The 72089-nt window shown below is 38.9% G+C and overlaps 5 protein-coding genes across 5 annotated transcripts; 4 read left to right on the top strand and 1 right to left on the bottom strand.

The window, feature by feature from the left end:
* The first annotated feature begins 14479 nt into the window (after positions 1-14479).
* On the top strand, positions 14480-17826 carry LOC104229142 (protein HHL1, chloroplastic). The gene is made up of 5 exons (XM_009781728.2): positions 14480-14882; positions 15909-16046; positions 16593-16679; positions 16800-16847; positions 17442-17826. Exons 1-5 carry the CDS (start codon positions 14613-14615, stop codon positions 17583-17585), a joined length of 687 nt encoding a protein of 228 aa, XP_009780030.1. The 5' UTR covers positions 14480-14612; the 3' UTR covers positions 17586-17826.
* Positions 17827-23788: 5962 nt separating this feature from the next.
* Positions 23789-24184, top strand: LOC138883159 (uncharacterized). The gene has a single exon (XM_070163820.1). The coding sequence runs from the start codon at positions 23789-23791 to the stop codon at positions 24182-24184; it is 396 nt and encodes a 131-aa protein (XP_070019921.1).
* Positions 24185-40949: 16765 nt separating this feature from the next.
* On the top strand, positions 40950-43001 carry LOC138883158 (uncharacterized). Its single transcript, XM_070163819.1, has 4 exons — positions 40950-41592; positions 41866-42014; positions 42216-42374; positions 42474-43001. Exons 1-4 carry the CDS (start codon positions 40950-40952, stop codon positions 42999-43001), a joined length of 1479 nt encoding a protein of 492 aa, XP_070019920.1.
* A 3002-nt stretch (positions 43002-46003) lies between these two features.
* Positions 46004-47051, bottom strand: LOC138883157 (uncharacterized). The gene is made up of 4 exons (XM_070163817.1): positions 46887-47051; positions 46762-46812; positions 46294-46653; positions 46004-46180 (listed from the first exon to the last, which is right to left on the bottom strand). Exons 1-4 carry the CDS (start codon positions 47049-47051, stop codon positions 46004-46006), a joined length of 753 nt encoding a protein of 250 aa, XP_070019918.1.
* Positions 47052-51527: 4476 nt separating this feature from the next.
* LOC138883156 (uncharacterized) lies at positions 51528-52100 on the top strand. The gene is made up of 2 exons (XM_070163816.1): positions 51528-51763; positions 51953-52100. Exons 1-2 carry the CDS (start codon positions 51528-51530, stop codon positions 52098-52100), a joined length of 384 nt encoding a protein of 127 aa, XP_070019917.1.
* The last annotated feature ends 19989 nt before the right edge of the window (positions 52101-72089 follow it).

Here is a 72089-nt window from a genome sequence, read left to right as displayed (position 1 = left end):
TGCTGATTTCAATGGCATGACATGCACGAGGAATCTCCGGCCCAGTTTTAAAATCCAATCTAATTCTGCAATAGTAATTCAAGAAATAGAGTATGATGATGAATCGGGATATGATGAGGCCTTTGAAGAGATTAGTAAAGAATTAAGCCATTTTGAAGAAAAACCCAAGCCTAACCTGAGTGATACAGAAGCAATCAATTTAGGGGACCCAGACAATATTAGAGAAACTAAGATAAGTGTCCATCTTGAACCTCAACTCAGGGAGGAGATAATTAAAGCATTGGTTAAATACAAAGATATTTTTGCATGGTCATATGACGACATGCCAGGTCTAAGCACTGATTTGGTGGTTCACAAATTACCCACTGACCCGGCATTCCCTCCTATCAAGCAGAAGCTAAGAAAATTTAAAACTGATATGAGTGTGAAGATCAAAGAAGAGGTCACCAAGCAGTTCGATGAAAAAGTTATTCAGGTCACTCGGTATCCCACTTTCTTAGCCAATGTAGTACCTGTGCCAAAAAAGGATGGCAAGACCAGGGTATGTGTTGATTACCGTGATCTTAACAAGGCGAGTCCCAAGGACAACTTTCCACTGCCAAATATCCACATTCTGATTGATAATTGTGCCAAACACGAGATTGGGTCTTTTGTGGATTGTTATGCGGGCTATTATCAGATCCTAATGGATGAGGAAGATTCAGAGAAGACGACATTCATCACGCCGTGGGGAACATACTGCTACAGGGTCATGCCTTTTGGTTTGAAAAATGCTGGGGCAACTTACATGAGGGCAATGACAACCATATTTCATGACATGATACATAGAGAGATTGAAGTTTATGTGGATGATGTAATCATAAAGTCCAAAAACCAGTCTGATCATGTCAGAGATTTGAGAAAATTCTTCCAAAGGCTTCGCAGGTACAATCTTAAGCTCAATCCTACAAAATGTGCATTTGGTGTGCCATCTGGAATATTGTTGGGATTCATAGTCAGCCGTCGAGGTATTAAATTAGACCCTTCAAAGATCAAAGCTATCCAAGAGTTTCCACCCCCAAGGAACAATACTAAGGTGATGAGTCTATTGGGGAGATTGAATTACATCAGCAGGTTTATTGCTCAATTTACGATAACTTGTGAGCCTATCTTCAAACTGCTGAAGAAAGATGACGCGGTCAAGTGGACAGATGAGTGTCAAGAAGCATTTGATAAGATAAAAGGGTACTTGTCAAACCCACCTGTGTTGGTGCCACCAGAACTGAGGAGACCTTTGATTCTGTATTTGATGGTCCTGGACAATTCCTTTGGCTGTGTATTGGGTCAGCATGATATCACCGGCAGGAAGGAGCAAGCCATCTATTATCTCAGCAAGAAGTTCACGTCTTACGAGGTTAAGTACACTCACCTTGAGAGGACATGTTGCGCCCTAACTTGGGTAGCACAGAAGTTGAAGCACTATTTGTCCTCTTACACTAGTTACCTCATCTCTTGTTTGGATCCGTTAAAGTATATCTTTCAGAAGCCTATCCCTACAGGGAGGCTCGCAAAATGGTAGATTTTTCTCACAGAATTTGACATCGTCTATGTGACTAGGACTGCGATGAAAGCCCAGGCATTAGCCGATTATTTGGCTGAGAACCCAATGGATGAGGAATATGTGCCTTTGAAGACTTACTTCCCTGAAGAAGAGGTAATGCACATTGATGAGTAGGGACCAATTGGGGAGCCAGGGTGGAAACTTTTCTTTGACGGAGCTGCTAACATGGAGGGCGTTGGGATATAAGCGGTACTTATTTCTGAAACGGGGCATCACTACCCTGTTACCGCTCAACTTCATTTCTATTGTACTAACAACATGGCTGAGTACGAAGCGTGCATTTTGGGTTTGAGGTTGGCTACATACATGGGTGTACAGGAAGTCTTGGTCTTGGGAGACTCGGACCTTCTGGTGCACCAGATCCAAGGGGAATGAGACATACGGGATTTAAAACTCATACCGTACCGGCAATGTTTGCATGATCTTTGTCAGCGGTTTCGATCAATACAGTTCAGGCATATTCCAAGGATCCATAATGAGGTTGTCGATGCTTTGGCTACTCCGGCGTCAATGTTACATCACCCAGATAAGGCTTATGTTGACCCTTTGCATATTCAGGTCCATGATCAATATGCTTACTGTAATGTGGTGGAAGAAGAACTTGACGGTGAGCCTTGGCTTCATGATATCAAGGAATATATCAGGATAGGGGTGTATCCAGTACAAGCCACAAGTGATCAAAAGAGAACAATTCGGCGATTGGTAAGCGGATTTTTCTTCAGTGGAGGGGTTTTGTACAAAAGGACTCCGGATCTTGGATTGTTGAGATGCATAGATGCTAGACAGGCCACAACTATCATGACCGAATTACATTCTGGAGTCTGTGGACTGCACATGAGTGGGTACGTGCTGGCAAAGAAGATTCTCCGAGCAGGTTATTATTGGCTCACTATGGAGCGAGATTGTATCAGTTTTGTGTGCAAGTGTCATCAGTACCAAGTGCACGAAGATTTGATTCATTCTCCACCATCTGAATTGCACACAATGTCTGCACCATGGCCTTTTGTTGCGTAGGGAATGGATGTCATTGGACCAATTGAGCCAGCAACGTCCAATGGGCACATGTTTATTTTGGTGGCTATTGATTATTTCACCAAGTGGGTTGAAGCTAAAACTTTCAAGTCTGTGACCAAGAAAGCAGTGGTTGATTTTGTGCACTCAAATATCATTTGTCGGTTCGGGATCCGATCATCACAGATAACGGTGCTAATCTCAACAATTATTTGATGAAAGAGGTGTGTCAACAGTTTAAGATTACACATCGCAATTCCACCCCATATTGCCCCAAGGAGAATGGAGCAGTCGAGGCAGACAACAAGAACATAAAGAAGATACTTCGGAAAATGGTGGAAGGTTCCAGGCAATGGCATGAGAAGCTGCCTTTTGCATTGTTGGGTTATCGCACTACTGTTCGTACTTCAGTAGGGGCAACTCCTTATTTGTTGGTATATGGCACGGAAGCAGTGATACCTACAGAAGTTGAAATCTCATCCATTCGGATTGTCGCAGAAGCCGAAATTGACGATGATGAATGGGTTAAAATCTGCCTGGAACAATTGAGTTTAATTGATGAGAAAAGATTAGCAGCAGTGTGTCATGGCCAGTTGTATCAATAGAGAATGGCAAGAGCATATAATAAGAAGGTGCATCCACGAAGTTTGAAGTGGGTCAGTTAGTATTGAAATGCATTCTTCCTCATCAGGCTGAACCAAAAGGCAAGTTCACCCCAAATTGGCAGGGGCCGTTCATCGTAACATGAGTGTTGTCCAATAGTGCTTTGTATTTAATAGATATAGAAGGCAAATGTGTAGAAATGACCATCAATTCCGATGCGGTCAAGAGATATTATGTATGATTTCTTTGTTTAAATTGTATTTGTTTGCACTTGGCATGTTTTGAAGATTAGAATGACGAAGACATTTTGTTCTGCTATCTAAACACTTTATCCTTTGTTATCCCCTTGAGTCTTATTTATTTCCTTTCATACCCCTCTTTTGGAATCAGTAGCAAAGATCGAAAGCACAAGTGCGAAAGATGAGTAAAGGAAAAAGAGAAAAGAAAAAAATGAAAAGAGAGAGAAGAAGAAAAAAGAGAGAAGGAAAGGAAAAGAAAGGAAAAAAAATAAGAAAAAGAGAAAGAAATGAAAAAAAAGGAAAAAAAAAACAAGACACAAAACAACAAAAAGAGAAAAAGAAGAAAGAAAAGAAAGAAGAGAAAGAAGAAGAACAGAAAAGAAAAATCACAACAACAAAGCAATTTCTATGACATGAACTACGTTCGACCTGATTCCTTTTAAGGATACGTAGGCAGTCTCACGGTTCGGTCCCATAAAAATAAAATCCCAAAAGTCTCCAAGCAAAGAAACTGGGGCAAAAGTTGTGGTCGTTGCAAGAAATCTGATTCCAAAAGTTGTAATTTTGAACCCGTTTGAATTGTTTTGAGCCTTTGATACCCTTTCTTTCTAACCCTATCCAAAAGCCCACATTATGGTCCAAAGAAAGACCTTCCGATCAGTCTTTGAGAAATGCCAAATCAGGTAAGGAGAGGTAATACATATCAGGGGCAACACTCTGGTCCAAACAGAAAAATCTTGAAAATGAGAGAGTCTTTTTGGTAAGAACCCTCACGGGCACCATAAGGCGACGGGAGCTGAGAGAAATCAAAAATGAGAGAGTCTTACTGGTGAAAACCCTCATGGGCACCGTAAGGCGAAGGTGAGTTGAGAGGTGAACAAATAAGAGAGGCTTGTTGGTGAAAACCCTTCAGGGCACCGCAGGCCGAACAAGGTCAAGGTTTTGGCGAAGAAGTCAGGTTATGGAAACTCGGGGGCAACAAAGTATGGCAACTGAAAGTTGAGTGGTTGAACCGATTGGGCCGATTAATACGAAATGCATGTCATGATCATTGGTACCAGTTGTTCCGCTCAGATAAGTCTCTTTCCTTTTTTCTCCCTTTTTAGCAAGTCATCTAGTTTTGGATTTTCTTTATCCTTAACTCTCAGGGTCATTGCATTTCAGCTCTTTTGGGTTTCATTTCTCTAAGATGTTTCAATGTCAGTCTTGGTTAAGCAAATAAGAAAGGATTTCAAAGCTCACTACCAACTTCAAAAATTGCAAAGCACAGTATGTCCAGAACATACCAAAGATAGCATGATGTAAAATGGGATAAAGTGCCAGAAAAAGTTCCATCGGCGGAATGCTTTAGTAATTTCATAGGAGATGCATAGGTTCAGTTAAAGGGATCATAGGTGTGAAATAATGGTTCGGGTATAGAACATTCGGGTCATCCAAAGTCATGGGGGTTTGAAAGTCAGCCGGGAAGTCAAGCGGTTCTTGGCCAGTTCAGGGGAAGTCAGTCAAAATAAAGCACGACAACGGGGAGGCCACTTTTAGCAAGGATGCCACAAACTAACCACCACATTTTAAACTGACATGATTTTTCTTTGATTGAAACAGAGGCAGGAAGATTCGATTGTTTCGGAGAAACCCTCCGTAGGGGAAAAGCAAGCACCAGACAGGTTTGACTTTTGATTTTCAGGGCCCTCCTGGAAAATGGGACCTAGTTTAAAAGTCGAAACAATCATAAGTAGCAAAATCTAGCATAAATGTACCCCAAGGAATATAAGTTGGTTTCAAAGTTTGCATGTTTAAGATAGGATTAAATTAAGAGTTTTCAGGGCCCTCCTGGATAATGGGACTTAGCTTTAAGATTTCCATTAGATAACAAGATTTGGCGTAAGTTCTGCTATAGGAAAGGATAATTTAGCCTTAAAGTTGTCACTCTTAAGATAAGACTTGATTTTGATGACCCTCCTGGGTAATGGGATGTAGTTTTAAGACCCTCTTAGACAGTAAGATTTAGCGGAAGTCATACCTTTAGAAAAACATAATTTAGCTTTAAAATTATCATTTAACTAGGAGTTTTCAGGACCCTCCTGGATAATGGGATTTAGCTTTCAAATTCATAGAGATATTTGGTAACATGATTCAATTAACACCCACAGATGCGCCCAGCACCAAACTGGGGCAGGAAAATTTCTTTTGTTTTGATTGTAATCAGGTTCAAAGGCAGCAGTTTCAGGGAATACATTTCAAGTTCAGCAATCAGGCGCCCACCTGGAGAGTAAGGGAATACTTTTCAAGTTCAGCAATCAGGCGCCCACCTGGAGAACAAGGGAGTACAATTCAAGTTTTAACTTTCAAGTTCTTACTGAAATTTGTAACATGATTTAGTTTACAATCACATATGTGCCCAACCACCAAACTGGGGCAGAAAATTTTCTTTGTTTTTGTCTATTTTTGTTGAAATCAGGAGCCCACCTGGAGAACAAGGGAATACATTCAAGTTTCAGCAATCAGGGGCCCACCTGGAGAACAAGGGAATACATTTCAAGTTCAGCAATCAGAAGCCCACCTAGAGAACAAGGGAATACATTTCAAGTTCAGCAGTCAAGCATCCGCTTAGAGAAAGGGAAAACATCTCAGATTGCAATTCAAGTCGGTACCAAAGGATACCACCGGGAGAATACAAGTCAACAAGGCAACAAGAACCACAAGAGCAAGTTTGAAGATATAGATAGGACTTTTGTAATTCATAGATCACATCTTAGTCTAGCTTCTTTTCATTTTGACATGGTGTAATAAGGGGTTCAACAAACAGTAGCAGCAGTAGCAACAACAGTGAAATCACAACTTCATGGTAGTCCCAGCTACCAAATATGCCTGAACTACACTGACCTGATTCATTTTTAGCCAAGGATATGTAGGCAACCTCAGAAGCAGGGTGTGGTCAACTCTTTCAAAAAATGCTTCCCACGGAGTATTCAAACGGGCAAAAATTGCTCGTATCCGCTCACTTATCTTTGCACGAAAACTCTTCGTGTTTCCGAACAAAGAAGAGCAGCTGTGAGCACGTGATTTTTTCCCTACATGAATTACTCCCATAATTTCAAAAATAAAATAATTTCTTTTCATTATTTGCAATTTTGTGAATTTTGTGGCATTTTGGTTAATTGTTTGCGTTTGTCTGTGCATTTTTATTTTTTGTTTAATTAATGAAAAATATAAAAATAGTGCATTTGCAATTGGGACCTAATTTTCTACTTTTTAGGATAATTAGTTAATTAATGTTACAAGATGGAAGAAAATAACAAAAATAGTTCATTTTGCATTTTAACTTTTAATTTTTGAATTTGTCATAGTTTTATTTTAAATTAGGACTTAATCAATTTTGATTAGTTTAGTTTTGGGGATTAAATCAGGTCTTTTATTTTAATTTTGCATTTTACAAAATTTGAAAAAACTAATTAAAAAAAAAGAGAAAGAAAAGGAAATAGAAAATGAAAAGAAAAGAGGGTTCATTAAGCAATACCCAATTGATTGGGCCAAAGCTATTAAAGCCCCTCAAGCCCAAATCCCTTCCAATTTTCCAAACTTCCCCAGCCCAAATAACTATTATCCGCCCAGGTCTGCCCCCAAACCCGACCCATTCCCCACATATACATACGCAGATACATACACAGCCCTAAATCGAAAGCCCCAAATAATGAAACACTGTTCACTCGCCTCCTTCACCCAAATTAGATCCCAAATCACTCAAAATTCATGGTGAGTGAGCACCAAATCTCACATGCTATTCCTTCGATTTGTTTCGGATTTTAGCCTTTTGGGTGAATAGATGGAAAAATGGGGAGCGTTGGATTGGATTCAATTTGATCCACTCCCTCCATTTGTCCATTTTTCATCATAAGCAATGTTAAAATTTCAGATTTTGGGGGGAAGGATATTTTAGAGGGATTTCTTGAAGATAAAGGAAGAAGGTTCGAGATCTTTGGAGGGTTATATAAGATGAGACTCTTTTCTTGTAAAAGGAGACGGATTTTTGGGAGGATTTTTTTCCAGAAAGGTTTTCTTCTTTCTTTTTTTCGGAAGGTTTTGGAGAAGTAAAAGTTCTAGGGTTTATATTGCATTTCAGAAAAACAAAAATACAAAAATAGTTTGAGTTTGATTTTTACTCGAGTTTTGTTTCAAAAGAAATCAGAAAAATCACCAAAAGATTTCAACATTTGTCTTGATTTTTGGTTCTCGCGAATGGAGTTCTAATGAAGTTTAAGTTTGAGTCTGTGTTTGGATTTGTAATTCCGGTTCTGATTTGAGGTTTCATAGCTGGTTGATTCACTATTCTTTGCATAGCTGCTGTTAAGGTATGTGCTTTTGGTCTCAAATAATGTAATGGCTATTTGGATGTCCTGTTGAATGAAGTTTGTATACGCCCCTAATACTTCTTTGTTGCTACAATGAGATCTTGGTTCTCTTTCCCTCCTCTCTGTTCTTTCCATCTGCTATGATCGACTGGATTTTGTATCCATTTTTTTGTTTTCTTTTAGCATCAGTTGGAGTTTGTTTTGCTTTCTGCAAAAATCTGTTCCTACGAGATCGTCTGGAAGAATGCGAGTTGCTGCTTGATTGCCTTCTTTTAGCAATCAAAACTTGTCGCTTGATTGTAATCAATACATCTAACTTCTTGAAGTTGTGAATGCGAGTTTGAAATACTAAGACATTAATTTTGTTAGTCCATTCCGAATATGGTGTTCATGTATTTCTTGAAATGAGAATCGTCTAATTCATAGCTGGGGATTCGTCTATTTGATTGCATTAGTTTGGTGTTTGATTTGGTTCACCAGTTTCATTCCACGAAGTCCTTTGGTTTCTGAAATGATATGTAAAAATCTTCTTGCTCTTGACACTAGTCTCATACTTAATGGTCACACCACAAGCCTTATCATTCACTGTATAGGAAGATTTATAACTATCTTCCTCCTTAATAACCCTGCTAAATGAACTGCCACCATAGTATTTATAACTAGAACTTGAGCTTCTTCTGCATTTCCATTGAAACACACTTCTTCTTCTTTCATGCTGGTACTGATGGAAATTTATAGGGAATCTGTTTGCTTCGTCCACCCATTTGAACAAGAAAAGGAGTAAAAACAGAAGAACTATTTTGTTGGCTTCAGTTTCCCTGATAGACTAGGTCCGTTATCCAGATGTGTTAACATTTACTTGGGACATTTGCATATCCATTGTTGCGCTGGAATTGTCGTGATGCAGACCAACACGAGTTGAGTCAAGCAACCAAAATTTAGAGGAAGTTAAGTGATTAGGAAGTAACAGCAGGGATTACAGTCATCAACTTCATAATATTTAATCATTTTTGTTGCTACATAGAGGTTTTGCAGATTCTAGCATGCGTTTGCAGAATTGCTTGTGTTTGTTTGTCTTTGCCCAGGATATTTGAGCTCCGTCAACTTTGACGCCAAAGTTTTGGTCTAAAATGAATGTCGCCTATCAGTTTGTTTCAGTTATAAAAGACAATCTTTGGTTTAACTCACTGCTCTCGTCTTGTCTTACATAATGGCTGTTTCCGCCGCCATTTTCCTTTGATTTGCCTATCTCATGTACCGTGGGTGTGTTGTTTAGCTTATTACTTAGCCCATTTGCCATATAATCGTATGATTGTGAACTATGTTGGGCTGTGAGAATGGGAATTGATCAAGGCCCATTAGTATTTAATAGTGTTCATGTTTTAGGAATAGGTCGGGCCAAGTGCTTGAAATAAGAAGTTTAAAAGGAATAAGTACCCCTTAATCATAGGCCCTTTCACCTAATCATCGAATTAGGAATTATATAACCCTTGAATATTCGTAAAAAAGCCTTTAGGGCCGTTTAAATATACAATCGTGATTGTGTACACGTTCACGTGACATGATTACAATCTTAAAAATAAAACCGGAGTATGCGTTCGCGCAACTTTGGCCAAATATTTCTTAATAAAGTGTTATTAATTGTGGACACGTTCGCGTGACATGATTTTTGACGCACCAAACAAATGGGTACACGTACGCGTGACCCGTTTCAAGATAGTTTTCTTAGTTTAAAAGCGGTAAATGGTAAACGCACATAGGTTTTAAAATCAGTAATTGAGCAATTTTTATAAGACAAGTATGATCAAAGCGACCGTGCTAGAACCACGGACTCAGGAATGCCTAACACCTTCTCCCGAGTTAACAGAATTCCTTACCCGGATTTCTGTGTTCGCAGACCGTAAATAGAGTCAATTTTCCTCGATTCGGGATTTTAAACCGGTGACTTGGGACACCCTAAATATCCCAAGTGGCGACTCTGATTTTTAAATAAATAATCTCGTTTCGATTGTCACTTAAAATGAAAAAACTCCCTAATACCCTTCCGGGGTGTAGTAAAAAAGGAGGTGTGGCAAGTGGACTGTCTCATATTTATCCCTCAAAATTAATGAACTTCCAACTTATTATTTTACCCATTTAAAATATATTTTTATTATTAAGATGAAGCGCCACCTTGCAAAACAATAATCTTAACCCCAAAAATTTCTTGTAAAAAATTGCTTATCATATCCTTGTCATTCTCTATATATATATATATATATATATATATATATATATATATATATATATATATATATATATATATTACTCCACTGAAAATGAACAACAACTAAACAGAACATCAATTCTAAAATTTCATTTATTTTTGGGATATTATCACTTTTAACCCACGCCACAAATTAAACTATTTACATTTGGTAGCCGAAAAGTGTATAAAACCTGTAAAATTTTTATATATAACATACAAAATGTATACATATATAAAAATATATAAAAATTTTATATATTTTTTCGGCTATTATTTTTACAGTGACTATACAGTGTTATTTTTCCTTTATTTTTCATAGGAAGATAAATAATTTTGAAGAATCTACATATAGTTGCAATTGGGTAAACAAGAGAGTATTGATCTCAAAAAGATAAAAACTAAAACAGAGAAGACAATAGTTGAGCAAAAGAGAATATTTTGTGAATCTCTACTTTTGATATGTATTTTTGAAGAAAAAAATTAAATATTCCTTTTTTCCCTTCCTTTTATTCTCTCTCGTTGGTTTAGTAATAGATCAAATAAAATTTTTGATAATAAAATAAAATGGTTAATAAAAGAAATATATTCTGTTAGTTTTGAAGGGCAAATATGAGTTAGTCTGCTCTTGATAAGGCCATATTTGGGTTCAAATTCAAGCGACGGGTAAAACAAAACCCTTAATTTTGTAGTTTATATGTGGCTAGTATCCATCAATGCACAATATTATCGGATTGAAAAATACTAAAGGGAATCTTCTACCGTAGTTGAGGGGTAAATTTGAACTAATCCACTAATGATAAATGTATTATTTGGGGCTAAATCCAAAATAAGGGTAAATTTACTTTATTTCCCGCAGTTGAGAGATATTTTTGGCCATTTTCCGTATTGTGTATGGATATTTAAAATCCGACTAAACCGACCGAATCGAACTAATTTTAGGTTTCTTTTAATAAAAACGTATGCTTTTATATAAATCTATAACCGTACCGATAATTAGGTTTAGTTTTTTATTTTATGAAAATAAACCGAAAAAATATTGAACCGTACTGAATAAATTTACAATGTGAACAATATATTTATATATTAAGTTTAAAATTAATAAAGCACTAAAATTTTTCTTGGGCCTTGGAATTATGAAACAGTTACAAACCAACAAGTAATTAAACTCAAAATCTTAATTCCCAAACTTATTATGCTACTTCTATTGGAACTAAAATATTTCCAACATGTTTACTAGCAAGACACAATGTATCGTAGCGATTATGAATAGCAAACTACAATGTATTGAATATGTTCTTTTCGTATGATTTTGATTTATCTTTTTGAATATTTAATCTTCTATAGACTTTATTCTTGAATCCTAGCTTAGTCAATATTTTTCCACTTATATGATTTATATTGTTTTTATATTTGCTTAGTTTCTTTATGATGATATAGAATAACTGAAAATTGGTATGATATAAATTTTATAAAATAGCCGGCCGAACTGAACCATTTACACCGCTAGACATAATAATATTTCGAGTCGCTAAACTCTTTATCAATTACATTGTGTAAAAATTATGTTGGAAAAATAATTCAAAGTTGTAGTAGGAAACCTTAGTTATTTAGGATTTGGTTTATTTTATTCATGTCTCAATAGGATTTGCAGTTAGAATAAATATAAGAATATGCTTTCCTATTTCTAGTTGAAATAGATTTCATACTATTATAAATAGGGGTATTAATACCTTATTTTATGTGTCAAGGAAATTAAGAATTGTAGAGAGCTTTCAGAGAGAGATTTCTAATAAAATATTTTCCTTCAAATTGGTATCAGAGCTTCTACGATATTGGGAGAGAATCAAATAGCTTCCGCTGCTGGCGGGCGGCGCTAGCCAATATGTGTCGCCCGTCTGGCCAAAAAATATGTTGGCAAAATCATAGATAGTTATAGACAAAATGAGGTTATTCGATGAAAAGTTTCATGACGAGTTTAAGAAAAAAAAACAAGTTTAAAGAGGTGCAAAAAATATGGTACAAGATGAAGAAACTCTTCTCTAAAAAGTTGGAGATATGTTTAAAAAAGTTGAAAGTTGATTATATGTTTCAACAAAATAGAGTGTTGGTGAAAAGTGCATCAACGTGAGTTGGAGACAAGTGCTTCAACAAAATTTGGGTGTTGATGACAAAGTGCATCAACGTGCGTTGGATATAGGTGCTTCAACAAATTGAGTGTTGATGACAAAGTGCATCAACGGTTGGTGACAAAGTGCATCAACGCGCGTTGGAGACAGGTGCCTTAACAAAATTGGGTGTTGGTGAGAAAGTGCAGCAATGAGAGTTGGAGACAGGTGCTTCAACAAAAATTGAGTGTTGATGACAAAGTACATCAACGGTTGGTGACAAAGTGCATCAACGTGCGTTGGAGACAGGTGCTTCAATAAAATTGGGTGTTGGTGACAAGGTGCATTAACGTGAGTTGGAGACAGGTGCTTCAATAAAATTGGGTGTTGGTGACAAAGTGCATCAACATGAGTTGAAGATAGGTGCTTCAACAAAAATTGGTAGTTGGTGGCAAAGTACATCAATGGGAGATGAAGACATGTGCTTCATCAAAGTGAAAGTTGGAGAGAAGTGCTCCAATATAACTGCACAACGAATAAGTCATACATATACAACTTTGAATTACGGGAGAATACTCGAAAACTAATTCAAAGTTGTAGTAGAAAACTTTAGTTATTTAGGATTTGGTTTATTTTATTCATGTCTAAATAGGATTTGCAGTTAGAATAAATATAAGAATAGACTTTCTTATTTCTCGGTGAAATAGGTTTCATACTATTATAAATAAGGGTATTGATACCTTATTTTATGTGTCAAGAAAATTAAGAATTGTAGAGAGCTTTCAGAGAGAGGTTTCTAATAAAATATTTTCTTTCAAAATATAATCAAATATTTAAAATTGAATTGTGTTGAGGTGTACAAAGACGCATAATCCAAGACAGAGGCGAATCTAAGATTTAAATCTTATGGGTTCAATTTTAATATTTTTAACATTGAGCCCATTATATTTTTAAAATTATGGGTTTATATCCATTATTTTTGCAATTTTAATGAATTTTTACATACAAATTTTTATTTCACGTCAAAAGTTATGGGTTCAGTTGAACCCGCATTTAATACACTACATTCGCCTCTGATCCAAGACATAAATTGGGCATGAAGCTCACAAGGTAAACAATTGAAAACATAACACGTGCATTTAAACGTGCAGAGACAGATTCAATATTTAAATCCTATGAATTTAATGTTTAAATTTTTTAGCTTTGAATATATTATTTTTTAAAGTTATGAGTTCGTATCTACTATTTTAACAATTTTAATGAATTTTTACGTATAAATTTTTATTCCGCGTTGAAAGTTATGAGTTCAATTGAATCCGTCGAGTGCCTTACATCCGCCTCGTAAAACGTGAACATACTACCGTTAATCTGATAAGTCTGTCTTACCCACTTATAATCACCTCGGAATATTTAGAGAAGTCTCGTGGCAAAGCAAATCGTGAAAAAGTTTTAATTAGGAGTTTTACAGTAGGGCACGCATCCAAAAAGGTTCAAGCTCTTTCACTAATGATTATGTTCAAACAAAAAAATTTACATATTCCCCCGTTTTAATTTATGGGAACCTGTTTGACTAGGCACAAAATCTAATAAAAAATAAAGATTTTTGGAATTTGTGGTCCTAAACAAGTCAAAAAGGGGTCAGCGTATTTGTGTGGTTATAAAAGCTTCTCATTAAGGGTAGAATTGTATGTTTAAGCTAAATTATTATCAAATTTAGAAAGAGATCATTCTTTTTGGAACGGATAAAAAATAAAATAGGTTCACATAAACTTGAACAAAGGGAGTAATTAAGTTTGGAGGAATAATCTCATACTTTAATTTTTTCAAATGTAATTATCATTTAATTTTTTTTTTAATTTTTCCCGAAATTTCATAATTCTTACGTCCAAACATCCACTTACAAACTCAAAAAAAGAAAAAATTTAAACCCAAGATTCTATAATAAAAGTTTACAATTACGTTGTTATCTCGTGTGTACAAGGTTGAATTGTTAATATAATATTAGTACTCTCCGTTTCAGTTTATGTGAACCTATTTTCTTTTTGGTCCGTCCCAAAAAGAATGACTTCTTTCTAAATTTAGAAACAATTTAACTTAAACTTACAATTCTACCCTTAATGAGAAGCTTTTATAACCACACAAATTCCTTGGACCCCCTTTTGACTTGTTTAGGACTACTCGTTTTAAAAGTCTTTATTTTTTCTTAAACTTCGTGCCCAGTCAAACAGGGGAGAGAGTATATTATTACCATGCCACGTGTATGTAACATATTTATTACTCCAAATAGCTTAAACTCAATTTCAAACAAAAAAGAAATTTGTGGATAAGGTGATCCAAGAATCCCACAGCTCACATGCAGTGCTGGTGATTTGGCTCCCCATCCACCTTGCAAAAGTACCTCAAAAACTAAACAGAAAAAAAGAAGAAAGGAAAATTCATAGTAGCAGAAGAAGAAATATGGAAGTGGCTATGTCTTTGAATCCACTGGTTAGATTACCCCTTTCAAATTCAAGAACCCATGAAGATTTTTCACATTCAGTTTTCTCCACACGAAGAACAACTCAGAAGAAGCAGAGGCAGTTACATGGTGGAAGATTGTTAGTTGTTGAAGCAAAAGGAAAGAAAGGAGGAATGGCAGCTCGTCAGTACCAACGTATGGCTCCTCCTATCCCCAAGATTGAAGATGATGGCAACCCCAAATTCGTTATCTTTGTTCGCATGGCCAATGTTACTACTTCTCCCTTATATCTTTTGTCCTTTAATTTTACTCCCTTCTGTCGCTTTTACTTGGCATGTTTTTACTTTTTACGCCCCTTAAGAAATAATAAATAATAAATGAAGTGCATAATTTACCACGATACCCATATTAATTGATGCATATTTTATTGAATTTGAGAAAATAATTTAAAATGAGTAATAAATACTGTGAGTATAACAGGAATTTTTTTTTTGTCATTTTCTTGATATGCATAAAGTGACAAGTAAAAATAAAAATTTATTTTTAGTATACACGCCAAGCAAAAGTGAACAGACGGAGTACTTACTATGAGTATGATTCTTATTTTGTTACTCTATGCTGTAGTTTGAGAGTATAGGCGATAAAGATTCGTGACCTTTTGTCTATTGGGAGAGTAAAGTTTGAGCTTGCTCACATTGCGGTAGGCTAACAGTTCATGTCATTTTATGATGCTGAATCCTCACAATACAAATTTGGCCTAAAATGGAGCAATATGGTCTCATACCCCTCCCAACATGCTTGGTATTGACGTGTAGTTGTTGGGAGAGTAATGTTTGTTTCTTTGCACTTCTTGTTGTACCAAGGCAATGCCTAGTCTTGTTCAGCGAGTCTTGTAAGTATATATTTTTGTTTGTGTCAGAGGTTCCAAAAGTAGAAGTAAGATTTCATGTTGAATATTTATGAGTTAGTAAGATTGGATGGATTTGAAACCAAGTGAAAGGACTAGTTACATCTGATTAGCTAGGGCTGCTCGATCTTTCGAATGAAAATATTCGTCTAATAATCTACTTGTTGATACTCACATTACCCTGTGTTTTTATCATCTTACCTCACCATATCCTTCATCCGAGTTCAAATGGAATTGACTTTGAAATGAATGTAGGCAGTTCCCAGCTCATGACTACTTTAAAGTTTAAAACTTTGCAGTTTTGTTCGTATATCCTCCTTCACATAATTTATTTACAGTTTAGTTTGTGGAAATTCTAATTCTTGTATTGTTTTATTCCTCGGGACAGGTTTATCTTTGGTACCCCCTGAATATTGTAACTGGTGGCACAACTGCAAAAATAATGGTTGCTGCAAAAGACAACTTCCTTGGGAAATATATATACAAAGATACTCTAGCTAGGAATCTCGCGGCAGTTATTTACAATGTAAGTGCCTGTGAAACAACTGGTTAGACCTCAGTCCCTTGTTAGTATCCAGTTTCTTGATCCTTTATAAGCTATAGCTGTAATTTGGTTTATGTCATGCTCACTTTCTTCAATCACCCGGGAGGTAATGAGCTAAAAACTGTACTTTGGGCTTCTAAGAAAATTGTTAACACTTGTACAATCATCACGGTTGATGATTGCTTTCGAGGTTATGGCATTGCATCAGGTGCGCAATCCATCTGAAACGATGATTTGTCTATCAAACATGTATTTTCCTGATAAACGAGTATAATTTTTCTGGGTAGATGTAAATAAATTGAAACCCATATGAAATTGCTCAGTGAAGCCACCCACACGGTCCGAGAGTTCATAACAAGGCAAAGCCTATGATATTGATCCTACCTTGAAATCTAAGATGCGCTAGAAAAATGAGTAAATGATCAACATATATGAGTCTGACATTATTGTGATCTTAATTTACATTAATTCTTTGGGGTTATGTCAATGTTTCTGAGATACTGTAATTTTCGTTTCTACTTGGAACAGGATGAAAAGAATATACAGAAATTGGCAATGAAACAGCATCGTGTATTGAAGTCGGCGACAGAATTTAGATATGGATACAAACTTGTTGTAATGTTCTTAGTCTCTGCACCATTCAGTATTGATTCTTTGTTTTCTTATGCCGTCTTTTCTAATTCTTAGGACACGTAAAAGAAAGATCTGAAAAAAATTGTTCTGTCTAATTCGCAGGAGAATAACAATTTGAGGGCTGCCCTTTCTACTACAGATGTGATTGAGGTACGGAACTGACAGATGTTCTAGGCTTTACTATACAGCAATTGTAGTTGGTGGAATATAATAAACAAAATCTTAAGAACAGAAGACTTTTGCTATTGGGTGCTGCAGTTTTTTTTTTTCTACGAAAAAGGATGAATCAATCTCTAATCATTAGTGGAGCTTTGTGGTTTATCTATTTAAAGAATTATGTCTCGGAATCAGCGTAATTTCCAGGAGTTTCTCAGTTTTGCACTCTTTTATGGTCTTAATGTTTCATTGTACTTCTTCTGTATATGACCATAGGCTTCTAATTATGTTGAATGATCTCTTTTACACTGTAGCTCGCTATTTCCAAAAAGCATATTATTGCATCTATTAACCAATCAAATTGGATTTGTCTAAAGAATCTATATCATGTAGCTAGCTTATAAACAATTAAGGTTTTGCCAAGAGGCATTCAATTTGCAGAACAAATTTATCTGAAAATTTTAGACAACAACATGGACTTGGTACTAGCATTACTCGTAATGATATTATGCCTTGCTTAGAGTAGTAGCATGTTGTTCTGCTTTTCGCTAGATGACATGTTTCAAAATCTTCATATAAATCTTTCAGCTTCCCACGCCAGATCAGCTTAAAACAGTCGTTGATAAGGTCAAGGACTTCTTCGGAGATGCTAAAGAGTCATTTGGTAAGCTGACAGCCCTTCCGACGTCTGAGTCATCAGAGGAAGATTCACCAAAAGAAGGATCCAAATAGAAGATTCACCATAAGTACTGCAAAACTTAGATGTCACATGGATGTTTGTTGTCACATTCACTTTTTCGTCGACCTACTGCATTTACCATTCTTAAATCAGCAGGGCGAAGAACTGATAACGTGCTTTGGAAGATGAGGAACTATACTTTAAAGCATACTTGTTAAACTATCAAAAAGTTTCATATTTTTGGTTGATTGTAGTGAGTTATACTTGACAATCTCTACTGGAATTTTTGTTTAATACTGTTCATTTCATATTATAAAATACAGCAGTACTCTAATTAGTTTATTGTTAATGTGAAATGTGTCACCTTCAGCCACTACACACTTGTACAAGGAATATCATAGAATTCTAAAACTTGTACTCCATATATTATTTGGAACCTCAGTAAGCATTGGTTCAAAGTAAAATTGTAGTTCTAATCTGTGGATATTGATACAAAAGTGCTGCAAAATACAATTCCCCTTGAACTGTATCGTCTGGATAACAAAATTTTCCCAAGTACACAAAGAAAAAGAAGTAGAGAAATACGCAAGTGCATTGCTGATCATCATGCATATATTGAGCTTGTTGATAGTCTGGTACAAGCTTCAAACCCGATCTTTTTCTTCGTATTCAGCTTCAAATTTCTGTCAAGCCTAAATGATACAGTGAACGAGCCAAGGAGAGCTCTATAGTGGCTAATGCCAGCAAGTAACATGCGCATCCTTTAAAGGGTAAAAACCAGAAATCTTTTTCTCTGAAACATTTCTTGTCCAAAGGATTCCTCCAGTGCAGTCAGAGTCTCCTTCATTAATGCTTTCATGTAATGGTGATGTTGAGGATAGCTTTCCTCTGTTACCTACACTTTGCGTTTCTTCATGTTTTGCCTTTTTGTGACACACTTAGATGCCTAGTCAGTCCTTTCGTTGTCCATTCCAGTGTAGCTGCTGTTTTATCCGTTGCAGCTACATACACTAGGGGTGTCGATGGTTCGGTCCGACCGGTTATTTTATAAAATTTGTACCATACCAATTTTTCGGTTATTCTATTATGTATAACCAAAATTAGACTTTTCGAAACCGTCCCAATCATGTCGGTTTCTCTTCGGTATCGGTACGGTTCGGTTAATTTTCGGTATTTTTTTAATATCATGTAAAATTCACCAGTAGAAGTAGAATTGCAATAACATACGTTCTTTTATAGGACTTAGCAAAACTCTCTAGACATTTTAACTGTTTAAAGGGTGATGAATTAAAAAAAAGATGGCTAGAGTATAGATCCATCAACTATTCTACAACAGCGTAAAAGAAATCAAACAAAGGCAAAGAAAATATTAATCACACGAGTTGAAAGATATACCAAGCTAGGACTCAAGAATAAAGTCTATAGAAGATTAAATATTCAAAAAGATAAATCTAAATTATATGAAAGGAAACATATTTAATACATTGTAGTTTGCTACTCATAATCGCTAGAATACTTTGTGTCTTGTTAATTAAGATACTTGAAATAACTTAGTTTAAGTAGAAGTAGCATAATAGGTTTTAGGAATTAGTATTTTGAGTTTAATTACTTGTTGGCTTGTAATAGTTTTCATAATTCCAAGGCTCAAAGAAAATTTAATGCATTATTATTTTTAAACTTACTAAATAAATATATTTTCTACATGTAAAATTTATTCGGTACGGTTCGGTATTTTTTCGGTTTATTTTTATAAAATAAAAAATCTACCCTAATTATCGGTGCAAATATATATTTATATAAAAACCTACGGTTTCTTAAAAAGAAACCTAAAAATCGGTTCGGTTCGGTCGGTTTAGTCGGTTTTCGAATATCCATTGACACCCCTAACATACACTGTCCTAAAGCAGAACCATTACTATAGTATGCTGCCTCTGATATGAACGAACGCGGAAGCAAAATAACAATAACACAAATAAAATGATAGAAAGATAGAGATTTAGTAGAGAACCAACTAAGTAAATTGAAAGAACATTTGAAATAAACAAATACCCAACCAATTTAAGACTTAATTGACCCAAAACTGTAGGAACAACCCTCAGGGGGAAGCAATCCCCTTGCAAGTTCACCTTAACAAGTAATCAGCCAACATAGGAATTCATCCTAAACACTCTCAATGAGTTTTCATTCACAATATCAAAATAAGCTAATTCCAAAAAGAGAGCCTTAAGTGCTATTTATACTAGGGAGCTAAATATAATAAATTTAGCCACCAAATGTAATGTAGTCTTTAATTGATGGCTATCTAGACTGTATCATCCTCTCTCCCTTAAAACTCGAATTTGGACCTTTAAACAAAAGAAAGAGAGCTTCATTAGTAAAATTTTAACCTAGATATAAACAAGTGCCTAAAACTAACAAGCAAATCATATTTTAACAAATTTATGGTAAATTCAAGCATCCAAACCAACAAGTATAGACAAATCTACCATTCAAACCAAAATCTAATGATATCTATGGAAAAAACAAAGCATAAAAGCTACCCAAAATATGAAAATTATCGTTAAATTCCTCCAATCTACACATCAAGTGTGGCCCAATATAAGAATCATCAATAAAAGTATCTCTCATAGCTTTATCAAGTCCAAGCATAAGCATAAGCCAAATAAACAAGTCATTCTTGAATTCAAGTGGACATGAGAAATCAAGAATAAGAATGGTATGTTCAAACAAAACAAATCTCTTGGCTTCACCAATATTATCGTTTAAGAAAGATTTAGCATGCTTTTTCATAAACTCATCACACCAATCCACATGAAAGTTATCAACTTGTTTTAAACTCAAAGCACTAATGTAGTGGAACAAATTAGCTCTATCAAATATATGCGTTAAAATAGTTAGAAAATTTACACGAAGTAAAGAACTTTCTTCTTTTTCAAAAAGTTTAGCTTCCAAAATAATCTCATTAGTAATCTCAAACGACTTCTCAAATATAGAATTTGTTTGACCAAAAAGTGTAAATCTTCGTTTAAACTAATTATTTTTGTATAATGAGGGATTAAACCTAGTTAATGATAATATCCCTGAATTTATAACTAGTTAGCACAAATAACATAAAATGATATTGGTGGGGGATAAAATGCAGTGTGCATTTAATATTTCAAGAGGAGTAATGATAGAAGAATATCAAGCAATAAATAATAATAAATGGCATTAACGTAAATTAGGAGAATGATTCACCCAATATTGAATGAGGTGGATGATTCTCCTTTCTGAAAGTGATGAGTGATAGACAAATCCTAGAATATTGGAACTATTATCGGATCTGATGGGAAAGTCTGGAATAATAGGTGGTAGAATCTTATTAGAAAGGTAGTGTTTGTATCTTTTCTATAGAGAGTCTTCTTCTAAAAAAGTGTTCTTATCAGAAAATGTTATATGCCTTTTCCATTATCTCTTTTTCTATTGATATAGGACATACCCCTAGTCAACCCTAAAATACAAGTACAGAGAATATCCAATTGAATATTCCCCTAAAGATCCTATTATAAAACTAGCTGTTACTATTGCACTTAATACTTAACATCGACTGTTATTGACTCTCCGGCTATGAGCCCTACTGTTTTCTAGTCGACCTCCGCTACATTACTTTACATAATACCACTTCATGTTAAATCTCATTGAGACGGATTTTGACACATATAGTTAGTCCCTCCGTTTATTGAGGCCGACTCTGGGTGACCTCGATGAGCGGACACTGTTAGTTGTAGTTGAGAGATTTAGGCGAGCAGTTCGAGTAGTAACATTTCGGACAAGGTGGTAACGTGGCACTTTGTGAGTCGTAACCTATAGTCACGTTGATTCAGAGTAACGTCATGATATCGTGCGTCATTATTACACGTTTTCCCGATGCTTTGCGTCATTTCCTGTGTCTCTGTCGTTTCGATACTTGCGCCGGGCATTGATAGTTTGTTTTCTCGGTACTGATGTTGGGTTCTTATATATAGGGATATGAAACCCTTTTCCTTACTCTTTGCATTCTCAAATATTGAAAGTTTGTATCTCCTTCTTCTTTTAGAGTTCCTGCTCCCGTTACCTTTACTCTCGTATCCCTATTTTTACCGATTCTGGTGACTTCTGCTACTTATGACTCCTCTGTGCTTATATCTTCTTCATATATAAACAAACAAAGATGGTTAATGCATTTTCTAGTTCTAGGAGGGTACCTAACCCTATTCTATTGGTAGTGCTCTTGCCTCCCCATGACGATGGGGTTGATGTTGTTGCTGAGGATGATAGTTTTCCCACCATAGAGGAAATAATTCCCCGTGCTGAGAAGGATAGGTCTGATTTTTCTAAAATGCCCGAGGACGACCAGAGATCTCAGAGTCGTCGATGAATGAGGTGGGTCTTGCTGAGTTTAGAAATAGATTCAAGATTCCTGCTCACATAGACCTAGTTCTTGCAGGGCATGACGTGGTGCAGATATACCGCCTTGGATACTGCTCTTTCTACGTGTACCCCTTCCACGTCGGTTATTGTTTCCCTATCCTTCCTTTAGCGGAGAAGTTCTGCCGCTATTACCACGTCTACCCGACCCAACTTTCTCCCTACATATACAAGCTAATCTGCATGATTTCGAAGTATGTGAAGTTAGTCGGGGTCAAGGTAACCATTCGCCACCTGATGCACCTTTTCACCCCTAACTTTCACAGGGAGACGATGTTGCATCTTCGTCATCGGGGCAGAAAGTGCCTAGTGGTAAAAATGGATGACAAGGCGAACCACAGGTTTTGGCTTAATTATTTCTACGTCAAGACTGAGGACGTAGTGACCAATGCAGATGGGTTCCCCGAGGTTTGGAACTACGCTCATAAGTATCTGCATCTTTCTTTCTCTCTCTTCTTTTTTGTATCATGCGTTACCTCTAATTTCTGTTATGTTGATATCTCATCTCCTTTCTGTGTAGCCGAGGCTGCGCCTCCGCCTTTGGTCAAGGACATCCATGATTGGGTCAGCCATGTTCTCCCTCATACAGTAGGGATCCGCGAATGGCCGACCTTTCTCGAGAAGTTCCGGCCCGTGCCTTTTGTAACCGGTGAGTACCCATTTTAAATCTTTATTGTAGTGGCCTTCTGGTCGCTTGTTCTTAACTTTTTTGTGGGGGTCGACCTCCTAATATTTTCTCTTTTGCTTTCATCCCGAGGATTCTTGAGGAGGCCGAGGACCCCTGCTCCTGTGTTTCGCCAGAAAACCACTACAATAAGGTCCACTCCTGTTGTGACCGTGGCCAGGTCTGCCCAGCCCTCCACTTCTGTTCCTCCCCGTGTGTCAGCTAGGTTGGCTCATTCATCGGTGACATTAGTGCCAGCGACTTCGACCTCTCCAGTGTTGCATCTAATAGATGAAAACTCATCGCCAAGCAAGGGGGATTTGGTTCCTCGCAAAAGAAGGTCGGTGGTTATCGGAGATAGAGTAATCCGAGTGGTAGAATTTACCCGAGGTGATCGTGAGGCGACCACTACTGCATTCAAAGGTGATACAGACCCATCATTTGATATCCTGCCATCAGCAGGGACCGTGGAGGGCATACCTTTACTTGATGCCGAAGTTGGAATTGGTTGGCCGCCTGTTAAAGTTGCGGGTACCATGCTTCGAGATAAGCCATCGTCCTCGAGGATAGTTGATGTTCCCAACACATCTACCGATGAGAGAGGCGAATGGGTTACTGAGGGAGGCTATGAGACGGGGTTCGATCTAGATCCTGACGAGGTTCGGATGTTAAGCGAGGGGTTTACTCGTATTGCAATCAGGTTAGATGGGTCCTCGATAACCATCGTGGTTCCTATGGATTGGGACTTACTAGTGAATACAGAGGACGTAGTCCCCTCCTTAGGTCCCCTTTGCTCCGATCTGGAGCGCAGGACCCTCGAGACATTGGACGATGCCGCCCTATCGATGGGTATAGCTGGCCTCCCCCTTTAGGGTAAGTTTTCTGACCTTTCTAGTTTTCATGCTTTGCACACTATTTTTTTATTTGAATTTGATTTTCTTCTTATTTTCCCTTTTTTCTTTTCAAAACATTATTTTGGATATTGAGATCATCGCCGAGAGGAGAGGCACAAAACCATTTTTAACAAAATAGAGAGGAAGTAACTTGAATACCGAAATAAAGCACCGCGAGATGTGTAGGCAGTTTGGCAAGAGTGTAAATTTCCAAGGCATCAGGGATGAGCTGAAGTAGAAATAAAACGAGTTAATGAGGGTCATCGGCAAGTGCAACGTCCTTGAAGGAGCGTTAAGGGACAAAGAAGAGGAGCTCGAGGTGAACAAGGGAGTTGAGGTCCAATGTGTGGACCTTCAGGCCCAAGTGACTTCTCTGTGGGCTGAGCTCGATCAATGTTTGGTCAGGGCCGATGCTTTGAGTGGCAAGGTCGCCGAGAAGACAACGGATTTGGAAAAGGCCGAGTTGAATCGGTTGGCAGCTTCAACAAAAGTGGAGGATTTAGAGGCTGCAATACTTGTTCTCCGATCTGAGTGGGCAAACGATTTGGAGACAGACAAATTCATAGAAGAGTGGATCGAAGAGCGGATAGGGGAGCTTGAAAAAGAGGTTTTGAGCCTTAGTGACCAAGTTGTCATTCTCGAGGCCTAGAAGACACAATTATTGGCTCATCCGTCCTCCTCTCACACTTCTGCTTACCCTGATATTCCGCGGATTTATATGAGAACTGGATCCATGCCGAGGCCCAGTTGGATATATTTAGAGATTTGATGACGACGGGGAATATTCTTATGGCTGATTTTAAGGATGCTCGTACTAAAGCGCGTGTAGCTCGAATCGCTTGCGGCTACGACCCTGCTACACTAGAGGTTGGCGATGGCAAGGGGGACGTGGATGGGAATGAGTAGAATGCCTAGTATGAGGATAAGTATCCCAATGGCGACGGTGATGGTGGAGATGGTGCTGTTGGGTCGGGTGGCAAGTAATTCTTCTTCTTTTTGTTTCTTTTGTGCACACTTTTATGGGCGTCTGTTCTATCCCTTGTAAAGAATATATTTGAAGTATGAAATGCTATTTTCTCTGTTCGTATCTGATTTTTTTCCTTCTATTTGGGCTTTTATGTTTCTTATTTTTTTTGTTCTGCCATTTGGCCGTTTTAGTCGTAGGATCTTGGTTTATGTGTGTTGAACAAGGTCGAAACAGAATTGTTTTGGTTGTGGCCGGGGGCCAGTAAGTGTAAATTCAAACGAGATCGAATGTAACCTGAACTTAGTTGGAAATGAGGTCGAACGTAACTTAGTTAATTTGAGTGAGGTCGAACATAGCTTATACTTAGTTAAAAATAAGGTCGAACGTACTTAGTTAATTCGAGCGAGGTCGAATATAACTTGATTCGAAACGAGGTCGAATGTGTCTTAGTTAATTCGAATGAGGTCGAATGTCAGTTAATTCGAGTGAGGTTGAATGTAACTAGTACTTAACAATGGCCGGAGGTTGTATGGGTGTTAATTCGAACGAGGTCGAATATAAATTTTGCTTAACAATGGTCGAGGGTCGTGTGAGTGTTAATTCGAATGAGGTCGAATGTGACCCATAGTTAATTCGAATGAGGTCAAATGTAACTTTTGCTTAACAATGGCCAGGGGGCCGTATGGGTGTTAATTCGAACGAGGCCGAATGTGACCCATAGTTAATTCGAATGAGGTCGAATGTAACTTTTGCTTAACAATGGACGGGGGATGTGTGGGTGTTAATTCGAATGAGGTCGAATGTAACTTTTGCTTAATAATGGTCGGGGGCCGTGTGGTTGTTAATTCAAACGAGGTCGAATGTGAATTGCTTAATTGATGCGACGTTGCTTTGGCGAAAACATGGGCGAACTTCATGCATTTGTGCTTTGTTTAAACATACTGGAGAAATTTACATATTTTCAGGGCTAGCATTCCAGTCCCAGTCTTAGTATCTGTTGGCATCCAAGTCCCAGTCTATCTAGTCCCTTCATTGGTCGACTTGGAGAAGTTACTGAGAGGTTGGGCAATAAACTGATCGACCTGTGTCCCCATCCATTCACACTTCAACTTGAAATGTCCTCCTTGTCGCCTCATTAAAAACCTTTCTGAGAAAACCCAATTGGGATAAAACTCAAGTGAAGGAAAATGAGTACAACTCGGAGAACACTTTTCCTTAAAAGTTGAAGTACTTGAGGTGGGCGACGTTCTAGTTGTTTGGTAGTAATTTTCCTTCCATTGTTTCTAGTTGGAATGACCCTTTGTTTGCAATTGCCGTGATTTTGTATGGGCCGTCACAGTTTGTTCCTAGTTTTCCTTTTTGCGGGTCCCCAACTTTGAGTGGCCTGACTTTTGCCTTTTTGTTACAATGCGTTCTGTCTGTTGCTTTTGGGCGTCCATCCTTATGTAGATCATATCTCTCAGTTCTTCGGATTTATCGAGCTCTAGCCTTTTGCTTTCATCGTTCCTCGGCCCGCTCTCATGGGAATATCTCAAACTGGGCGCTCCTACTTCGACTGGTATTACTGCATCAGTCCCATAGACTAATGAGTAGGGCGTCTTTCCTATGCTTTTATTTGGTGTTGTTCGGTAGGCCTAAAACACTTCTGGTAGTAACTCTGGCCATAGTCCCTTGGCGTCTTCGAGCTTTTTCTTCATGATGTTCAATACTGATTTATTGGAGGATTCCGCTTGCCCGTTGCCTATAGGGTGATACGATGTTGAGTATTCTTTTGATATGCCACTTCTCAAAGAATTCGACGATCTTTTTTCATGTGAATTGGGGTCCGTTGTCGCAGTTGATCTCATTGGGGAGGCTAAAGCGACACATGATGTTTTTCCATATAAAGGCGATTACTTCCTGTTCGCGTATCTGGGTGAACGTTCTTGCTTCTACACACTTAGAAAAATAGTCAGTTAAAATCAAAAGGAATCGCACGTTACCTAGCCTCGGGGGAAGGGGGCCGACGATATCCATCCCCCATTTGATAAACGACCAAGGGCAAGTGACTGAGTGGAGGTGATCGCCCGCTTGGTGGATCATTTGTTACATCCCGCATTTTCGTATGTTAAAGTTTCGTTGTAAGTTAATCGACGTAAGTTCGGGAATGAGATTATTTTGAGATTATAAGCATTTATTTTATTTCAAACAAGTAATTAATAAATTTGTGAAGGCAAGAGGGGAAGCAAGTCAAAAAAAATAAATATTTCTCCAAGTTTGGCATGTTGGGATAAAATACGGGCCGAGCGTTAATACCCGGTATTATGGACTAGTACCATACAAGGTACCATATGACCATGATAGTATGATGTGTAAAGGATATTAAAACTGAGTAATACTTTACGTAATTTGAGACAATTCTTAAATATGCGGGTAATTGGTTAATTAACGGGTAGCGAGATATTACATAATTAGTTAATTAATTATTGGATAAACTCAAAATACTCACCCCACCCCCACGTGGAAGCAGCCCCTAAATCAAAAAAATTACTCTTATTCATTGTTGATTAGGTGGCAATTTAGTATAGTAGTTAAAAGACACATGTCACTATATTAATTTCAAATAACCAAAAACAACATTTTCATTATCAAGACTCTATAATTAAAACGTTACAAATTCTTAGAAGTTTCAACTTTTTCATTTCCAAACACTTTAACCAGGTTCTAAATATTTTATTAAGCAACGTGATTGTTCAATCAATCCAACGAGAATTATTAAAGCTTTAGCAACGTAAAATTTTGCGATTCTAAGGAAGTACGGTGTAACCTTTTCCAAGAATATCATACGGATTTTCCCCAACTCCAGATATGTTAAGGCTAAGCCCTTATTTCATTTTGCATGATCTCATCATTACACAAGTTTGATAAAGAGGCATAAAGAAAATTTCATATCCCGGAATTTACGTATATTTTTCTAGTCTCGCAAGTTACGTATATTTTTCTAGTTTTTCATAAGTTATAATATTCTCCTTATTGGGACTTCATATTCAATTTAGTATTTCCTTCTTCTAGTCAAGAGAGCAGAGAGTTTATATATACAGTATTATAGTATTTTTATTACCTTCAAGCTATAATCGATGGGCAGGCCCTATTGGGCAACCTCAGATCAAATGGTAAGGTACATACCGATCCTATTATGGTCAAGCGCCTGTGAGAGAGCCTAGTTGGTCGAGATACAGAGCCTAGTATGGCCGAGCGTACTACAGCAGAGTAGTTAGTTAGTTATATATATATATATATATATATATATATATATACTGAGCCTTATAAGGCCGGACAACTAATTTACTTACTATATTGAGAGAGTTGAGTCAGTATTAGCAGGTAAGCATATCTTCAGATTATCTTTGACTTCCAGCTACTTGCAGTTATTATATTATCAGCTCAGTTTCAGCTTTCAGTATACTGCCTTACATACTCGGTACATTATTTCGTACTGACGTCCCTTTTCTGGGGGCGCTGCATTCATGCGTGAAGGTTCAGACAGACAGACGGGTAGGCCTCCTCATTAAGTGCTGCCCGATTTTAGCTTGATCGGTAAGCTCCATGCCTTTCGGAGTTGCCAGGTCTATATATATATATATATATATATATATATATATATATATATATATATATATATATATATATATATATATATATATATATTATGAGTAGGCCGGGGAGCTATTCCGATCACAATATATCCATCAGTAGAGGCTTGCAGACATATCCTGTCAGTTAGTGCAATATGTTGGGCATACAGGCCTTGTATGTATATTTGGTTGGTTTGTCATCTTTAATAATTATGATGGCCTTGTCGGCCCGGTTTTATATTGACATTTAGTCACATTCGCAGTTGTCTTGCAATGTGACCCATGGCCAAAGTATGACATCATATGTTCAGAATCCCTTAGTTGCAAGTTGGTATGCAAGGATAGGTGAGGCACCAGGTGCCGGTCTCGCCCCCAGGTTCGAGCGTAACAAAAGTGGTATCAGAGCAGCTTTGTCCTAGGGAGTCTACAAGTCGTGTCTACTAGAGTCTTGTTTATGGGTGTGTCGTGCACCACACTTATAACTAGGAGGCTACAGGGCATTTAGTACTATCACTCTTTCTTCTTACTCTAGATCGTGTGGTAGATCTTAGTCGTAAGATCTAAATTTTCTAAACTCTATTTTATTCGTAATACAACGATGCCTACATTTTGAAAGATGTTTGTTAAGGGATTGAATGCGGTTATGAAAGAGTTGAGTCAGAAGAACCCAGTGAGCTTCTGGAAAAGGATACTTAAGGCAAGAATATCTATCTACCTTTATGGTGAAAGACAATGAGAGATTTAGAAGATAAATACAAGTTTCAACAAGTAAAGGAAGTAAGGTGAAAGAGGGTACGAGGTAACCATATAATGAAGATTATCCTTACTTACCATTCAGGAAGAGAGATATACGCATTTTGAATTACCTTCAACAACAACAGAGGTATGTACAATTGGTCACACCGATGTAAGTCATGCTCTATGGGAGATAACAAATATGATTTAAGGGAAAGACATAATATCACTATCCGGCTAGGGTTAGAGTGACCCAAAATGGTGGATGAATTGTTTGCGTTAGTTGACATTGACGAAGGTTATTACAAATATGCTAATAGATCTCCCTGTGAGATACCCCGATGGTTCACTCTAAAATAGTACAACTAGATATGAGTACTACGAAGATAGGCACTAAAGCCTGTAAGGGATAAATATTAGCTTAGTGTGACTCTCGTCCCTAGTGAAGCGAGGACATTGAGAAACCCGAAGAGCCGATGAATGGAGCAAGGGGAGCTAAAAGCAAAAGAATGTCTTGATGAAGTTTTCACAAGAAAGGGATATGCATAAATATTAGCAAAGTAATGAGAAGAGAGATAAGGAAGAAATATGAGTAAGATGTGATACATGGGTGACAACGATAGAAAAATAAAATGAAATAACAGTATTACATTGTCGATAATAGAGGGAAGGAAAAAAATGATAGGTACTAGGCTTGGGGACAATAAAAGAGTATAGACCATACAGTCACATCCTCATTTCGAGAAATAAGTTCACAACTTTTTAAGGGATTAACAGAAGGAAAAGTTAGACCAACAGTATTAGAAATCAGTATGGACTGGTGAACAAGATAAACTAAACATGAACTAGGAACCGAGTGATTTGATAATAGTTAGCATCGTGAGAATTTTAGATTGCATTTCGGAAATAGTAGAATGGACAACAGAAGAAGATCCATGATGAATTCAGAGAATGGTCATTCAGGGAGACACTTCCCTAAAGCAAGCAATATGAGCAAAGTTAAGCTTAAGGGACTGTATGTGCCAGCTACACTAAGTGTCACCATCGCGAGTGAGGAATTTTGTTATCCTTGGTACAGAAGGATTACCGCAAGGCGAGTAACGGTCATTGATGATGTTAAAGGACGCCAAAGATGAAGAGGAAAAACATCTATAGGCAGGTCATCATAGCTCCAAGTCTTAGTACTCCCCTAAAATGGGGGAATATGGAATGATAAAGGAAGAATGCGATAAAAATAAGAAAGGGATGAGATTGCACTTATCCAAATGTTACAGATATGCCATGATTCCAGAACGTTATGTAAGAACAACGTCAAAAAAAAGTAAGGGTTCCTGCCCGGGATGTTATTGATCGATAAGGAGTCAGTACGTGAGGTAAGTTAAGACAAGGAAATAATCCAAGAAAGATTATGTGGAATATGGATATGAGAATGGGCCGACGAGTAGTTAGTAGTTGATTCAGGAAGAGCCTAGTCATGACTAGACAAGAATTACAGACAAATCAACATATCATGCAGGATAAATGTAGTAAACCCCAATATGGAGAATTAATCCTCGTAGTAATGTCATTATGATACTTGAGATATATTCAAATAGGAGTCGGGGTAGCTAAAGGTACTGTATGAGTGTTACGGGGATAAAAGAAAGTGCCACTAGGAAGGCAGTCAAAATATCAGTTCAAAAGCAACCCTATAAGCACAAGGGCACGGAGTTAAGAAATTATGGATGATTATAGGCAAGGAAGGACATCAAAAGGTCTGTAATAAGCTCACAACTTTATGAGAGTCTAGGGTTCTCCCTAAGTACTACAACGAAAAACTAGCTGAGGAAATAAGGAAGAAGGCTTCAACCTAAACACAACGACCTAAAGAGGAAATGGTCATGTAACAACAGTCTCACAACAACATTGTAAGCACTCCAAAGGAAAGTGGCACCTACAGTGGCTAATGAGTGGGAAGTAAAATTAAAAGTAATATTCGAGATCATATGAGTTACACGAAAACTCTAGCATATGTGGGCACTAAGATAAGCTAAGTATAGACGCAACGAGGGGGCAGAAAGACCAGGAAGAGTAATAGCTTGCGTTGAAAAAAATGATAAGGTAGAACGAAAGAAATTATTCGATCAATGATCCAGAGTGGGTTACATTATGAATGCACTTAAAGGTTCGGAGTTTTATACACGTAGCATATGCAGCCATAGAAGATTCTGGTATATGTTAAAAGAAGGAATTGAGCCCAGGTCATAGACGAAGGATTAAATTTTTTAATGATTGTATCATGCATATTCCTCAGCACCCATGAAAGGCTAAACAAAATAACTAATACTATGAGCCACAAATCGGGAGATAACTTAAGCCGACATAAAGGCCGATCAGAAGAAGGAGGAAACTAAAGAGTTACATTAACGAAGTAAACCAGGAATCCGATTATTGGACCCAGAAGTTATAGAAATCATGATTGAGAACATAGCAGAATCACTCTTAATATTAGAGGTGCAAGAGAGATAACACAAGAACCATATTCTATAACGGGTCTATGATAAAGTCAGTTAGAAAAATACCAGCCTCATAAGAATTCAATATGGAGCTCCCCCCGAATTGTATAGGCACCAGATGTGCAAGTATTATAATAGAGCTTCAAATGGTGAATGTGATTTATACCTATGTGGGAGGGAGGTTATGAAAGAGAGATAGAAGAATGTGAGGTGATATTTTAAAGTAAGTAAGGTAATGGTGAACAACGTATGAAATACTCAAGTATAGAAGGATGATAGTGGTCCGTACTTCAGGTAAAAGACTAGAAGTGCTGGGATTCAGTATCCAGGAATGATAGCAGCGTCATCAATGGCATACCTTCCAGCCTATGCTTTCTAAGTACCGAAAGGTCTAATCAGAGTAAAATAAGGGTTAGAGACGATGCAATGTCTCGCTTGATGTTCCATAAAAGCATAAGGGAATCGATCATAAGCTAAAGTATGATAGAACGACAAGGTTTTACAAAGACAAGAGGAAGGATAAGAAGAAGGCAAGTGAGAAGGTGACGAAAATGGATAAATCCTCGGGATTAAGCCTGTGAAAACAAAGGAGCTGATGGTTCCTCTAAGTTATAGAAAACTCAATATAACCTGAATGGACTCAAAGGAGTCTAAGACTAGTAGCATTTAGAAGAGATGGAATGATACCCTAGTAGCAGAATGAGGGTGTAATTGTGATAAATAAAGGATGACGTTTGGGCCTTCGCTTGAGTAATGATTTGAAGAAGGAAAAAAGGGGAAGAGGATTTCATGAATTGTAAGGGACTAAAATATCCATATAAGGTGAGTCACATTGGGATGCCATAAAGTACGGTAATGGAAGTATAGCACCACCCCTAGGTGGATCAATCTAGTTACTCCAGATGTCCCCAATGAGACGTGAGCCCTAACGGGATGATGAATCAACATTAAGGTGGATCAACAATAGATAGATAAAAGTTCAATAGTAAGAGATAAGATTAGAGCATCAGTCTTAAGGATAAGCAATGAGAGTAACCTAGAGCTGGTTACAGACCTCAGTAACGACAAATCAAAGTAAGAATTATGGTATAGTATGACCTAAGTAGATGCAGTAAAGTCATACGAATGGATAACTAGGTCTATAAAATAAGATATAGCCATATTCGCAAGTTATACAAAGTACCGAGCGCAGAACTTCCATACACCTATAGATGCCCAGAGAGGAATCCTATTAAGCCTTGTCTATTTTTACAAAGTATGGCCAGGAGATTGGCTAAAAGCTGGAGCAAAAAAAAGGAGAGAAAAGTTGTATAGGCACACTTACAAGGTCAGTATCGTATAAGCTGCATGATAGAAGGTAACAATAGTTACGAGATTGGAAGGATTCCGACCATAAATCGTGGTGTGAGAAAAAGGCCTAAGGGGGGGGGGGGGTTACAAGGTCAGTATCGTACATGCTTCATATTCAATTGAGTATTTCTTTCTTCTAGTCAAGAGAGTAGAGAGTTTATATATACAGTATTATAGTATTTTCATTACCATCAAGCTATAATCGATGGGCAGGCCCCTATTGGGAAACCTATGATCAGATGGTAAGTTATATACCGAGCCTGCTGTGGCCGAGCGCCTATGAGCGAGCCCAGTTGGTCGAGATACAGAGCCTAGTATGGCTGACGCCTATGAGCGAGCCTACTACGACAGAGCATTTATATATATATATATACACCAAGCCTTATAAGGTCGAACAACTATTTTACTTACTATATTAAGAGAGCTGAGTCAATATCAGCAGGTAAGCATATCTTCAGATTATCTTTGACTTCCAGCTACTTACAGTTATTATATTATCAGTTCAGTTTCAGCTTTCATTATATTGTCTTACATACTCGGTACATTATTTGGTACTGACATCCCTTTTTTGGGGGCACTGCATTCATGCGTACAGGTTCAGACAGACAGACGGGTAGACCTCCTCATTAAGTGCTGCCCGAGTTCAGCTTGATCGGTAAGATCCATGCCTTTCGGAGTTGTCGGGTCTAGAACCTTATGTACATCTTATATATATATATATATATATATATATATATATATATATATGAGTAGGTCGGGGAGCTGTTTCGATCATAGTATATCCCTCAGTAGAGGCTTGTAGACATATCATGTCAGTTAGTGCAGTATGTTGGGCTTGCAGGCCTTGTATGTATATTTGGTTGGTTTGTCAGCTGTAATAATTATGATGGCCTTGTCGGCCCAGTTTTATATTGACATTTAGTCACATTCGCAGTTGTCTTGCAATGTGACCATGGCCAAAGTATGACATCATATGTTCAGAATCCCTTAGTTGCAAATTGGTATGCAAGGATAGGTAAGGCACCGAGTGCCGGTCTTGCCCCCAGGTTCGGGGCGTGATATCATTGGGGCGTATTTTTGGCATTGCTCACATTTTTTCGCGAAGTCTGCGGACTCTTTTTTTATGGTGGGTCAGTAGTAATATGCCGTGATAGTTATAAATCTAGAAGGAACTAAAAATTTAATTAGGAGATTCCCACAGACGACGGCAATTCGTTTGACCAAAAAGTGTAAATCTTCGGTTAAACTAGTTATTTTTATATAATGAGGGGTTAAACCTAGTTAATGATAACAATTTAGCAAAAATAACATAAAATGATGTTGGTGGGGGATTAAATGCAGTGCGTATTTAATATTTCAAGAACAGTAATGATAGAAGAATATCAAGCAATAAATAACAATAAATGACATTAACATAAATTAGGAGAATGATTTACCCAATATTGAATGAGGTGGATGATCTTTCTAACAATGATGAGTGATAGACAAATCCTAGAATATTGAAACTATTCTCGGATTTGATGGGAAAGTCTGGAATAATAGGTGGTAGAATTTTATTGGAAAGGTATTCTTTGTATCTTTTATTGAGAGAGTCTTCTTCTCAATAAGTGTTCTTATCAGAAAATGTTACATGCCTTTTCGCTTATCTCTTTTTCTATTCATATGGGACGTACCCCTAGTCAACCCTAAAGTAAAAGTATAGATAATATTCAATGGAATATTCCCCAAAAGATCCTATTACAAAACTAGTCGTTACTACTGCTCTTAATACTTGACCTCAGTCGTTATCGACCGTCCGACTATGAGCCCTACTGTTTTCTTGTCGACCTCGGCCACATACTTTATGTAATACCACTTCATGTTAAATCTCATTGAGATAGATTTTGACCCATATAGAACCTTTGATCGGTAAATCCAAATCAAACTCAGAAGATTCCATTTCACAATCAAACAAGAAAAAACCAAATGGCTTAAAGCTTGAAACTTTACCACTCAATTCACCTTTAAATAAGCAATCATCACCAATTAAAGAATGATCCTCAAAATAGAAAGTATGAACAATTGGAATCAATGGATCAAACTAAACAAAATCACATAAATATGCAACCTTTACGCTTTCCTTAACCTCAATCAATGCTTCTTCATAAGCAAATATGTGTTTCAAACCATCAAAACAACTAAATCACTATATAGTGTATCTTCACAACTCAAAGAATCATTAGAATCAATTAATGTACCCAAACTAACATTGAAACATCACTATTCTCATCACACGAAGAAAGGGTGTTAGGCTTAGCAATCATACTTTGATGCACTTCTAAAGATTCTATTTTACTTCCTTGAAGAATGGAAGAGTCTTCAATTTGGGCCACGGTGTATTTGGTCACCTCATTTGGAGTTCTTTCTTGAAGACTTCCACTTAAATTTTTATTCAACGGATCTACACAATAAGCCAAACAACTAGCAAGAAAAGCATTAGTCATGAAAGAATTATAAGAAGGATGTTCCTCACTTGAACTTTCGATGATACAATCTAGATAGCCATTAATAAAAGACTATATTACATTTGGTGGCTATATTTGTTATATTTCTCATTTTAGAGTTAGCTTATTTTGATATTGTGAATTAAAACTCATTGAGAGTGTTTAGGATGAATTCCTATATTGGTTGATTATTTGTTAAAGTGAACTTGCAAGGGGATTGCTTCCCCTTGAGGGTTGTTGATAATAGATGATAATCATGCGAGTTAGCTAATATTTGCACTCTAATTTGGCCGCACTTTACCTATGTTTGATTGTAAAAGATAACAAAAAATGCTCTAATTACGAGTTTATTGCTCTGCATGAGTCACTCCGAGCTAGGAGAAAGCTAAAAGAGTGTTTTGGAGTCAATATGGAGCATAGAAGGCCAACCGAAGGACAACACAATCGAAAAAGAGAAGAAAGAGCAAAAGATGAAGTTCACGCCCAGGTCCGCGGTCAATCCGCGGCCACGGACAGAACATATGTTGAATCCGCAGTCCATCCGTGGCCGTAGACTGGGTGTTCGGAGCCAAACATTGCAAGGTCAATTGTGTAATTTCCAGGGTGACTCTCCTTGACCTATAATAACCCAGGTCGCCTAAATAGAGTATATCGAGGTTTTTGAAGCGTTTTTGAAGGCAAGAACATGCAAGAATCAAGGCAGAAGATTCGGCATAGAGTTTTTACCTTTCTACGTCTTGTTTTTATCATTGAGGATGAATTAGATCATTATGATTGTGAAAATAATTATGCGTAGCTAAACCTCTAATCTAGGGTTGATGGAACCAATTGTTGGATGAAGTATTGATTACGTTTTGATATAATTAAGCCGTTTCTTAATCTATAACTGTTCAACTATGTGTTTTCCTGTGATTAATTGAAAGGGCCCTTGATTAATCGTGTCTAGTTACCTTGTGTTGCTTGAGAAAGAACACTGGCTTAGATTATTGTTGAACAACACAACTTTCGGGTAATTTAAGAGATTAATTACTTGAATTTAAAAGCAGGGTTAGAGATAACGAAGCTTTGGTGGAATAATTCTGAGTTGCATAAATTATTAACTAGAGTAGTTCGAGAGAATGCTTCTCGTAATTTATCGTAATTGATCGTGAGATAATTGCGGTAACCTAGAACTCATATTTCTTATAGAGTATTATGGCGAGATTATAACTAATGCGTCAGGAATTAGTCCGACAATTGGGGAAATCAATAACCCTAGACCATTTTATTATTGAATTCAACTCTATTCTTGATTATTGATACTTTTATTATTATTTTTCCTTAGTTAACTAAATTCTACTCATTATCCATTAAAAATCTTGCACTCGGGGATTGTTTGAGCTATTTAATAGCAATATTAAAAGTTGTAGTAAATAGGTTAGTTCCCTATGGGATTCGACTCCGGACTAAACCGGATTATATATTTGCAATGACCGCTTAGTCCTTTTTTTAAGGCATAGTTGGGGAACTAATGGTGTTATTTATTGCAACTTTGAAGAATTGCTAGGATTATTAGTTTAGATCAATTTTCTGTGGTGTTAAAAATATTTTCATTGAAATTCTCATGATTGAACACTTCTGTAAATCAGGTGCATGCCTAGAAGCTCTTCGAGAACTGGTGAACTCTTTGAAGGACTCTCAGATCCCGAGAAAGCATTCTGAACATTAAGCCGGGCTAACAAGAAGAGCAAATAGCTGAAATAAAATGAACAAATTTAAATTGAAATGGGTGACGTAGATAATATCAACTGGAACAACAGGAATGATCGAGATGACCCAAACGTCAGAGTGGTAGCACCTCTTGTTCCAGAAGTTTCTATTTATATTTATGATTGGGCGCAACCAACTGCTGATAACCTGGCCACAACAATTGCATTCCCCCTCCCCCCATACAAGCAGAGACATTCCAAATTACCAACAACATGCTGCACCTGTTGCAGAATAAAGGGTTGTTCTCCGGGGTCATACATCAAAGACCCACAATAACATCTGAAGAACTTTCCATCAATATGTGTCACTCAAAGACAGCCGATTATGACTCTTGAGGCAATCAAATTATTATTGTTCCCATTCTCAGTAACAGGGGAGGCTCAAACTTGGCTGAATTCGCTCCCAATAAACTCCATTGCTACTTGGGAGGAACTAGTCAAGCAGTTCTTAAACAAGTTTTATCCACCCAACAAAACTGCGAGGTAGATTGATAAGATATTGCAATCAAGGAAGAAACCGACTGAGACTTTGCAAGAGACTTGGGAGAGGTTTAAGGGCATGTTGGTGAAGTGCCCTCACCATGGCATTCCAGATTAGATGATGGGACAGAGATTCTCTATGGGTTTGGCTGACAGTCTGAAGGCCAATGTAGATGCTTCTGTCGGGGGTGCATTCTTGAGCAAAACTTTCATAGAGTGCAAGATTCTTTTTGACAAGATGTCTCAAAATTCAGGCTGGATGATGAGAGACACAACACTCACTCCAATAATGCATTTTGTCGCTTTTGACCCCAACAACACACATGCATAAAACATAGCCACTCTTATGACCCAGATGAGCTTGCTGACAAAGAGAATCGATAAGATGGGTACGAAATAGGTGCACATTGTGGATACCACAAATGGAGGCTTGTGCACTCCTTGCATAAACCAGTCATATGTGTGTTCAAGGAGTGGAGAGAATGACAACCAGGGATTCACAGAAGACATGGATTATGTCAATAATTTTGGAGGTCATAGGCAAGGTGGGCAGCAATGGGGACCAATAGCAGACCAGCAGTACAGACCGAACCTGCCACAACACAACCCCGATCTAGGATGAGCACGACCACAAGGCCAAATCATACCTTATCAAAGGCAACATGGCTATAATCAGCAAGACCAGCAACAGTTGACCTACCAACCACCTCATCAGCAGCAAGATAGTAACATGATTGAAATCAGGGGTATGCTGTAACAACTCATTGGGACAAGTGGAAAGATGCAAGAGAAGTTAGCTACACATGATTCAGCAATCAAAGGCATTGAAACTTAATTGGGACAACTATCTATGGCCTTGAACAATCGACCACAAGGAACATTGTCTGCAGATACAAATGTTAATCCAAAGGAGCAGGACCCGAATCAGCTCATGGCAGTGAGTCTCAGGAAAGGGAGAAATTCAGGAGAGAGACAATGCCAATTACCCCAGTTACATTAGAGACCGATGAGTCAGCAGAGCTCACCGAGGTTGTAATCGAGCAACCACAGGTGGACAACGGTAAGGAGAAGGAAGGTGAACAACTCCCAGAACAGGTAGTAGAAAAAGCTTCCAGTAAAGAAAAGACGCAAAACAGTAGGCAGAGGTTGATTTCTGCACCATTCCCTCATATGTTGGCAAAGCAAAAGAAAGATGATAAATACAGGAAATTCATGGAAATGCTCAAACAAATTCAATTGAATATTTCACTGATGGATGCTTTGAGGGAAATTCCAGGGTATGCAAAAATGATGAAGGACCTGATGTCGCAAAAATTTGACTTCTAGGACCTGTCCACTATAACTTTGATGTCGCAAAGAAAGAATGAGCTTATCTCAACTCGTACAGGAAAGAGGTGGCAGATTTGCATAGACTATCTGTATTGAGAAAAATTGTATTTAAATATAAAGGTGACGTGTCGAATATGTGTCGAAACATGTAGACTGGTCAAATGGTCAAAGAATTATAACTAGCCAAGAGGCACAAGTTGCAACAGATACAAGCAAATGGCAGAGGAAGAGGCACGGGCAAGAATACAAATAACCCATCACCCGTATCTATCTAAGTCATTTATGTCTGAGAATCAAAAGGCGTTAGAGAATTTGTATTAAATATTATGATTATGTAACATAGAATTAAATGTCTTTAATTACTCATAATAGCCTCATTATGATTTGGGCAAAACGTATATCCCCAAGATATCTATAAAAGGGGGACATCTGATCAATTGTAAGGACACGAAATACTATTGATATAAAACTTTGGTTTACTTGTTTTTCTCTTGATTACTTTCTTGTTACCTAAATTACTTCCTTTTATACACTCTTTCGATTATTAATAACCCGTGTTCTTCTAAATTCTAGCTTTGACTAAAATATCATTTTTTTGGTTAAACAAATTGGTTCCGTTACCGGGAATCTGATAATCTATTTTCTTTTCGCTTAACTTTCCTTGTTGCATCAACTATGTCGAACAACAATGACAACATCCAAGGAAACCAAGAAAACCAGATAGACCAACAACTTCAGAGAGACCCTCAGGATAATAACGCACTGATTATTTCTCCACAAGGCTCTCCTCGGCGATCTCGTGAAGGCACTCCTTAGGGATCTCATACTGATGGACAGGCTCAATTCGAAAATGTTGAAGCTATGGATGAGACTTTGCAAAAACTTATTACTGCACAGGTCAATAAAGCCGTTCAGGCTTTGGTTAGCCAATTACCTTCTGCACCCCCCACACCTACTCCAAATAACAACACTCTGGAGAACCCTCGTTCCGGGCTTGTTAATTCAGGCAACGGTAGAACCCCCAGTGAGTCACAGGATGGAGAACCAGGTAATTTAGTTAATTCAAATTTACAAAACTTGGTACTAACCTTGCAGAAACAGCTCAAGGAGCAAAGTGAGCTGCCGCCCATAATCAAAGGGGTAGATATGGATAGATATTCACAACAACCCTGGAAGTCTAGTGCTGCTCCACTCCTAATTTCCAAAAAGTTCAAAATTCCTGATATTCCAAAATATGATGGAACGACAGACCCACGAGATCACGTGACTGCATTCACGACGGGTGTAAAAGGCAACGATTTGACTAAGCAGGAGATTGAATCAGTATTAGTAAAAAAAATTGGTGAAACGCTCACCAAAGGAGCGCTAACATGGTATTCTCTTTTACCAGAAAATTATATAAATTCTTTTGCTGAGCTTGCAAATTCTTTCATCAAAGCACACTCGGGAGCTCAAAAAGTAGAGAAAAGAATGGAGGATATTTTCAAAATCAAGCAAGGGGACTTAGAACTGCTTAGAGAATTCGTGGACAGATTTCAACGAGAAAGAATGACATTGCCACGTGTACCTGACAACTGGGAAGCTATAGCTTTCACAAGTAATTTGAACGAAAAAAGCTCGGAAGTTACGAGGAGCGTCAAGGAAAGCCTTCGAGAATTCCCTACTACAACGTGGAATGATGTTTATAATAGGTATAGCACGAAATTGAGGATTGAGGAAGATACTATTCCACGATTTCAAAAAGAAGAAAAGGTAAGTTCGAGACGGGCGGAGACCGAAAAAAGGTCCGGTAAAAATAGGTACGAGCCTTACATGGGACCTGCGGGAAAAGATTCACGGTCCAAGCAGGATAATCAAAGGTACGATCACAGATCAAGAAATAGAGAATCAGGTTCTTCATCAAGATTCAGGAACGAGCGAAATAACTATGACTAGATGATGATAAAAATTTAAAAGCAAAATTCGGTGGTTACAACTTCAACGTCAGCACCTCCGAGCTCATAGCTATTTTGAGAAGCATGGGAGATAAGGTACGATGGACAAAGGAAATGAGATCGAACCCAAACAGGCGCAACCCTGACTATTGGTGCGAGTTTCATAGTGACCACGGACATAAAACAGCAGATTGCAGATTTTTGCAAAGTGAAGTTGATCATTTATTAAAACAAGGGTACCTTACTGAGTTGTTCAGTGAGAAAGGCAAGCAAGCTTACATGAAGAACATGCAGGAGCCTCCAAAACCACCTTCTCCCAAAAGAACTGTCAATGTTATAAGTGGGGGTGAAGACGTCAAGGGTATATCATATACAGCAGGTAACAAAATTTCCAAAGTAACAATTACCCAAGGGAAACGGATGCGGCATGTTTTAGAGGAAAACAACATTACATTCAATGATGCAGATGCAGATGGTGTATTAACCCTTCATAACGACGCATTGGTAATATCTTTAATTATATATGATACTAATGTGAAACGAGTTTTGATTGATCCAGGTAGTTCTGTGAACATTATTTTACTGAGAGTATTACGTGAGATTCAAGCTAAAGATAAAATGATACCAAAGGCGCATACTCTATCTGGATTTGATAATTCTAGTGTCCTCATGAAAGGAGAGGTAACACTCACCACATTCGCTGAAGGAGTCGTTAAAGATATAAAGTTCCAGGTGGTAGATATGGAGATGGCTTACAACATGATTCTTGGGAGACCATGGATTCACGAAATGGATGTTGTTCCTTCAACCTTGCATCAAGTTATTAAATTTCCATCGCCATGGGGAATCTGTCAAATTCGGGGAGATCAACATACAACCAGGGCTATCAACTCTGTTGCAGATACAAGCACGAGAAATGAAGGTAAATAGCAATCACAGAAGACAGTTGAGGTCACCACAACACAAACCTCAATATAACAAGGGCAAACAGATGTAGATTCAAGGCCTGATACCATTCAAGAACCAAAAAAGAATGAAAATATCAAAACAACAATAGGAATTAGAGCTTGTGCTCAATGGCCTGATAAAAAAGTCTATGTTGGAGCCAATCTTAGCCAAGGTATGAGAGGTAAGTAAATTGAATTTTTGAAAACTAACGTGAATTGCTTTGCTTGGTCCCATTCTGACATGACAGGAATACCCCCAGAGGTGATGACCCATAAACTAAATGAAGATCCATCGTACCCTCCTATCAAGCAAAAGAAAAGAAAGCAAGGAACTTTCAATAATCAGGTGATTCAGGAAGAAGTCCAAAAATTGCTAAAAATTGGTTCTATTCGTGAGGTAAAATATCCTAACTGGTTAGCTAACACTGTTGTAGTTCCAAAGAAGAACAGTAAATGGCGGGTTTGTGTAGATTACACAGATCTTAATAAAGCGTGCCTTAAAGATTCTTTTCCACTACCACACATAGATCAATTGATTGATGCAACTGCAGGTCACGAACTATTAAGTTTTTTAGATGTATATTTAGGTTATAATCAGATTAAAATGGATCCGGGCGATGAAGAAAAAACTTCATTCATAACAGACAGGGGGACTTACTGTTATAAGGTAATGTCCTTTGGTCTGAAGAATACAGGTGCAACGTATCAGAGGTTAGTTACCAAAATGTTTCAAGAGCATTTAGGAAAGACTATGGAGGTATATATAGATGATATGCTTGTTAAAACTCAGTATTCAAAAGATCACATATCACACTTATCTGACACATTTTCAATTTTGCGCAAATTTAATATGAAGTTAAATCCCGAAAAATGTGCGTTTGGCATTGCGTCAGGCAAGTTTTTGGGTTTTCTTATTTCTAATCGAGGTATTGAAGTAAATCCTGCACAGATCAAGGCCATTGAGGAAATCCCTGATATAATTTCAAACAAGAAAGAAGTTCAAAGATTAACAGGGAGAATTGCAGCCTTGGGAAGATTCATTTCTAAATCAACAAAGAAGTGTTTCAAATTCTTCTCAGCCCTTAAGAAGCAGGATCATTTCGAATGGAATGAGGAATGTCAACAGACACTCAGGAATTTGAAAATGTACTTATCAAATCCACTTTTGCTGGCAAAATCAAAGGCTGGGGAAAGACTATTCATTTACCTTGTTGTTTCGGAAGTTGCGGTAAGCGCTGTTTTGGTCCGAGAAGAACAAGGTAAACAATCCCCTATCTACTATGTTAGTAAATCTTTGTTAGATGCGGAGACGCGGTATCCTCAGTTAGAAAAACTTTCACTTGCATTAATCATGGCATCTAGAAAGTTAAGACCTTACTTTTAGTGTCATCCTATCGCCGTAGTAACTGCTTACCCTTTACGTTATATATTATATAAGCATGAGCTATCAGGTAGGTTAGCTAAGTAGGCAATAGAGTTGAGTGAATACGAAATCGCATACCAACCTAGAACTGCTATAAAATCACAAGTGTTAGCTAATTTCGTGGCCGATTTTAGCCAAGAAATGCAATTAGAAGCAGAAAAAGAATTACAGGTATTCATGGGGCTAACCTGGGAACTTGGACTTTATTCACTGATGGCTTATCTAATGTAAAAGGTGTAGGTTTAGGGATTGTCTTGGTACCACCTACGGGTGAGACCATTCGACAAGCTATTAAATGTCACTCTATAACTAACAATGAAGCGGATTATGAGGCTATGATTGCAGGTCTAGAACTGGCACGAGAGCTTGGCATAAATCAGATTATAATTAAGAGTGATTCGCAACTCGTGGTTAATCAAATGTTGGGCAATTATGCAGCTAGGGAAGAAAGGATGCAACAATACTTAGATAAAGTACGGGAATTGATAAAGCAATTTCAAACCTAGAAAGTTATACAAATACCAAGGGATGAAAATGTTGAAGCAGATGCCCTAGCTAATCTCGCATCTGCAGCTGATGTGGCAAGCGATGCAAACGCCTCAATTATACATTTGTTTCATTCAGTTCTCGATCCTGATAAGAATGAGGTAAATTTTAATAATTTAACTTGGGATTGGAGGAATGAGATTGTTGCTTTTTTGCAGTATGGTACCGTCCCTGATGATAAGAAGAAAGATCATGCGCTTCGAAAGAAGGCTGCTCGGTACTGCTTAAAGCAAGGCAATTTGTATCATAAAATGTTTGGTGGTCCCCTAGCAAGATGCCTCGGACCTTCACAAACGGAGTATGTAATGAAAGAAATACACGAGGGACATTGCGGGAATCACGCAGGAGGAAGGTCATTGGTAAGAACCTTAATTAGGGCAGGTTATTACTGGCCTAAAATGGAAAAAGAAGTAGAAAGTTTCGTGGCCAGATGTGATAAATGTCAAAGGTACGGTAACAATATGCATAGACCTGTGGAATTATTACATCCGGTCATTGCCCTATGGCCATTTATGAAATGGGGAATGGATATCGTGGGTCCATTACCACAAGCAAAAGGACAGGTAAAATTTCTGCTCGTACTCACTGATTATTTTACTAAATGGGTGGAGGCAAGAGCATTAAAACAGGTACGAGAAAAGGAAGTCAAAGATTTTCTTTGGCAGAATATCATATGTTGATTCGGTGTACCAAAGGAGATCGTGTGTGATAATAGTCCTCAATTTATTGCAGCACAAATCACAGAATTCTTTCAAAGTTGGCAAATTAAAAGGATTACGTCAACACCTTATCATCCGGAGGGTAATGGGCAAGCAGAATCAACGAACAAGGTTATTATCAATAATTTAATGAAACGATTAGAGGAATCAAAAGGTAACTGGCCCGAAGTGTTACCTGGAGTTTTATGGGCATATCGCACAACTGCAAAAACAAGTACAGAGAAACACCGTTTTTATTTGTTTATGGAGCTGAGGCTTTAATTCCAGTTGAGATAGGGGAACCAAGTACGCAGTTCACACAGGCGACACAAGAATCTAATGACGAGGAGATGTGGGTCAATCTAGATTTACTCGAGGGGAGGAGAGAAGCTGCATTGATAAGAACGGTAGCACAAAAGCAAGTCATAGAACGATATTACAACCGAAAAGCACGCCTCAGATTTTTCAAAGTTGGGGACTTCGTGCTTAAAAAGGTTTTTCAATCCACAAAGGCAGCTAACACGGGTAAATTAAGTCCAACATGGGAAGGACTCTATAGAGTTCGTGATATTGCAGGCAAGGGAGCATATGAGCTGGAGACAATGGATGGCAAGATACTACCTTCACATTGGAATGTTGTTCATTTGAAGAGATACTATTCTAAGAAATACCCACGGTCAGGTATCACTATTTCAAATTTAATTTTTGAATTGTTAAAATTTTACTAACAATTTTAGATGATAGGCAAAAAGCTAACCCGTACTAAATGATGAGTCACGACCTGTAAGGCACACGGAATAATCTAAAATTCCTGGCCTAGGGTTACAATTATTTTGATAGAAATTCATATGGGTTAAGCAGTCTTTATCTAAAATCGCATCTCCGAGTCCCGTATGTTTTTCCTTTTCAGAAAAAGGACCAAATGAGAGAATCTATCAAGTGCTCGAGACTTCATACTTCAACACTCAAACACTTGGGGGACTACATAATATAAACAGATATGTGTATAAAGAAGGCAAAGAAGATTAAGAAAAATCAAGCCTAAAAGAGTCAAGTGCAGAGTAAAAGTCACAAGGTCACGAGATGAAGCCACGAGCTAAGGCCAAAGAAAAACCTCACTATAGTTAGGGTAAAGGCTATGTACTAAAACGGGTTATAAGAAAAAAACCCGTGTCTATTATTCTTCTTTTGAAAAAATCTGTTACAAGAAAAACAGTTACGAGAAAGTTCTAGATGTAATTCAAATACATGTAAAGTATTGTCCAAAACTTGTCAAAGTTATTTCAAAGAAACATGTGTGTTCCTATTTCTTTTATAGTATGATAACACCATTATGAAGTTGAGACGTCTTCTTCATTAAGTGCTGAAATATAAAAGGGTCATCTTTTATAAAACTCATGTTTAATTAGTTAGTCATGAGATTAACAGAAGGATTTTCAAAGAACAAAAATGCGAATTATTCTATAAGTCCTTAAAAATAAAGGCAAGAATAAAGCAGACAGAAGTTTAAGATAATAACATGAAAAACTTCTTAATATCTAAAAACTAAAGACTAAGTACGAACTTAGTCATAAAGCTATTAAATTGTTTATACAAATTGCCCCATAAAAGACTTGGGGACTTGCGTTTCCAAATCCAACCCTCAAATGAAGCTAAGGGTTTGATTACGTTTTCCAAAATAAAAACAAAAAATAAAATCATTCAAATGATTAAAACTGGTCATTGAGAAGTTTGCGGAACTAAAGCAGGAGCATCAATAGCAGTGGGCTCAATTTGGGCAGGTGCATCAACAAATGCGGTTTCAACTTGGCTTGCAGCAACAGGCTCGATTGGGCTTGACAGAGTTGGGATACCCGTATCAGCTTCAACCACGGGAGAAGGGAAGTCTTGAGTTTGCTGAGCTTTTTCAATGGTTTCATTGATCTTAGCTAACTCCGACTCCAGGTTGAAGTTTTCTTGGCCAGCTTCAATTAGGGTATCTCGACGAGAATTCAAAATGCCCAACTTACCTCAACAGTAGATTTTTCTTCAAGGGTCTCATAATCCTTTTCCCAATCAGCAATCTCATTCTTTAGCTCTTCGTTTTCAGCCAAGGCGGAGTTGTAAGAAGCTTGAAGAGAGGCATGGGAGCTCTCTAAAGCACGAACCTTGTCAGCCGAGACTCGAAGGTCTTGTTGTGCTTGAGTTATGCTTTGCACGAGATCCCCAACATCAACTTCTTTTTGACTCAAAAGAGCCTCCAACTCTCTATTCTCTTCGTTGGCTTTAGATAGTTGCTCTGAGAAGGAAGATTCGAGACGTTCTTTGTCTTTTTCTGCTTGGCTTGAGGAAGCCTTTGCAACCGCTAACTCTGAAGTTAAAGCCCACACCTGCTGTTCTAGGGTATTCTTGCCTTCTTATAAATCTTCCATATCAATTTGTGCACTCTCAAATTGTTCCTTCCAATTGATCGCCTCCAATTGAGAATCACGTGCTACCTTCTCCAAAAGAGGGATTCTGCTTATCATTTCTATGTCGATAAGATTGGCCTAAAAAAAGGAAAGGAATTAAGAATATAAGAATCCCAAAGATAAATTTTTTTTAAGGTAAATATGGGAGGTACCTTCAAAGTGGCATGCACGATATCATTCATTAGAGTCAAGGAACTATGGCTCTCCAGCTTTGCTTTTTCAATTGGACCGATTAAAGGTTCTAACCATACGTCTGCCTGACCTGACTTACTCAAAAGGTTGCTATCAGCAGGAACTTCAATGGTTACCCTCCTCATAGCGGCATTTCTACTTGAAGAGCCTGCTTACGTATGGTGAACGATAGGAGGGGGAGTTGTTGAAGGAGGAGCGGTAGAGGAAGTGAAAATAGTAGAAGAAGGAACAGAAATAGCTGGGGCTGGTAAGGAAGGAATCGCAGGCACGGGAGTTGAGAAGGAAGATAAGGGTATTTCATCTAAAACAGGCCCTAGACTTCCACTGCCCTCTAAAGAAAAGTTTATCAATAGATTCATGGGTTATCATGGGGAGTGACGTCATCATTAGAAATTATTATTGGGGTTTCAACAGGTTCGATAAGAGTAACAGAAAGGCGAGGGAAAACTTTAGCTTCGTCATCAGAAATGATGCGTCTCCTAGCTCGTGTCCTCGTCACTAGAGAACCCTCATCTTCCTCTTCTTTAGAGTATCCTTCTTCAATAGTTTTCCTTTTTGCAGAAGAAGAACCCAAGACTATTTCTCGGGCTCTTTCTAAAGAGATACGGGTTCCCGAAGGAGTACAGGTTCCCGAAGAGACACGAGAGGCCGCAACTACTTCAGCAGTAACTCTTCGATTAGCAAATCCTGATAAAAAGAAGGATGGAAGTTAGAACCATAAAGAAAAATATATACATGCGTGAAAGATGAAATAAAAACTCTTACCATGAGTCTTTACTTTCCAACCATAACGATTAGAAAGTGTTTTCCAAGACCGACCATCTATTGGTATGGCCTTCGGCAATTTATCTACCCAACCACGAAAATTGGGAATATTTTCCACCACTCCCATGGTTGCTAAAAAAAGGGAGGAGAAAAAATTAGAGAAGTTGATAAACTTGAAGGAAAAAGGTACGAGATGGATAAAAGACTTACGTGCAAAATTCTACTTCTCAGGGAAGGGAACGTTATTCTCACCCACTAAATCAACAGTGGGGGCAGCAACAAATCGGGCGTACCAGCCACGGTCTTTGTCATCTTCAGGGCTCACTAAAACCCTCTTACTCTTGGCCACTAGGGTAAAAATGCCATTACTGAAAAGTCTAGGGGAGTAAAGATGAATCAGGTGAGGGAAAGTAAAGGAAACGTCAACCAAATTGGTTAAATGCCTCAAACAGGCAACAACCCTCCATATGATTGGGCCAATTTGACCCAAACAGACATTAAAGAAGCGGTAAAATTCAAGAATAACTGGGTCAATAGCTGGTTTGAACCCTAAAGTGAAAGGGTATGTATAAACAAAAGAGAACCCAGTCAAGTAAGAAGTAATCCTCTGATTTGGATTAGGGATAATAATGGGAAAATCATTACTCCAATGGCAGTCTTTACGAACTACAGGAGTCAAAACTTCTGTAATTTGAGTGGGGTAAGCGTCAGCATGGTCTAAAGCAGAAACCTAGTTTCTAAGAGATTCCCTATCATGGTAAAAAGATAATTCTGTAGGGAATATCTCCTCTACTAAAGGTTCACGTAATGGCTTAGAAGGTTCTTTATCCCTAGAAAAAGATTTATGAGAAAGGGAACCTCTGGTTCTGGAAGAAGGACCAGAACTAGGAGAAGGTATAGAAGAACCACCACCGCGAGTAGACCCTAAGCTACGAAGTCTACCTCCCCTTCTATGTCTAATGGGGGAATTAGGGAAGGTATCGATAATGGGAACTCTCCTAGGGTTAGGATTTGGTGAAGACATGGCGAAGGAGGAGAATGTGAGGGATTAAGTATTCAATAAGCTTTATGTGGTAAAAGACAAGGAGAGAAGTTATATTTATATTAGTACGCCACTGCCAAAGGTAAAAGTGCAGTGATGGAAGGACCATAATAATGATAACTGGCACTTCGTGAATAGTGGAGCTGTAAAAAGCCTTAAAAAGGGCTGCAAAACTGCAGAACTAATGAAAAAAAGACACGGGTATGGAGCATTAAATGGAAGCGACAATTGAAGCGTCAATTTTGTCATAGCATTAATGGTGACAAAAATTCTCTTTTAATGAAATCCACTTCCCAAATATTCAACTGATGAATAAATGGAAAGTGGGGGGACTATCTGTATTGGAAAAAATTGTATTTAAATATAAAGGTGACGTGTCGAAACACGTAGACTGGTCAAATGGTCAAAGAATTACAACTAGCCAAGAGGCACGAGTTGCAATAGATACGAGCAAATAGCAGAGGAAGAGGCACAGGTAGGAATACAAATAACCCAGCACTCGTACCTATCTAAGTCATTTATGTCTAAAAATCAAAAGGAATGAATCTGACAATAGAAAAGAGTGCAGATACGGCATTTAATAGGCATTAAATGTGGAATACGTTAGAGAATTTGTATTAAATATAATGATTATGTAACGTAGCATTAAATGTCTTTAATTACTCATAATAGCCTCATTATGATTTAGGCAAAATGTATATCCCCAAGATATCTATAAAAGGGGGACATCTGATCAATTGTAAGGACACGAAATACTATTGATATAAAACTTTGGTTTACTTATTTTTCTCTTGATTACTCTCTTGTTATCTAAATTACTTCCTTTTATACACTCTTTCGATTATTAGTAACCCGTGTTCTTCTAAAATCAAGCTTTGACTAAAATATCCTTTTTTGGTTAAACACTATCGGAAACTGAACACAGCCACTCGGAAGGACCATTTCCTTTTGCCTTTCGTTGACTAGATGTTGGACAGGTTAGCTGGGCGATCCCATTTCTGTTTCTTGGATGGATACTCGGGGTATAACCAGATCTTGATAGCCCCAAAAGATAGAGAGAAAATGTCTTTCACTTGTCCGTATGGCATATTTGCCTTTCGAAGAATGCCCTTTAGACTTTACAATGCACCAACTACATTCCAGCGGTGCATGCTAGCCATTTTCATTGACCTGGTTGAGGATATTATGGAGGTGTTTATGGATGATTTCTCCGTGGTGGGGGATTCATTCGAAGATTGTCTTCACAACCTAAAAAGAGTTCTCAAAAGATGTGTGGAGACAAATCTAGTGCTGAATTAGGAGAAGTGCCATTTTATGGTACAAGAAGGAATAGTGTTGGGGAAACGAGTGTCCAAAAAGGGAATTGAAGTTGACCAAGCCAAGGTTGATGTGATTGAGAAGCTGCCGCCACCCACTTCGGTAAAGGCAGTGATATGTTTCCTGGGGCACGTTGGGTTCTATAGGCGGTTCATTAAGGATTTTTCCAAGACTGCTAACCCCTTATGTAAGTTGCTTGAAAAAGACCAGCCCTTTGTGTTTTCTGATGATTGCAAGTTGGCCTTTGAGGAGATGAAAAAGAGATTGGTGACTGCACCCAATTGGGAGCAACCGTTCGAGATCATGTACGATGCCAGTGATTATGCTATAAGAGCAGTCTTAGGGCAACGCAAAGACAAGATGATGCACCCGAATTTACTATGCAAGTAGGATGCTCAATGGTGCACAGCTTAATTACACTGTCACGAAAAATGAAATACTCGATGTAGTGTTTTCCTTCGACAAATTTAGGTCGTACTTAATTGGCTCAAAAGTTATTGTTTATACTGACCATGCAACAATTAGGTACTTGATAGCAAAGAAGGAGTCAAAGCCACACTTGATTCTCTGGTTCTTTTGCTACAAGGATTTGATCTAGAAATCCATGACAGAAAGGGGACGGACAATCAAGTAACAGACCACCTCTAGAGGTTGGAAGGAGCAGAAAAGAGAATGGAAGTTGAAGATATCACAAAGACATTCCCGGATGAACAGTTACTTGTTGTGACAATAGAGGAGGTGCCATGGTATGCTGATATTGCTAATTACTTAGCAAGCAGTATTGTACCTTATGATTTCTCCTCAATTCAAAAGAAAAAGTTCTTCCGTGATTGTCAATCTTATTATTGGTATGAACCTCTACTTTTTAAGATATGTGTTGATAACATGATCCGGAGGTGTATCCCCGAGAAAGATCAACCTTCTGTTTTGCAGGCTTGCCATGCTTCACCATATGGTGGACACTTTGGAGGAATTCGGACAGCAGCTAAGGTATTGGAATCAGGGTTGTATTGGCCAACTCTATTCAAGGATGCCCACGCTTGTGTCAAAAGTTGCGATGAATGCCAAAGGACATGCAACATTTCTCGTCGTCATGAGATGTTGATGACTACCATTCAAGAGGTGGAGGTATTTGAAATGTGGGGGATCGACTTTATGGGGACGTTCATCAGCTCGTATGGTAACAAATATATATTGGTAGCGGTTTACTATGTCTCCAAGTGGGTCGAAGCGGTGGCTCTCCCAACCAATGATGCAAAAGGGGTAACAAGCTTTCTAAAGAAAAACATCTTTTTTACGTTTTGGCACCCCGAGAGCTATAATCAGTGATGGTGGAACCTATTTTTGCAATAGAGCGTTCGCACGGCTGTTGGAAAAGTACGGAGTTCGTCATAAGGTGACCACCCCTTATCACCCACAGTCGAGCGGGAAAGTTGAAGTGTCAAATAGGGAAATTAAAAGTGTCCTTACAAAAAAAATGAATGCAACAAGGACTGATTGGGCGAAGAAGCTGGATGATGCATTGTGGGCGTACCACACAGTATTCAAAACTCCAATTGGCATGTCACCGTACAAGTTTGTTTTTGGAAAGGCATGCTACCTTCCGGTAGAGCTCGAACATAAAGCACTTTGGGCATTGCGACATTTGAATTTGGATATGGAGACAACAAGCACCATCAGAATCACTGGGTTACATGAGCTCGAGGAATTCAGGTTCCAGGCATTTGAGAGTGCTAGACTATATAAAGAAAGGATGAAACTAATGCATGATAAGAACATCTTAGATCGGAACTTCAAACCCGGAGATCTAGTATTGTTATACAACTAGAGATTGAGATTGTTTCCGGGTAAGTTGAAGTCCCGATAGTCAGGACCCTTCAGAGTTGTGAAAATATTCTTAAGTGGAGCTGTGGAGATTGAATCAGAAGATGGGACAAATAAGTTCACGGTGAAAGGGCAAAGGCTGAAATATTACCTTGGCATGGCTGAAGAAAAAGGGGATAGAGTGGTAATAACTTTGGAAGAGCCCCAGTACACGAATGAGGAGTGATGATCAAAGCCTGCGTCGTGCCGTGACGTTAAATTAGGCGCTTCATGGAAGGCAATCCATTGATTTGTTGTATTCTTCGGAGTTACGTAAGTATCCCAGAGGTAGGTACAAACATTTTCAAAAACATTGGATGCCTAATCCACGACCGCGAATTTAACAAGTTTTCTGTCCGCGGATTAGGCGACGTTAGGTAAGTTCTTTTTTGTTGTTTTTTTTCTCTTCACCCCCCTTTTAATTAGTTTTTTTTCTTTTTAATTAACCCCCCCCCCCCTTCTGCATTCCCCATCTTCTCTTTTACCTCATTCTCTTTACAACACATAACACAACACAACAAAAAAAGAAAAAAACCCTCCCCCCTCTCCCTCTTCTCCACTCACCCAATCTTCCATCTAAGATCGTCACAAGATTCTCAAGTAAGTCTATGATTCTACTCTCTTCTTTTAGTTTCTTTTATTTTGTTTTTTTTCTTTTCCTTTTCATTCTTTGTTTCTTATTTTATAGTTGTAAGAATTTAGAATTTTAGATACTCATATTGAGGTGTATTTGTTGATACAATTGTGATATGTGAAGAGATTAGGTTGGTTGGGTTGGAAAAATATTGTTGAGTTGTGAGAAATGAGGGTTTAATTGGGTCCTTTGGTACATTGGGGGGGCATATGCACATGAGGTGTTTGTTGAATTGCCCCAATGAACTTTATAGTATAAATCGTGACCCAGAGGGTGCGTGAAGTCTGAGTAACCACTCTTGGGTCACCTATTCCGCTGATTTTTGATAATTGTAGTTGTGGTGTAGGTACAATGAGATCTTCAAAGAAGAAACGCACTACCGGTGGTTCGTCCTAGGGACAGGCATCATCCAGTTCAGGGCAGTTTGATAGCACCCGATTTGTCTCTAGAGATCCCCAAGACCGATTTGTTGAAAATGGTATTAGAAAGTCGGTACCAGAATGGAGAGTTGATAAGGGTTCCCTCCAGGCTGAGTGCCCTAATATGTTTAGGGATCTGACTAGGCGCAGGCTCGACATCTTCTTCGAGGAGCCGGGGGATGGTAACTTGTTACTTGTAAGGGAATTCTACGCCAACTGTCCCGAACATGAGGATCACGTTTACATGGTGCGACCAAAAAGGGCGAATGCCTCGATTGAAGATATTAGGGGAGTGTATCGTTTGCTTGCATTTACTAGGGATATGGATTACTATCACTCTTACAAGTGAGAACCCACACAATGGGAATTGTTTTTCCAAACTATCTGTAAACCAGACAAGGCGGTAGCGTGGGTTACTGAGGGATCAAAGTTGCACTCATCCTCACTCACCTTTGAAGGAAATTGTTGGTTGTACGTCATTAACAGTCGACTGTAGCCATCCCACAGCACCACTGAAGTCAATAGACCGCAAGCTGCTTTGATTTGGTGCTTTATGAATGTCATGATTTTGATGTGGTCGAGGTTATTCACTTGGAGATGTTCATTTGTTCACCACTACGGAGATATGGTTTTTTTCCCCATCTCTGGTCACTCGATTGTGTCGGGCTGTAGGGGGAGCAGAAAACCCCCATGTAGACGGCAAGGTGAAGAAAGAAACCATGTTCCGAGCTTCCAACGTGACTATTGGGAAAGAGGCAATGTCAACCAGTTCAACTGATAGTAAGGATTCTGAGGCATCAGGGGAGGGGGATAATGAGCAGGATAAAGTGGGGGCTGCATCGCCCCCCCATTGTCACACCTCCTTTTTCCGCGCCCGAGGGCGCAGGGGAGTTTTTTCCAATTAAAGGACAATCGAAACGGGATTGGTTTAATTATTTCAGAGTCGCCACTTGGGAGGTTTAGGGTGTCCCAAGTCACCAATTTTAATCCCGAATCGAGGAAAAGAATGACTCTATATTACAGTCTGCGTACCAGAAATCTAGATAAGGAATTCTGTTAACCCGGGAGAAGGTGTTAGGCATTCCCGAGTTCCGTGGTTCTAGCACGGTCGCTCAACTGTTATATTTGGCTTGATTATCTGATTTTAAATACAATATGAACCAATGTGCCAATTTTAACTTTTTACCGCTTTATTATTGTTATTTTTACAAGAATGTGAACATCGCTTAAAACACGTCTTTGGACTGCGTCACATGAAATGCACCCACAATCCGGAACGCATTTTATTTGATGTTTTGAGATTTGGATTTGGGTCGCATGAAATGCACACCCGAGCTTAAGAAAGTAAATTATTAAACACGCGCCTAAAGAGACTATCGCGTTATTATTTTGGGAAGGCCACGAAATTCACTAAGCGGCCCTCCTGAATTCTAAGTAATTTAAAACAAGTATTTACTGAGGGCCCCGCAATTTGTATTTTTATTCGGCGAGGCTCATCTCATTCTTATTTTTAAAAGGAATTTGCAACGTCATGGAAATGCATCTCGGGCCACGCCACAATCAATGCGCCCGTGACTAGAGACATATTTCGACTCCGTTGAGATTTGGATTTGGGTCACATAAATGTGCACCCGAGTTTAGGGAGATAGCATTATTAAAGGCGCGCCTAAAGCAACTAGCGCATTATTATTTTTGGAGAGGGCCGTGAAATTTGTTAAACGGCCCATCCCAGAATCTAAGTATTTAATACATATATTTTGTGAGGGCCCCGCAATTTGTACATTTTTTATTTTTATTTTTTTTTGCGAAGCTTGTCCCGTTTTTTTTTTTATTTTTTTTTTATTATTATTTTTTTATATATATATTTTTAACGGATGCCATTTTTACGCCTTTAACAATACTAAACCTTACGGCTTCTTTACCGCTACAATCTCATAGCTTGTCAAGATTTAATAAAAGAAGTTAGGCGAATGAGTGTTTCGGGCGTAGTAACAACATGTACTAATACTAATTTTGTCCAAATAAACTGAGACAACGAAGGGACGAGCGAATCAACGTCAAACTGTGTCTTAGGACTACTAATACAACTAAATCAAATGATATCAAGTAAACAATAATAACATAACACACAAATGAACTAAAATGCATACGGTGAAATATAAGCAAAAAAAATCATCATATCAATTTATATAATGCATCTTCGAACATTTAATGTAAAGTTCCTTTATCTAATACATCGAGGTTTACTAACCTTTGAACCTCGGCCAACTCAGGACGACAAACACGATTCCGACGGAACTTAAGCCGGACTTTTCTGAACGAAGAACTACGACGAAACCTCGGAACAAACTCGACGCACCAGACCTCGACTCAACCTTTGGACCTTGGACTGGAACTCGACCTCAACACAAGGTCGAGCAGCTCACCTCCATGAACTCCGGCTCGGCTAGTGGCGTGAAGCTGACGGACTGTTTAGTCGACGATTGTGGGGGTCGACGGGCAGTGTTTAATGGTGACGGGGTGATGGTTGTCGACTGGAAAATGACGAGGGTGTTGGTTGCGACAGTAGGGTGGGTTGTTTGGGCAGTGGTTAATGGCTGGAGCTCGGACGTGAGAGAGTGGTTGGTTTTGGGTTATGGTCGCCGGACATGGTGGAGAGCTTGACAACGCAGCAACAGCTGCTCGAGTTCCGGCGAGGGGGCAGCGACGACGAGATGGAAACGTAGCAGCAGTCGCTGCTTGACGGAGGCTAGATGCGGTGGAGGAAGCTTTTGCTGGTTCTCGTGAGGTTGAGTTGGTTTTGGTCCGGTGGACTGCTTGGCGACGGGGGGTTTTGCGTGGTTTTGGTCTGGTGGTTATGGGCGATGGGGGAAGAAGGGTTTGGTCGTGGGTTCTTCCTCAGGAAGAAGAAGCAGGAACAGTACTCCCTTTGTAGGGTTTTTGATGCACAGTACTCTTTTTCCAAAATTTTCAAGTCCTTGTTTGTTTGTCCTCCTCTCTTTTCAAATTCTGTCCGTGTTTTTGTAATGCAATGCCCATGAAAATGAGCCCCACGCGTGGTGGGGTTCGAGGCATATGTCCCCCACGCGTGGTGGGGTTCCCCACGTGTCCTGGACACGGTTTATTATGGGCTAGGTCCGAAAATTAGGCCTAAAACCGGGTAGTTTAAACCCGAATATTATTCTTTTGCCCGGACCCGAGAAATAGGAACACGTTGCTTAACTAGTCCTATGTAAGCAAAATAACTACCAAAAATAAGACTAGTATTTAAACAAAACTATATCTTTTTAAATATTTTTCAAGGTTTAAAATAGCTACAAAATATTAATAAAACTATTTTTTTGTAATTTTCGTTTTTAAATATTAAGATAAAATATGAGGTAATATTTTTGTATTTTTCAAAGTTAAAAATGACTATAAAACCTTAATAGAACTATATTTTTTGTAATTTTCGAAATTATATAAAGTACAAAAATAAAGTGCAATTTTTGTATTTTTTTTTCAAGTTTATGTGAAATACATAAACTAAAATTTATATATATATATTTTGAAATTTTCTTTTTGCACCGAAATAAAGTAAAAATAGTTAAAATGACTATATTAGTCCTAAATTAGATATTTTAAGCTAAGAGCGTAAAAATTCCCGGGGAGGGTCAAAAATCACGTGCTTACAGCTGCCCCTCTTTGACTGGAAACACGAAGAGTTTTCCGACAAAGAACGACTAGACGTGTTTTTGACCCGACCATTACTTGGACGGACTACACTTAAGGAAAGGGAGGGAATGTGACCGAGCCCTGGTATCTGAGCTGCCTACATATCCTTGGTTATACAGGAATCAGGCCACGTGTAGTTCGGGAATGAGAGAGATGGTAGAGTGTACCGAGGTGAAGAGCCGATCGAGGTGCCGTTCCGTTGAGGTTCCGGTCCGCGGTCCTGTCATTACAACAAAAATGAAAACTGAAAAAGACTAACTAAGCCTATCAGCTACTAGTTACAAGGATTCCTATCTCTTAAGTCTTCTGAAACTTGGTCTTGAGTCTTGAATGGTGCTTCATACAGACTTTGGATCTGAACCTTGATACTTGCTAGTTGTAGGTGCTAGTTCTTGAGCAGACCACATTTGTTCTTCATACAGATTTTGGGCTCTTCTCTTTCTTTTTTTTTTCTTCTTTTTTTTTCTCTTGTTTTTTTTTGTTTTGTTTTTGTGACCAGCTTCTGTTGATCATCCCAGACTATTGATTCGCGTTCTTGAGGCGAGCTTCTTGTTGCTTCTATCTTGGATTGAGTGCTGGGGATTTTTGTCGTAACCTTCTGCTTTCCAGTGGGTCACTGCTTGATCTTGAAAAATGTTTCTCCGTTCTACAGGAGGACTCCTGACTTCTTCTATCTTCGACACGCAACAACCTCCGTTCTACAGGCGGGTCCCTGAAAATCAAAACAAACAAAACAAACAAAATTTCCTAACCCAGTTTGTACTGGGAAGATTTGTGAGTCATTAGCAAAATCGTAACTCACTTACACTACTGATGCAATGATGAGAGTAAACTAAAGACTAGGCTAGGATGTGCATCTCCTATGAGTAAAACCAAAACTCTTGCTAGAAAATGTGTCTGCTAAAATAAAAACCTCAATGACTCAAACTAGAAAGTGTGTCTTCTATGGTTGAACCGGAATGAGCTAAACTAGGAAGTGCGTCTCCTAAGGGTGAAAACTTCAGTGATTAGAACTAGGAAGTGTGTCTCCTATGAATAAAATCTCGATTAGGAAGTGCGTCTCCTACGGGTAAACTTCAAAAACGGGACTAGGAATTGTGTCTCCTATGGTCGAACTTAAAATGAATCAAACTAGGAAGTGCGTCTCCGATTGGGGATAACTGTTCTTAGGAAGTGCGTCTCCTATTGGTACAATTGATCTAGGAAGTGTGTCTCCTATCGGTGAAACTTTCTTAGGAAGTGCGTCTCCTATCGGTGAACTTAACTTAGGAAGTGCGTCTCCTATTGGTGAAATCAACTTAGGAAGTGCGTCTCCTACTGGTGAAACTTGTCTTAGGATGTGCGTCTCCTTAGGAAGTGCGTCTCCTATCGGTGAAACTGAACTTAGGAAGTGCGTCTCCTATCGGTGAAACTGAACTTAGGAAGTGCGTCTCCTATTGGTGAAATATTTTTAGGAAGTGCGTCTCCTACTGGTAAAACTTGTCTTAGGAAGTGCGTCTCCTATCGGTGAAATATTTTTAGGAAGTGCGTCTCCTATGGTAAAACTGAACTTAGGAAGTGCGTCTCCTATCGGTGAAATATTTTTAGGAAGTGCGTCTCCTATTGGTGAAACTGAACTTAGGAAGTGCGTCTCCTACTGGTGAAACTTTTTAGGAAGTGCGTCTCCTAGTGGTACAATGGATTTAGGAAGTGCGTCTCCTACTGGTGAAACTTGCTTAGGAAGTGCGTCTCCTACTGGTGAAACTTGCTTAGGAAGTGCGTCTCCTATTGGTGAAACTTGCTTAGGAAGTGCGTCTCCTACTGGTGAAATATTTTTAGGAAGTGCGTCTCCTATTGGTGAAACTGAACTTAGGAAGTGCGTCTCCTATGGTAAAACTGAACTTAGGAAGTGCGTCTCCTATCGGTGAAATATTTTTAGGAAGTGCGTCTCCTTTTGGTGAAACTGAACTTAGGAAGTGCGTCTCCTACTGGTGAAACTTATCTTAGGAAGTGCGTCTCCTACTGATAAAACTTGCATAGGAAGTGCGTCTCCTACTGGTGAAACTTATCTTAGGAAGTGCGTCTCCTACTGGTGAAACTTGCTTAGGAAGTGCGTCTCCTATTGGGAAAAACTGTTCTTTAGGAAGTGCGTCTCCTATTGGTGAAACTGAACCTAGGAAGTGCGTCTCCTATGGTAAAACTGAACTTAGGAAGTGCATCTCCTATCGGTGAAACTGAACTTAGGAAGTGCGTCTCCTATGGTAAAACTGAACTTAGGAAGTGCGTCTCCTATCGGTGAAATATTTTTAGGAAGTGCGTCTCCTATGGGTGAAATGAACTTAGGAAGTGCGTCTCCTATGGTGAAACTGAACTTTAGGAAGTGCGTCTCCTATGGTGAAACTATTCTTAGGAAGTGCGTCTCCTATTGGTGAAGCTGAACTTAGGAAGTGCGTCTCCTATTGGGTGAAATAAACTTAGGAAGTGCGTATCCTACTGGTGAAACTTTTTAGGAAGTGCGTCTCCTACTGGTACAATGGATTTAGGAAGTGCGTCTCCTAGTGGTGAAACTTTCTTAGGAAGTGCGTCTCCTACTGGTGAAACTTGCTTAGGAAGTGCGTCTCCTACTGGTGAAACTTGCTTAGGAAGTGCGTCTCCTACTGGTGAAATATTTTAGGAAGTGCGTCTCCTATTGGTGAAACTGAACTTTAGGAAGTGCGTCTCCTATGGTGAAACTGAACTTAGGAAGTGCGTCTCCTATGGTGAAACTGAACTTAGGAAGTGCGTCTCCTATGATAAACTGAACTTAGGAAGTGCGTCTCCTATGGTAAAACTGAATTTTAGGAAGTGCGTCTCCTATGGGTGAACTATTCTTAGGAAGTGCGTCTCCTACTGGTAAAAACTTGCTTAGGAAGTGCGTCTCCTATGGTAAAACTGAACTTAGGAAGTGCGTCTCCTATGATAAACTGAACTTAGGAAGTGCGTCTCCTATGGTAAAACTGAACTTAGGAGGAAATGCATCTCCTATGGGTAAAACTGAAACTTAGGAGGAAATGCATCTCCTATGGGTGAAACTAAACAAACCTAGGAGGAAATGCATCTCCTATGGGTAAAACTAAAACTTAGGAGGAAATGCATCTCCTATGGGTAAAGACGTGGAATGTATGCCTCCATTATCTGGGCGGGCTCCCAATTTCAACACTTGAAATAAAAGACTGAATGTATGCCTCTGTTATCTGGGCGGGCTCCCAATTTCAACATTTAAAATTAAAGACGTGGAATGTATGCCTCTATTATCTGGGCGGGCTCCCAATTTCAACACTTGAAATAAAAGACTGAATGTATGCCTCTGTTATCTGGGCGGGCTCCCAATTTCAACACTTAAAATAAAAGACTGAAATGTATGCCTCTCGTTATACAGGTGGGCGCCTGGAACATGAAATGCAAATACTGAAATGTATTCCTCTCGTTATTCAGGTGGGCGCCTGGTTGTAAAGATATGAAAAATGATATGCCCGTATTATACTGGTGGGTGACCTAGAACAGAAATGAAAAGACAGAAATGTATTCCCGCATTATACTGGTGGGTGACCCAGAACAAAAAATGAAAAGACAGAAATGTATTCCTCTCGTTATTCAGGTGGGCGCCTGGTTGTAAAGAAAAGACTGAAACCAACATATCCTATTTGAGGGCGGATGAACCCAACATATCCTATTTGAGGGCGGATGAACCCGACATATCCTATTTGAGGGCGGATGAACCCAACATATCCTATTTGAGGGCGGATGAACCCGACATATCCTATTTGAGGGCGGATGAACCCAACATATCCTATTTGAGGGCGGATGAACCCAACATATCCTATTTGAGGGCGGATGAACCCAAAATATCCTATTCGAGGGCGGAAAAACCCGACATATCCTATTTGAGGGCGGAAAAACCCGACATATCCTATTTGAGGGCGGATGAACCCAACATATCCTATTTGAGGGCGGATGAACCCAACAGATCCTATTTGAGGGCGGATGAACCCGACAGATCCTATTTGAGGGCGGATGAACCCGACAGATCCTATTTGAGGGCGGATGAACCCGACATATCCTATTTGAGGGCGGATGAACCCGACATATCCTATTTGAGGGCGGATGAACCCGACAGATCCTATTTGAGGGCGGATGAACCCGACATATCCTATTTGAGGGCGGATGAACCCGACATATCCTATTTGAGGGCGGATGAACCCGACATATCCTATTTGAGGGCGGATGAACCCGACATATCCTATTTGAGGGCGGATGAACCCAACAGATCCTATTTGAGGGCGGATGAACCCGACATATCCTATTTGAGGGCGGATGAACCCGACATATCCTATTTGAGGGCGGATGAACCCGACATATCCTATTTGAGGGCGGATGAACCCAACAGATTCTGTTTGAGGGCGGATGAACCCGACATATCCTATTTGAGGGCGGATAAACCCAACAGATCCTGTTTGAGGGCGGATGAACCCGACATATCCTATTTGAGGGCGGATGAACCCAACATATCCTATTTGAGGGCGGATGAACCCGACATATCCTATTTGAGGGCGGATGAACCCAAAATATCTTTAAGACTTGAAAATGTCTTACCTTGAATACTTGCTGGGGATTGGGATGAATTTTCCTTTTCTACCTTCCCCATTTTTATTATTATTCTTTTTTTTTAATTCCTTTTTTATTTTTGTTTTGTTTTTGCATAGCTTCTCCCTTCAAAGAATACCTCCCTTGATTTACTTACCTGTTGGGGGGTAAAATGTTATCAGCTGGGGGTACCTGACTTCCAGAAAATTTTCTAAATGGAAGGAAAATTTTCTGCCCCAGTTTGATAATATCCCTTGTGGCATGCGTTTCTGCCTCAATGCCATTTCCTTTACCTGTTTCAAATCAAACAAAATTTGTTAGTTTAAAACATGGTGGTTGGTTGTGATACTCCCAACGGGATGGCTTTTCCTTTTTCCTTCCTTGCTTTGCGTTGCACAACTTGTTGGGGATGATATTATGTGCTGGGGATAATCCCTTCCTCCTGGGGGATATCCCTCTTCTTTTGTGGCATAGCTTGGAAACTGGCATTTCCCCGACCTCTTAGTCTAGTATGGATTTTGCCAAATCATGCTCACTGCTCTCCTTGCTCTGTTCATGGGCCTTTTGCTGGGGATATATATTTTGACACTGGCCTCGCGCTTGTTCCTCGCTGACTATACCACTTGGATGTACTAGTCAGATCTCATTTTGGAAAGCTGATGGCCTATTCGAAGTCATTTCATACTTGTTCTGACCAGACAGACTCTATTGGGGAATTTTTTATGAAAGGAGAAAGATAACAGAAACAAAATAAAAGACAAAGGAAACGATGACTCTTTTACAAAAGAAACTATAAATAAAAACCTATCAAACGCAGATACCGACTCTAATGGCCATGACATGCGTATGTGGCCTATCCTCTACCGTCAATCATCTTTCAAGATCTTCAATCGGCGATTCCCCATCTGATTCTCAATCTTATTCGACTTGTAGTGCCCGAAGGGTTTTCACTATCAAGTCTCTCTCATTTTTGGCTTTTCTCTCAGCTTTCATCGCCTTATGGTGCCTGTGAAGGTTTTCACCGATAAGACTCTCTCATTTGTATCACTTTCCAGCTGGGGATTTGGAGTGTCGCCGGTATGACTCTTTCTGCTGGAGATTAGAGTCCTTTCTGCTGTGGAACAGAATGTTATGTTCGCCGGTAAGACTCTTCATTTGTCTGACTTGGCATCTTTTGAAGACTGATCGGAAGGTCTTTCTTTGGACCGTAATGTGGGTTTTGGATAGGGCTAGAAAGAAAGGGTATAAAAGGCTCAAAAATGCATTAATTTTGGGTTATTAATTACAACCTTCGGAATTAGATTTATTTACAACAAACACAACTTTTGCCCCAGTTTCTTGCTTGGGGATATCTTAATTGTTTTTTTTCATTTTTCAAAACTATGACCGAGCCGTGAAGCGCCTACGTATCCTCTTTGAGGAATCAGGTCAAACGTAGTTCCCAATTCCTCTTTTCATTTGATTTTCTTTTTTTTTCTTCTTTGTTATCAATTTCTTTTCTTTTCTTTTTCTCTTTTTTTTTTTTTCTCTCTCTTTTCGTTTTGTTGTTTTCTTTCTTTCTCTTTTTTTTTCTTTTTCGTTGCTACTGATTCCGAACGAGGGGTATTGAAGAAAATAAATAAGGCCCAAAAGGGGTTAACGAAGGATAAAGTGTTTGGGTAGCAGAACAAAATGCCTTCGTCATTCCAGTCCTCAAAACATGCCAAGTGCAAACAACACAATTAAACAATAGATTTATAGTCTCTTCCGATGGTGCCGGACTTGACAATTATATTCAACATCTGTTTGTTTATTTGTCACTTCTAAAACACCGTTGGGCGACACTCTCATTCTCATTATTATGAACGACCCTCATGCCAATTTAGGCGAATCTTTCTTTAGCGGTTTTCTTTGTGTTTAACTTGCCCCAGTTCCACATGACTCGGGCTCCAAATAATCTCAAACCGTCCTTATTTCTTTAAATGGTTTGATCGCCTTTCTGGGGTTTTATGATTAACTTTAAAGACTAGGCCCAAACTGTGTGCGCATGTCATGTCACTAGAATCGGTGCTGAAAAAAATGACATAATGACTACACAGAAAGATGACTGGGAATAATCAAAGACTGAATTTTTTTGCATTGGACTGAACAAATGGTTTTAAAAACAAAGCAAACCGGAATAAAATCCTAAACAACTTGGACAAAACTTAAACAAAACCGCTATGACAAAACGGAAAGATAAGCGGAAAGACATTGACACAAAACAAATCCGAATTACAATCCTAATAATCCGAACAACGGAAATGACAACAAAATAGACCATCAAAGATCCTCTCCGGTTGACCCAAAATGGAGTGTCTTTCCAACTGCAAAGCATGACATTTTAGCCATTGATCTCTATATCAACATTGCCAAGACCATCCCCAACTTCAGTATTATCAACATCAATCAACAAGTTCTCAAGATGATTCGCCTGCTCCCTGTCACTGTCGTCGATCACAATTGCCCCTTCCTGAATCATTCTTTCGATTTCCTTTTTCAAAGAACGACAGTCTTCAATGCTATGTCCTTGGACATTAGAGTGGTACATGCATCGTACAGCAGGATTGAACCCTTTTGCATATGGATCTGGAGTATAGCCAAGGAGCGGCTCAATCAGTCCTGAAAGCTTTAGCTTTTCAAACAAACTTGCGTAGGACTCCCCAATTGGCGTGAAATTGTTTCCTTGCCTTTGTTTTCCCCCTTGCCCCTGTTTTCTAGGGTCGTTGGGTGCTTGGAAACGATGTGAAGGCAAGAATACATTATGTGGTGTTGGCTCTCGCCAGCGGGGGTGACCTGATGGTTGACCCTGCGACCGGACCTTGTTCGAAGGATAATACTGAGGCGGATTATGTGGAGCTCGGGGGCAGGCTTGGGCATGATGGTCTGAAAAGAGTGGCTCTGATGGTAGGTAGTAGGGTTGTGGAAGGTTGTATGGAGTGTGTGGATAATTTGTATGACTGGGCCTGGGCTGGTAGTGAGGGGAAGGACCTCTGAATTTGGACCCAGTACCTGCTTCGACTGATGCGACCTCGAGCACACCTCCCGCGCCGCTCTGAATAGCTTGGGTCGTTGCCTTGAGCGCTGAGTAATTTAGGATTTTGTCAGACCTTAGGCCCTCCTCTATCATGACCCCTATCTTTACCACTTCATTGAAGGATTTCCCAACCGTTGTCACCAAGTGACCAAAGTAAGTTGGATCAAGTGTTTGCAAGAAGTAGTCCACCATTTCTCCCTCTTTCATGGGAGGATCAACTCTGGCCGCTTGTTCTCTCCAGCGGAAACCAAACTCACGAAAACTTTCCCCAGGCTTCTTTCCAGTCCTCAGCAATGTGAGACGGTCAGGGACTATCTCGAGATTGTACTGGAAATGACCTGCGAAAGCCTGCGCCAGATCATCCCAAGTATACCACCTACTGGAATCCTGCCTGGTATACCATTCTAGCGCAGATCCGCTCAGACTCTGGCCGAAATAAGCTATTAGCAGCTCATCCTTGCCGCCTGCCCCTCTCATTTTGCTACAGAATCCCCGCAAATGTGCCATGGGATCACCGTGCCCTTCATATAAATCAAACTTAGGCATCTTGAACCCAGCCGGGAGTTGGACGTCTGGGAAAGGGCACAGATCTTTGTATGCTACGCTGACTTGATTGCCCAGCCCGTGCAAGTTCCTGAAGGACTGCTCCAGGCTTTTGAACTTTCTCAATACTTCATCCTGTTCAGGGGCCTTAGCCGGCTTCTCAATCTCTGCCGGCACTTCCAAATGTGGATTGTAAGCCTGTGGTTCGGGGGCATGAAACGTAGGCTTAGGGGGATAGTATTGCGTATCGGGAGCCTGAAGCAATGGCTCGCTGTTTGATCTTTGCAGGGTGGCTGATATGGGTCCCGTAAAAGTGGGAACATTTGGTATTGGGAGAGGTTGATGGGGCGGTGGAGCTTGGGAATCATGGGGGCTTCTCTCCTGATGATAACGGTGATTCGAGAGGCTTGTTGAAGGGCTGGAGTGAGGGTATTCCGGCATGTGCCCCAACGGTTCAGGGCTCTTTTGTGATTTGGCTAGAGCTAGCTGCATTGCATTCATCTCTAATCCCATCCTTCCTATCTTTTCCATTGCTTCCTTTAACAACTGGCTCACCGGCCTTTCTTCCTCGGTACTATTCTCTGAAGTAGCCATGCTTGTTGTTATCGGTCCTTTGGATATAGTTTGGTAAGGGTGTGTTGCCAGAATTCTTTAACAACTAACTGTTTGAGATTCGGAAAACAACAAACTTGTTAGCGTTTAGAGTTTAACAGATTTGACAACAACACATTGAGGATGCAATGCCCCTAGGCAGTTAACCGTTTCTAACATGCTTTGCTTTAAACAACATGCGTCACCCCGACTTGCTTATTTGCCCCTTTGAAGCACTTTGGGAACCCCTGTATTTATTTTGTATTTCCTTTTTCTTTCGATCATTTTTTCCTTTTCTCTTTTTCGATTCTTATGGAGATTGCCTACGTATCATGACCCCGCATGAATCAGACCTTGCGTAGTTCGGCCCAATAAAATAAACAATAATGAACATTTTTCTTTTCACTTTCATATTAAAACAAACTGGGTTTCAAAAGTTTAAAGATGACCTACAAACTTGAAAATCAAACAACCCGCCTATTTTAATCAAAAGGTTTACAAACTTCAAAAACAAAAGGCTAGCTCCCTTTCTTTGTTCAACAAATGCAACCAAACGGTTATTTTTGCAAATGTGGCCCCTTCCAAATTTCACATGAATTTTGAGGCCGGGGAGGATTATTTTGACACTTTACAAACTTGTCCATTCTTTTACGAAAATAACCTTTCGACAACTGAAAGATACTCTAAGGCTATTTCGGCAAGAACGGTTTAAGACGCGGCCGAAGCTGGCTCGGCTTATTATGACAAATTTTGAACGGTATTCACTTGACCGTCGACTCTTTTTTTTTTCAAATTATGATAAAAACCTTGTATTGCAAACACGGCCTTTCGACGTCTCGGGGACGAAGCTTTTTAAGGCTGTGTGGGTCCATATCTCAAAATGACCCAAAGGTGGCTGTTTATGCCAAGTCAGCCTTCCGGCGTCCCTTTCGGGAACATTCGGCTATTTATGACAAAACAGCATCACCTGACTTATTTATAACTCTTTTTTTTTCATCGTTTTTCAAATTAGAAAAGTCAATATTGCAAACACGGCCTTTCAACGTCTCGGGGACGAAGATTTTTAGGCTGTGGGGGTCAACTGGACCAAGTCTTAAAAATGACCCAAAAGTGGCTGTTTATGCAAAGTCAGCCTTCCGGCGTCCCTTTCGGGAACGTTCGGCTATGTCTTGATAAAACAACGTCACCCGACTTCTTTATGACAAAAACTAAAATTTGACATGTTTTTTTTTATTATTATTATTTGTTTTTGGCTTTTTTAGCAAAAGGTGGGGTTGGACCCGATGAGGGTTGCCTACGTATCTCACATCCGGTGAGAATCAAACCCGCGTAGTTCGGGCAAATGAACTACTTTAAAAGAAGAAAGGAAGCATTTTTTGATTGAATTTTTTTTTACAAGAAACACTTCTAAGATATATTTTGGAATTTTCATTTGCTCTTTTTTTCTTTATTCTAAAGAAGAAGAAAATATTTTTTCGGAATTTTGCTTTTAATAAAAGAAATGCTTCTCAAAATATATTTTTTTTGGATTTTGAATTTTCTTTTCAATTTTGAAAAAGAATCAAAATATTTTCGGATTTGTTTTTTTTTTATTTTATATTATATTATTTTTTGAAAACAATTAGAAAGACTTCTTAGAGAAGCCAATAATGGAGAAAATATTTTTGGATTATTTTAATTTTGTCATTTTCATAAACAAATAAATAACACATATTTTTAAAACAAGACTCTTTTTTCATTTTTATGGCAAGACAAACAATTTTCTTTTCTATTAATGCTTTTTTTTTTAATAAAACAAACTAATAAGACATATATTTTTTATTTTATATTCTCAAAATTTCGGCAGAGTTTCGACACTACTTGGACATTTGTTTTTTTTTTCTTTCTAAAAATAAGTAGTTATATCTCTACACTGCCATTTCCTCATCTTTTCACGATTTTCTTATATGTGGAAAATGATGACAACATACAAAATCTTTTTGAATTTTCATGCTTTGTTTTTATTTGTATTTTTATTTTTTATATTTATTATTTCTTTCAAAAATGTGGCATGGGAGACATAATGATTTCCAAGACTTCTTGGATTCCGCAAATGCTCCCCATGCGCTTTTCCCAACATATGAAGCGTGGGGGACATATGGGAATTCCAAGACTTCTTGGATTCCACAAATGTTCCCCATGTGCTTTCCCAAAAAGCAAGCGTGGGGGACATAGGGAATTCCAAGGCTTCTTGGATTCCACAAATGTTCCCCATGCTTTGATTAAAATAACATCATGCTAGAAATGACCAAATGACCCATACGCCCTTGACTAAATACAACATGTAGCACATAGGATGCTGAAAGATTGTCTATTATTTTCAGGTTGCTTGTCCTAGACGGACCCAACCCCTATGTTGAGTCCCCTAAGTCAAATGCAGATGATGCAAATAAACGTTCCTACTAGGGATCCGGCATGAAGTCACGTTATTCTATGTTCAAAAACCTGGGTCAGTGTTCTAGACAGTGTACCCGAGCGGACAACTCGAGTCGAGGAGGGGGCAACTTACCGGGAACCAAAAGGCCGTCCGGCTTCGTAACTTATCCGTCCTCTTTCTTATTTCGGGTATTGACACTAACAGAATAGGGAGTCTCGACCAGCGAGCTTCTCCCCGGAGGTAAGAAGAGAAGGGTTTCGGCACAGTTTATATACAGTCCAAATAATATCAAAGCGGTAAAAGCAGCATTTAGCACATTAGGCTCAAACATGTAAAAATCAGATAATAAATAAAGTATAACAATTTATCTAAGCTCGAATTTCTGACCCTGAACCAGTGGTTCTGGGTCTAATCCCCAGCAGAGTCGCCAGAGCTGTCACACCTCCTTTTTCCGCACCCGATGGGGTGCAAGGGAGTTTTTTCCAATTAAAGGACAATCGAAACGGGATTGGTTTAATTATTTCAGAGTCGCCACTTGGGAGATTTAGGGTGTCCCAAGTCACCAATTTTAATCCCGAATCGAGGAAAAGAATGACTCTATATTACAGTCTGCGTACCAGAAATCTAGATAAGGAATTCTGTTAACCCGGGAGAAGGTGTTAGGCATTCCCGAGTTCCGTGGTTCTAGCACGGTCGCTCAACTGTTATATTTGGCTTGATTATCTGATTTTAAATACAATATGAACCAATGTGCCAATTTTAACTTTTTACCGCTTTATTATTGTTATTTTTACAAGAATGTGAACATCGCTTAAAACACGTCTTTGGACTGCGTCACATGAAATGCACCCACAATCCGGAACGCATTTTATTTGATGTTTTGAGATTTGGATTTGGGTCGCATGAAATGCACACCCGAGCTTAAGAAAGTAAATTATTAAACACGCGCCTAAAGAGACTATCGCGTTATTATTTTGGGAAGGCCACGAAATTCACTAAGCGGCCCTCCTGAATTCTAAGTAATTTAAAACAAGTATTTACTGAGGGCCCCGCAATTTGTATTTTTATTCGGCGAGGCTCATCTCATTCTTATTTTTAAAAAGAATTTGCAACGTCATGGAAATGCATCTCGGGCCACGCCACAATCAATGCGCCCGTGACTAGAGACATATTTCGACTCCGTTGAGATTTGGATTTGGGTCACATAAATGTGCACCCGAGTTTAGGGAGATAACATTATTAAAGGCGCGCCTAAAGCAACTAGCGCATTATTATTTTTGGGTAGGGCCGTGAAATTTGCTAAACGACCCATCCCGGAATCTAAGTATTTAATACATATATTTTGTGAGGGCCCCGCAATTTGTCCCTTTTATTTGGCGAGGCTCGTCCCGTTTTTTTTTTATTTATTTTTTATTATTATTTTTTATATATATATTTTTAACGGATGCCATTTTTACGCCTTTAACAATACTAAACCTTACGGCTTCTTTACCGCTACAATCTCATAGCTTGTCAAGATTTAATAAAAGAAGTTAGGCGAATGAGTGTTTCGGGCGTAGTAACAACATGTACTAATACTAATTTTGTCCAAATAAACTGAGACAACGAAGGGACGAGCGAATCAATGTCAAACTGTGTCTTAGGACTACTAATACAACTAAATCAAATGATATCAAGTAAACAATAATAACATAACACACAAATGAACTAAAATGCATACGGTGAAATATAAGCAAAAAAAATCATCATATCAATTTATATAATGCATCTTCGAACATTTAATGTAAAGTTCCTTTATCTAATACATCGAGGTTTACTAACCTTTGAACCTCGGCCAACTCAGGACGACAAACACGATTCCGACGGAACTTAAGCCGGACTTTTCTGAATGAAGAACTACGACGAAACCTCGGAACAAACTCGACGCACCAGACCTCGACTCAACCTTTGGACCTTGGACTGGAACTCGACCTCAACACAAGGTCGAGCAGCTCACCTCCATGAACTCCGGCTCGGCTAGTGGTGTGAAGCTGACGGACTGTTTAGTCGACGATTGTGGGGGTCGACGGGCAGTGTTTAATGGTGACGGGGTGATGGTTGTCGACTGGAAAATGACGAGGGCGTTGGTTGCGACAGTAGGGTGGGTTGTTTGGGCAGTGGTTAATGGCTGGAGCTCGGACGTGAGAGAGTGGTTGGTTTTGGGTTATGGTCGCCGGACATGGTGGAGAGCTTGACAACGCAGCAACAGATGCTCGAGTTCCGGCGAGGGGGCAGCGACGACGAGATGGAAACGTAGCAGCAGTCGCTGCTTGACGGAGGCTAGATGCGGTGGAGGAAGCTTTTGCTGGTTCTCGTGAGGTTGAGTTGGTTTTGGTCCGGTGGACTGCTTGGCGACGGGGGGGGTTTTGCGTGGTTTTGGTCTGGTGGTTATGGGCGATGGGGGAAGTAGGGTTTGGTCGTGGGTTCTTCCTCAGGAAGAAGAAGCAGGAACAGTACTCCCTTTGTAGGGTTTTTGATGCACAGTACTTTTTTCCAAAATTTTCAAGTCCTTGTTCGTTTGTCCTCCTCTCTTTTCAAATTCTGTCCGTGTTTTTGTAATGCAATGCCCATGAAAATGAGCCCCACGCGTGGTGGGGTTCGAGGCATATGTCCCCCACGCGTGGTGGGGTTCCCCACGTGTCCTGGACACGGTTTATTATGGGCTAGGTCCGAAAATTAGGCCTAAAACCGGGTAGTTTAAACCCGAATATTATTCTTTTGCCCGGACCCGAGAAATAGGAACACGTTGCTTAACTAGTCCTATGTAAGCAAAATAACTACCAAAAATAAGACTAGTATTTAAACAAAACTATATCTTTTTAAATATTTTTCAAGGTTTAAAATAGCTACAAAATATTAATAAAACTATTTTTTTGTAATTTTCGTTTTTAAATATTAAGATAAAATATGAGGTAATATTTTTGTATTTTTCAAAATTAAAAATGACTATAAAACCTTAATAGAACTATATTTTTTTTGTAATTTTCGAAATTATATAAAGTACAAAAATAAAGTGCAATTTTTTTTTTATTTTTCAAGTTTATAAGAAATACATAAACTAAAATTTATATATATATTTTTTGAAATTTTCTTTTTGCACCGAAATAAAGTAAAAATAGTTAAAATGGCTATATTAGTCCTAAATTAGATATTTTAAGCTAAGAGCGTAAAAATTCCCGGAGAGGGTCAAAAATCACGTGCTTACACCCATGAGCATGTTGTGGAAGCCGAAGGGCAATCCGCGGTTGGTCGAGTTACACGGCTAGCAACATTAGAGCAGGAAATGGCAGGGCTGCAGACTACAGTCACAGATTTGGGGACTAGAGTTGATGCTTTGGCCACCTAGAATGCTAAATCCGAGAAGAAAATCATGGGCTGGTTGCGTGCGTTGGGGAGAGCATATCACTTAGACCCCGGCACAGTCTATGATCAGGACTGATCTTCCAGTGAAGTTCCTTTGCTCGCATTACTTTCTATTTTATGACATTAGGACATGACATCTTTTTAAGTGTGGGGTGGGGGTACTTCGTTGGTATGTTGTGTATATATAGGAATGTAGCTTGATTCTAGTTTGATTGTAGTCTTTGGTTAATTTGATTGTATTCATTGGTTAGTTTGATTTTCGTTTTTGATTAGCAGTCTTAATGTGTTCGACTTGTCCCGGCGACGGATATCACTCGACGGGTTTCTTGAGGGTCTAAGTCGATATAAAAATAAAAAGATTTTCTTTTGTAGGTAGTGTATCAATTACCCCTTGGTTTTTCTTTTGACCGCGATTCTTTTCCAAGGGTTTTCGTTTGAACCGGGTAATTTAGTTTTTTTTTTTAATTATTTTTTGTGTACTTTTGGGCTAAGGGCCGATATGAAAGGAGGATCCCTTATCGTCATTATGCCTTGAATACAGTAGATACTTTAGTGTGACGCTTAGGCTCGGTTGTTGATTTTTATTAGAGTGCCTTAAATTGTGTGTTCTTAATTTGGCTTAAATACTCTGACTAGAGCATTTCGATGATCCAGTATGGAGTGAGTCATGTGCCATGTGTGTGTGAGGATTGTTGTATTCTGTGCACTGCATTAAATGCCTAGAACTTGCCCTGTGTGTTTGCAAAGCGAAATAGTAGTTTGTTCAGTCTTGGAAATGATATAGGCATTTCTTTGTATAT

Source organism: Nicotiana sylvestris, chromosome 12, assembly GCF_000393655.2.
Source record: "Nicotiana sylvestris chromosome 12, ASM39365v2, whole genome shotgun sequence".
Taxonomy (NCBI): domain Eukaryota; kingdom Viridiplantae; phylum Streptophyta; class Magnoliopsida; order Solanales; family Solanaceae; genus Nicotiana; species Nicotiana sylvestris.
Note: the sequence above shows the minus strand (reverse complement) of the source record. Positions and strands in the feature narration are given on the sequence as shown.

Coding starts and splice junctions, on each gene's coding strand:
- LOC104229142 (XM_009781728.2), top strand. CDS start 14,613: ATGGAAGTGGCTATGTCTTTGAATCCACTGGTTAGATTACCCCTTTCA. Junction 16,047..16,592: donor TCGCGGCAGTTATTTACAAT/GTAAGTGCCTGT, acceptor TACTTGGAACAG/GATGAAAAGAATATACAGAA. Junction 16,848..17,441: donor CTACTACAGATGTGATTGAG/GTACGGAACTGA, acceptor TAAATCTTTCAG/CTTCCCACGCCAGATCAGCT.
- LOC138883159 (XM_070163820.1), top strand. CDS start 23,789: ATGAGGGTCATCGGCAAGTGCAACGTCCTTGAAGGAGCGTTAAGGGAC.
- LOC138883158 (XM_070163819.1), top strand. CDS start 40,950: ATGAAGAACATGCAGGAGCCTCCAAAACCACCTTCTCCCAAAAGAACT. Junction 41,593..41,865: donor TACAAGCACGAGAAATGAAG/GTAAATAGCAAT, acceptor CTGACATGACAG/GAATACCCCCAGAGGTGATG. Junction 42,375..42,473: donor ATTTAGGAAAGACTATGGAG/GTATATATAGAT, acceptor TTTAATATGAAG/TTAAATCCCGAAAAATGTGC.
- LOC138883157 (XM_070163817.1), bottom strand. CDS start 47,051: ATGAGGAGGGTAACCATTGAAGTTCCTGCTGATAGCAACCTTTTGAGT. Junction 46,813..46,886: donor TCGTGCATGCCACTTTGAAG/GTACCTCCCATA, acceptor TCCTTTTTTTAG/GCCAATCTTATCGACATAGA. Junction 46,181..46,293: donor AAGAAAAATCTACTGTTGAG/GTAAGTTGGGCA, acceptor GAAAAAGCTCAG/CAAACTCAAGACTTCCCTTC.
- LOC138883156 (XM_070163816.1), top strand. CDS start 51,528: ATGAATGCAACAAGGACTGATTGGGCGAAGAAGCTGGATGATGCATTG. Junction 51,764..51,952: donor CATGAGCTCGAGGAATTCAG/GTTCCAGGCATT, acceptor AATATTCTTAAG/TGGAGCTGTGGAGATTGAAT.